Genomic DNA, 72,089 nt, shown 5'->3' with positions numbered 1-72,089 from the left:
AGGAGAGATAGTTTTTGTTTATTGATGAAATTTTCAATGAAAGCTGAGAGGGGACGAGTTTGAAGATTCAATTCTGATTTTTCATGACATGTTGCGTTTAAAGTGTAATTGTCACTCTTTCAAACTCTTTTAAATCACAAAAATTATTTTTTCATGCTTAAAAATAATGATATTTAATAAATATAATGTTTCAGAATTACAACATGGTAAAAATATAATACTTCGCCAAAACATTTTTAAACGGTATTATTTTACCAAAATTTTTAAATTACTATGTTAATTTTTTTTTAAAAATCCTTTTAACCTGGGGTTTTTTTGATTGGATAGTAACCCTAATATAGTGTTGACCTAATTGGTGATGTGACAAGCCATTCCATTTTAATCAAAAGAGGCATCCCGCATTTCCAATTTCCATTTTCTAGTGCTCCCCGACCCACATTTTTTTTTAAAATGAAGCTGTACTGCTATTAGTGCGAATTTTTTATATAGAGAAGTTGTCCCCCCTTATCCCCTTTGTTTTTATAGTTTAACATGCCTTTTGAATTGTTTTTTTTTTATTTTAATTGATTTTTAAAGTGTTTTTACTGATTTTTTATACTAAAATAAAAAATAAAAAAAAATTATTTTAATGTATTTTTAATTGAAAAACATTTTTAAAAATTAACATATATTACATTATTAATAACATATTCAAATAATGACGCTCCAAACATCACCGTCATGTTTGTAGTCGACATTGCTAGCATCTGTGTCTTAAACTCCAGTATTTTTGTTTTCTAGAACTCTTTTTTTTATCTATTGATATATAATCCTAAAAAAATAAATATATTTTTATAATTTGTTTTTATTTTATTTTTGGAATCATGAAAATAAAGAACAATATTATAACATTATTCCCATTATTTTATAATTTTTTACCAAAAAAATAGATAAATAACATAGTTATCCACTTCGTTTAAATTCATGTCTTCAACCAATAAGATGGATTTTATCAATATCAATAAATAACTTCGATTATGTTTTGTTAGAAAATAATATAAATCATATCCCGAGACCTCACCTAACAGCTTAAGCTATTGGGTTGAGTTGGTTCATTTGACATGGTATTAAAGCCTTGATGACCAAGTGATCACGAGTTCGAATCTCATCATCCTCATTGATTTAATAAAAGTTAAGCATAAGGTAACGTGGGTCTGTGCAAGTTTCAAGCCCAAATGACTTTCACTTGAGGGGGTGTGTTAGAAAATAATATAAATCATACCCTGAGACCTCACCTAACAGCTTAGGCTATTGGGTTGAGATGGTTCTTTGACATGTTTATTAATGTTGTTTAAATTATTTTAATTAAAATGATATTATTTTTAAATAAAATTTTATAACAATTCTTTTAAATTAACCTGGTTATATCTAATCCAGATTTGATCAACCCAATTAAATAAAATTAACTAAGTTTACCAATTTCACGTCCGCTTAATTTGAAAGAAACCAGTCCCCTACCAGACTTCAGGTCTGCAGTCATCACTTTTTTTTTTTTTTGGAAAGGTTTAATTGTCTGCAGATCATCACGTTAACCAATAAGGCGGATTTAATAACTATAAAAAATGACATAAACCAAATTACACGCTGTAAATCCATAAAATTAGTTGAACAAAGAATAAAGAGTCGCAGAAACAAATAAAAAGGAAAGAGGCAAGAAAGTGGGGTTCGGACATCATAGTAATATTTGCACATCAGATGAGATTGGAAACAAGGGATGTCAATGAAGCCCGATGATATTGAATGTGTAAGACAAATATTATTATAATTACACAATACTCTAAAGGATGCAGAAAAATTACTATTTTTATATATTTAAATCACTATAAATTACAATAGTAATTTACGGTGATTCTTTTTTTTTGTTAACTTTTCTCTTTTTTTTTCTTTTTTATAAAAAATTACTTTCATTTTCAACTTTCTTATTTTTTCTTTTTTTTTCATTTATTTTTTTTAAAATTAATTTTATTAATTTTACTTTTTAAATATTGACCTTGTTAAAATTTTTGCTTTGTAATTTTTTTTTAAATACTATGAATTGTTACGATGTTTTTCCATATAGTTTTCTATTTTATTTCTTTATTTTTTAAAATTATATTTGTCGATTTTTTTTAATATTGAGCTGATTGAGAATTTAGTTTTGTAATTTTTTTTCTTTAAAACATTGTTGATTGCTACAGTGTTTCTCTGCATGGTTTTTTTTATGATTTTCTCTGAAATTATCTTTTATTATTTTATTTTTTAATATTGAGTTGGTTAAAAATTACAGTTACAATATGTGAGGAAAGCACTGTAACTTTCCTCGAAAATTATTGTTGATTGCTACAGTGTTTTTTCCCATAAGGTTTTTTTTCTGTTTTAGTTATGTTTTTTCCTAAAATTATCTTTGTCAATTTTATTTTTTAAATATTAATCTGGTTAAGAATTGCAATTACAAGTAAATACAAGTTTTTCCTCACAAAACACTATGAATTGATACAGTTTTTTCTCACATGGTTTTTTTCCAATTTCTTTTGTGTTTTTTTTTGTAATATTTTTATCCAAAATTATCTTCGTCAATTTTTTTTAATATTGAGTTGGTTAAAATTTAACTTTGTAATAAAGCTTAATCATGTCGGGAAAGCATTGTAGCTTTGCTCATAAAACATTGTGGATTGCTACAGGGTCTCTCTGCATGGTTTTTTTTGTTATATTTTTTTTCAAATTATCTTTTTCAATTTTATTTTTTTAATATTGAGTTGTTTATGAATTACAATTACAAGTCATTATAAATAAGGTTAAATCATGTGGGGAAGCACTGTAGCTTTCATCACAAAATACTGAGAATTGCTACAGTGTTTCCAACATGATTTTTTTCCTTTTTTTGGTGTTTGTTTTGCTATTTTTTTTTTAAAATTGTCTCTGTCATTTTTTTTTAATATTGAGCTGATTAAGAATTTAGCTTTGTTATTTTTTTTCTTTAAAACACTGTGAATTGTTGTAGTGTTTTCCCATGTGATTTTTTTTTATTTTTTCCAAAAATTATTTTTGTCGATTTTTTTTAAATTGAGCTGGTTATTGTAGTGTTTTCCCATGTGATTTTTTTATGATTTTTTTCAAAATTATCTTTGTCGATTTGTTTTTGAATATTGAGTTGGTTAAGAATTATAATTACAATAAAGCTAAATCATATGAGGAAAAAGTTGTAGTTTTTCTCACAAAACACTGTGAATTGCTACAATATTTTTCTAAATGGTTTTTTAGTTTATTTATTGGGAAAAAAGCTATAGTTTTCCTCACAAAACATTGTCAATTACTGCAATGTTTTTTTCTCATGGGTTTTTTTCCTTCCAAAATTATCTTTGTTGGTTTTTTTTTAATATTAAGTTGGTAGAGAATTTAGCTTTGTAATTTTTTTTGCTTTTTATTAACTGAAAAGCTAAATCATGTGGCGAAAACATTGTATTTTTCCTCACAAAACACTGTAAATTGCTACAAATCATTTTGTTTAGTTTCTTAGTTCTTGATCACCAACACAACTTTTTTTTCCGTCATGAAATATTTGCTCCGTCATACCTTTAATTTCTATTACTTATATAGCGCTAGTTCACAATTATAACACTATCAAGTGCAATTGTTTTATAAGCCCGCGGCAGCGCGCGAGCATGTCATCTCATATATTATTTATTTATTGTTTTTTTGAAAAAAGCAACGTCAATGTTGATTTGATGAGAAAAAAATAATCAACGCATCGAAAGTAAAATTTTGAATTTTGAAAAGATATTAAAAATGATGCAAATGCATTAAAAATATATTTGTTTTTATGTTTTTTGTTGTTTCTCTCTATGGAATGTTTTGGAAAAAATAAAAAAAGGGTCAAAATTAGGCTATGATAACTCTTATATATATATATATATATATAGGAAATGATATATTAGGATATATTAATATACAATATAAAGTATATTAATTTGATATGTTAGTGTGCATGATATTTAATTTAGATAATATTTTAAGAAAATACAAAAAATACAAAAAATATTATATTATAAAATAATCATACATTTTAAATCATATAAAGTATGTTATAAAATTAAGATACCATAAAAAGAAATTTATTTCAATGTTCTTCAAACACAAAAAAAAAATGGTTGTATGTTTATAATATCATGTTTAGAATATTTAAACTTAATGTATAGTTACATTTTATAAAATAAACTATTTATAAATAAATGATATAATATATATTTTTTTCACCATTACTTTTTCTATATCTTTTTAAGTGGTCAAATAATTACATTTTATATATGTTAGATAAAATTAAAAAAAAACATTAATAAATGATTTTTCAATTTATTTTCTACAACATAGCCAAATATTAAAAATTAATGTGTGCCTAATAGTAATCTAATTAGACAAGCCCTAACGCAATGTTACGTTGCGGTTTTGCTTTTTTTTTTTTTTATTTGTAAAATATTTAGATGCTAGAAGTTCATTTTAATGAAAGAAAAAAAATCCAATAACCTGGGTTATAGTCACTATCATAATCCAAATTTTAACCTCTTGTTTTTTTCTAAATATTTTCAAAATACAAAAAAATCAAAAAATTATGTTCTCAATGTATTTGCTTCATTTTCAACATCTTCTCAAAAGATTAAAAGTTAAATTACTTTAAAATGCGTTATGCTTTTAACACGCCATTATCAAATAATTCATTTTTCTCATTGGGTCAACATTGATGTTACCATTTTTCAAAAAAATCAAAATATAAAAAATAAAAATATAATAAATGGGAAAAATGACCAAGTGAAAAGGAAGAAAATGAAAGACCAAAAAACATTTAGGTTGCTTGGGGACCAAGCAATTGGGAAGAAAAAGATAAATCATTTTACCTATAAATAGATGGTTATCTCACATAAAAGAGAAGACCAAAAAAATAATAATAAAGAAAAGCCATAAAAAGGTTTTCCCACACTTTTCTCTCCAAATCTCTCACACACAAAAAAAAAAAACCTAACCTAAAAAACCTAAACTTAGCCGCCACCCTTTACAAGAAAATAATCATTCTCCCAAACAACCACCATATAAGCCAAGAACACCACATCCCAAAACCACTACACACCAGCGGCAACTACCAGTCTCGTAATCTTCTTCACAATAACCCGATCATAACCCCATCTTTTTTTACCTGATTTCCACCCTTACCGTGAGCCATCAAAGCTGGTAACTACTTCTTTTAGCCCAATAACAACAACTACACTGTTAGTAACCATCATTGAGCATGCCTACCATCATTTCTAAGCAAACCGTCGACCAGCCTACCACACCCATACAAGGCCAGCCATCACCATCCTTATGATAGCTTATTTTCGCGACAAAAAACCATTGTATGACTTTAACACTTAACACCATAACTGACATCGAGAGCACCCTTGCAACTGTCGCTTCATCTTCTTTCAAACCATACCAATTACAAGTTCCTACAAAAAAAAAAACTAAAAAAAAGAATCAAACTCAAAACACCATAAACTAAACACCATCGACTAGCTTTCACCGTGGTAGCCCTTTTAACCTCCATTAACTCCTAACAACTCGACACCATCCTAGCAACTTGTCCCTTCTCTTTCACCGAACCAATATAACATCACTCCTTCCAACCACTATCAACCCATCAACAACAGTGCCAAAATTGACCCAACAGCCCATTCATTTATTCTCTTATCACCAATAATTTCAAAAACTGACAACCTCTCTCTCTCAAGCCTGAGCTTTTTCGTGCCAGCTTCCCCCCTTCAGCCGCTAAGAAACAAACTAAAAAACCAACCACTCTTTCTTTCTTGATTATAATCGCAGCCCTCATTTACAATAGAGAAAGAAATAAATAGATCTAAAAATGGGACAAAACCGAACAACTTGTGATTTTTGTTTTGCAGGTGACATTGAGATTCATTGCCAACATAGGAAGAAAGAGGAGGAAATACTGCTCCTAATCCATCAAATTTCCCTTCTGAACGGTGATAGTGCATGGTTCTAAGCGCTGCCACTGTTCCCGTACTTTCAAAAGCTTCCATTGTGGTTCTTGAGTTCCAGTGACTTCTCCAGATTATTTTATGAATTTTAGGAGACCTATTTTTGCAAAATTTAAAAGCTTGATGTGTGTTTTATTTGTTTTAAACATGTAATTGTGGGGTGTGCAAGGAAATATATAGTAAAAAAGAAGAATACGTGTGTTGCATTTTCTTTTTATTACTTTTTTTCATTTTGTGTTAAGTGAATGATAAAAAAAAAGATAAAAGATAAAAAAATTAATTAACCCAAATGTTTTAATTTCATATGGTCAAATTCTAAAAAAATTTCATGCAAACTTTCCAAAAAATAAAATGTATTTTATCATGTTTTAAAAATACTAAATGGATATCATAACCAGTTTATGATTATCCATTAGGATTTAGCTAAAATTTTAAAAATACCACAAAAATAAATTTATTTATTTAATATTCAAGGTATAAATCTTGGAACGTTCGTAACATATACTCATAGTATTAAATTAAATGAATTAATAGCAATAAATGTTATGAATGAACTGTATCTAACAAATAATTGTGATGCTAAAATTTGGGCCTTTCAATGAATAAAAACATCACCTAGAAAAATAATTAATCAATAATGCAGCTTACCATGACCCATGACTTACCTCGGGTCAACTCTCGGGTTAGGTTTAAAAACTATGTGATAGATAAATTTTAAAACCAATGACGTGGGTCATTAGACTAGAGACACCATACTGGGAAAACTGAGAAGGCCAATCCTTAACAAATCAAGAAAGGGTCATTAAAAGTTATCAGAAAAAAAGGATTGGTATGAAGGTGAAAAAATAAGATTAAAAGAGAGGTTAAGTAGTGGCAAACACCTCACTATTTTTTACATGCAACAATTCAAAGTTATCTAAAATAAAAGGATGAAAAGTAAGATTAAAAGGGTCTAAAATAAAAAAATAACAATAAAACAATGAAAGTGAAAATTGAAATAAAAAATAAAAGATTGGTATGAAGGTGAAAAAATAAGATTAAAAGAGAGGTTAAGTAGCAGCAAACACCTCACTATTTTTTACACCTCATTATTTTTTACATGCAACAATGAAAAGTTATCTAAAATAAAAGGATGAAAAGTAAGATTAAAAGGGTCTAAAATAAAAAAATAACAATAAAAGAATGAAAGTGAAAATTGAAATAAAAAATAAATTAGAGGGTAAGAATAATCCTTTGATTGAAGGGTTAAATTGAAAATAAAATTTTGTTTTAACAAAAAGACAAAAAAAATCAAAAGTATGCATACCAAATTACAAAAAAACAAACACAACAAACTTGGATTGAAGGGTGAAATTGAAAACAACCAAAACCTTGACAAAAAGGCCAAGAAAAAAAATTAGAAATGAAAAGAAGAATAATCAAATTAAAAATATTATATATGACAAATTAGAACTGAGGATTAAATTGAAAATAAATAAAAGATTTACAAAAGGGAAAAAAATCATAAATCAAAATGATAAGGAACAAATTGAAAAAAATATAATAAATTAGAATTGAAGGACTAAATTGAAAAAAAAACAAAACTTCTACAAAAAGGCTAAAAAGAAAAAAAGAATAAAAACTAAAATTAAAATACTAAAAACAAAGAGGACAAACCTATATTTTTGAAAAAAAAGATAAAAAAGAAAGAACAAAAAAAAAAAAGATTAACCAGCGACAAACCACCTTATTATCGTTTACATGCACCATAAAAAGAGGAAAAAAAATGCACCAGTGCATTTAACGACAAGATAGAAGGCCCAATTATAGAATACTCTAAAACACGTTGGTTTTTCACTGTAGCAGCATGTTTTTTTTTCTTTTTTTTTTGCTTTTGTTTCTTCTATTTTTTACATATAATGTATCACTGTGCACTGTGTGCACAGTGAAACATTTGACTTTTTCTTCTTTTTTTTTCATTTTTTTTCTTTTTTTTTGTTTCACCTATGGGTTTTTTTTCTTTGTGTTTTTTTTTCCTTTAATGATTTTTTTTTGGTTTAATTTAGTTTGTTAATGTAATTTTTTTTTATTTAGTTATCATATTTTTATTGACGAGTTAACCTGAATTTTTTTTTCCTTTTAATCATTTTTTTTTCTATTTAGTTATCAAACTTTCATGACGCGAATTCCAAGTTTGACGGGTTAACTTGATTTGACGAGCTAACTCAGTTGATTCAGATTTTTTTTCTTTTTCCTCATTGGTAATATGCTTATGTCTTTTGTTTGTTCTTGTTTTTTTTTTAATTAATTTTTTTTGTTTAGTTTAGGTTGTTAATGTTCACTTTTTTTCTTATTTCTTTTAATGAATTTTTTTTGTTTAATTTAGTTTGTTAATGTGAAAAAAAAATTTATTTAGTTATCATACTTTCATGACATGGATCTCGAGTTTGACGAGTTAATCTGGTTTAACGAGTTAACCTGATTTTTTTTTGTTTTTTTCCTTTTTAATCTTTTTTTTCGTTTAGTTTAGTTTGCTAATTTTTTTTTCGTTTGACCCATCGATTTTTTTTTCTATTTAGTTATCAAACTTTCATGACGCGAATCTCAGGTTTGACGGGTTAACCTGATTTGACGGGTTAACTCAGTTGATTCAGATTTTTTTTCTTTTTCCTCATTAGTAATAGGCTTATGTCTTTTGTTTGTTTTTGTTTTTTATTATTTTTAATTAATTTTTTTCGTTTAGTTTAGGTTGTTAATGTTCAATTTTTTTTTCTATTTAGTTATCAGACTTTCATGACACGGATCCCGGGTTTGACAGGTAACCTGGTTTGACGGGTTAGCCCAGTTAATTATAGGTTAACCCGTCAATTTTTTTCTTCTATTTAGTTATCAAACTTTCACGAAACGAATCCAAGGTTTGACGGGTTAACCCAGTTAATTCAGATTTTTTTTCTTTTTCTTCATTAGTTTTTTTCTTTTTAATTAATTTATTTAATTATCATACTTTTATGACTGACCTTGCAGCCAGATCCATATCCAAGGTTATTGGGTTTAGTATTAGAGCTAGACCTAGACCTACTGGGTCATGCAAGTTTAATATTATTATTATTATTATTATTATTATAAATATTACTTTTAGATCAGACGTTATAACCAAACCCAAGATTTATAAATATAGCTTTGCAGAAGGACCTAACACTTTTAGATCTTAGTTTTTTTTTATATATTTTTTATAAAAAAAAATTAACCTGCAGCATCGCACGGGTTATATGACTAGTTTGATTATTAAAAAATATTACATGTACTCCCTACAAGGCATGAATACCTCCCACCTGTTGGTGAGTGGTAAGCACAGCAAACAAAAGTCCTTTTTAATTTATTAGCCGATATCAAAAGATCACCCTCCATTGTCATCAAACTAGCATAAAAATCAGCATGAGAAGACTGAAATGACCCTAAACACTTGTTTTTATTTTTTTTTTGAAGCAAAAGGCAAACCCGTGTTTTAACTGTTTTTCAAGAATTGAAAAGGCAAAACAACCCCAAGCAAATTAAAAAAAAAAACTTGCTTTGGAGAGTAAAATAAAATTATTTTACCAGATTTGTTTTAAATAAATATACAAATGCTAAATAATTAATGAGCCATTTAAAAAGATAAAAATAGTTTTTTTTTCATTTTAGAAGGGCAAAAACATAACAAAACTTATATTGAATAATATTAATTTAGTTGTGAGTGTATAGCGATTTAGTTGTTAGTGTATAGCGGTTTATACACAAATTACCAAATAGATATATAGCGTGATAGTAAAGGGTTCGAGATCTACACAGTAGGTCTCGAGTTCAAGTCAGGATGTGTATTTTTTGTAAAAGCCTGAGACAGCCAGAGTTTTACTCGCTCATTTGAGTCCACAAAATATATTTTTCAAAAAATAAAATTTTTAAAATTTAAAAATAATAATTTTTTTTAAAAAAGCCCACGATGAAGTATGGACTTAGTTATCATGACGTCCTTTCAAGAAAAAAGATCGATTTGCACATCCAATCAACCCACAAGGGCGGTTGATTGGTTTGCACGCTGAGGACAAGAAGAACATGTGGGACTTTCAATTCCAATTTCTTTTCCTTTACATGTAAGTATTCTTCTTGTTCCGTCTTCATGGATCGTTAGCAGAACCCAAGCATTTCCTTCCATGGTTATGCCAAGCTTGAAGGATTGTGTCGAGTTCCCCCTCGTAAATTAAAATACATAAATAATTATAATTGTTATAATTATGCCATTGTCTCCTAAATTCTTGTCATCCAACTTTCATTAAATAAAGCATTTTTGGCTTCAATTTTGTTTCCTATGATAATTCTTAAAAAAAGGGAGGAATTATTTTCAATGTTGGTTAATAGGATGCATGCGGTGTAAAATAATTCTTAAAACTAAATTGCATAAAATGTGTGTAGAGGGCATACAATTATATGGTCCAACCTTATAAATTATTTTAATATATTAATATAAAAAATATTTTAAAAAACAATTATTACCCAAACAACTCATACTATGCTATAAATGTTTCACATCAGTAACCATTGTTCTAGGTGAAAGTTGATGTGGACATATCGTGGTCATATATTCATAGTTTGAAAATCTAGCCTGGCTTATATATTGATCTAGAGTTAAAATTAGACCGGGTTTAAAAAAAATAAAAAAGTCAAAATTTATGATGATATAGTTAAAAATTTGATTGTAACCCATTAATTTTTATTTTTTTTATTAAAACGATATCATTTTAATTTTTTTAAAAAATCAGAATTGACCCAAATAACTGATCAAAATCCGGAATTCAAGTCCTGGGTAGTTCCATGGGTTCTAACATATAAATAAAAAAATAAAAAATATTTTTTAAAAATAATTATTACTATATTTCAGACCACTGTCCTAGGTGAAAGTCGATGTGGACATATCCAAGGTGGTCATATATCTAAAATATAGGCCCTCTGCGGTCCGCATCATGAATGATGAATAGCCATGCAGTGGTGTCTTCCTTGGGTAGCCGACCCTAAGTGTCCTGTGAGCCAAGTCAACCCATCCTCGTGCCATCTAACCTGATTGGACAACCAACACGTGGACGGATGCGCGCCCAGAGACGCTCGATCTGCTCACTAACCAAAAGGACGATTCATAGAGCGTATTAGATACATCCATTAACATTAACAAAAAGCAACTAAAGAACACGAGGTAGTTGTAATTGTTTATATTTTTTAATTGTTTTATAATATTTTCATGTCACGGTCCAGTCTATTAACGCGTGGGTCTGGTGGAGGTCACAGGTTCGAGACTTGACGAGAACAATAGAGTGTTTTACGCGACAGACAATTTTTTTTTTAAAGAAGGTGAATGACACGTGTTCATTCCATATAAAAAGAGAAAAAATATTGGGTTAGGTGTGTAGGCCTGCTTCCAACCACCATACATAGATTGTTTTTTTGTAACAGGCCCAGCTGTGCTGGGCCACTCGGACACATGTGGTTTTTTTTTTAAATAATATTTTTTATAATTTTATTATTTAATATTAAATTGATTATAAATTAAATTATATATATATTTTTTTTATCATATAATAAAATAAATAGATTAATCCAAGTTTATAATTCGATTAGTAAGTTTGATAACTTAACTAGAATTAACTTGTCATTTTTATTTTTTTATATTTAATAAATAATGTGTGTGGAAAATAACCTAGTATTTTTCTACCATAGAAGCCTACAAAATGAAATTTGTGTGTTTGAGAGTGTAGTTGTGGTTGCTTTTCATTTTGAAATGTATCAAAATAATATATTTTTTTAATTTTTTAAAATTATTTTTAATATTAGCGTATCAAAATGATTTAAAAACACTAAAAAATATTAATTTTAAGTTAAAATATTAATTTTCAATAAATTTTTTTAAAATTTTTAAAAATATAAATTGTACTCCATTTCCAATCGGAATCGATAGCTAAAAGATGCTATATCATTGGACAATCCATCGCTCAATGTAGATTATCATCTTCATTAATGACCTCTAATGATAGTTACCAAAATAAATAGACGTTTCTACCCTTATTTCCCTTCACGCAAATTGATGAGCTTTATAGCCAATGGTCAGATAAAGCAGTCATGAACCCCTAAGTAAAGGGTTCCAATTTTTTGCAGCCTACACTAATAATATTCAACCACCTATCATCTTCTTACTGACATTTATACAGAAACACTCGTATCCTTGTTTTGGCTCTTAAACCTCCACCATCATTTCATTTTTATAGTTATTAAATCTGACTCGAATTGATTCAACTAAAAAAATTAGATTTTAGATTTTATAGGTGAATTTAAATTAACATGAAAAAATTAAATTTTTTTAATATTATATATAAAAAAATTAAGAAAAAATCCATGTAAATATAGGCTATACTTATTGTAAATAATGAAGTTTAAAAGAATATTTTAAAAAGTTTTTTTATTCCATATTAAAAAGATATTATGTTAAGCTTTTAAGTTGAAATATTTAAATAAAAAAAGTTTCTATCCTATATTGAAAAAACATAACTTTTTTCTTATGAATATAGAATATATATATTAATGAATTTCAAATCCGATATTGAAAAAAGATAACTTTTTTCTTGGAAAAATAGAGTATATATACTAATGAGTTTTAAATTCCACATTGAAAAACATAGTTTTTTTCTTGTGAACATAGAGTATATGTATTAATGTGTTTCAAATCCGACATTAAAAAAAGATAACTTTTTTTTTGGGAACATAGAGTATATATACTAATGAGTTTCAAATCCTACATTGAAAAAAAAAACTTTTTTCTTGAAAACATAGAGTATATACACTAATGAGTTTCAAATCCCACATTGAAAAAAAATAACTTTTTTCTTGAGAACATAGAGTATATATACTAATGAGTTTTAAATCTCACATTAAAAAAATACTATGTTATTATTTTAAGTTGAAGTATTTAAATCAAAAAGTTTTTTATCTCACATTGAAAAAAAATAATTTTTTTCTTGGGAATATAAAGTATATATACTAATGAGTTTCAAATCCCACATTTAAAGAAAAAAAACACCGGGTCACTGGTTGACCTGCTGGGTCGACCAGGTTTGATCAGGTCGTTGTACAAATCGGTTTTTTGACAAATCTAGACTGGTCCAGCCTCCGATTCAATCTACTAAGCCGGGCGGTTCAGGTTTAATAATACTGCTCATTGCTATTAGCCCTAGTATGAGCGCTGACTTCCCTCAACGATTGACCGTGATAAATTCCATACCTGAGAAACCCCAGATATATGGAGAGATGTTGAGCAGCCATTAAAGGATATCAATGGAAGAATCTCTTTTAGGGATAAAGTGCTGGGAAATAGAAGTCCCCTCGGCATGTGATCGTGCAGATCTTCTCGAGAGGAATTTGGTGCAGATCGAGTTTGAGAATGGCAATAGGCTTTTGCCTAAGGTATTCATAAAAGATGACATTTTCAATGACCTCTGCCTTTCATGGAAAGATTTACCTGTCATCAAGCTTCTTGGCAAAGAGATTGGATTTTATCAGTTGAACACGAGATTAAAAAAATTATGGAAGTTGACGGGTGGTTTTGAACTGATGGATGCTGCCAATGGCTTTTTTATGGTAAAGTTTGGTCTTGAAGTGGATAAAACAAAAGTTATCAATGAAGGCCCTTGGATGGTGTTTGCTCATCACTTAGCTGTTAGTCACTGATCGACGAATTTTGTATCATCATCTGCTAGCTAAAATCGTTCCATGGTTTGGATTTGTATCCCTAGTCTAAACCTAGTATTTTATGATGAGAATCTCTTGATGGCCATGGCCAGCCATTGGTAAGCCCATTAAGGTAGATATGCATACCAGCAATGTAGATAGAGGCGGATTTGCAAGAGTTTGTGTTGAGATTGAGCTCAAAAAACCAGTGGTGGGTAGAGTTTGGATTAAATATCATTGGTATAATGTTGAGTACAAAGAACTTCATATAATATATAGGAAGTGTGGATGCTATGGCCACCATGGCAAGGAGTGCAAGCTAGTCAAGAAGACCGGACCCACCATGGTTGAGTTGAATGCTGCTGCTCATGTGGAGGTGGTGGCTGAGGAATCACGCAAGGTAACGGAAGCCATGACAGAATTTAATCCCATGAAAGACATAACTGTTCCAGCAACACATGGTGACTGGTTGACAGTTACAAGGAAAAAGAAATCACATAACTGATTGTTTTTTTTATTGCTGAAAGGTCTGATGAGGGTATGACGGGAGCATCAAAGGCAAGGAAATAATGCAGCACGCGGAAGGGAATTTGAATCCAAGTTCTATTTCAGCTTCGACGGGTGTCAATGCTCATTCTTCGGCCTTTGTTTTGAAAGATACTCCTCGTGACCTAGGTATTGAGCTTTCTCCTATTACTCGAACTTCAGAAGGAACTATGCCGAGGGTTGAGGGCATGGCCATGTCTATTAATTGTTCAGGTGATCAGGGGTTCAATGAGGGGATGGCCATGCAGATGGATGGTAGGTAGTAACTGTTCTGCTATACTTTTGCTACTTATTATCTATCTTTTTAATATGAATATGTTTATGGATTTTCTATAATCTCATGGAATGTTCATGGTGGCGCTAATAAGATAAGCAAACGCCACTGCAAAGAATTGGCAAGGCAGTACCATCTTTCTTTGTTTGTCTTGTTGGAAACGCATGCCAATTTTTTGAAGGTCAATAATTTTTGGTACAATATTGGTTATACTCCAGTGGCTGTTTCTAAAGCCCAAGGACATGCTGGTGGCATATGGGTGTTGGGAATTCCGAGCTGTGATGTTCTGATATTTGCTCATATTGGAGGCTTAAGCACATTGTAACAATATTTTACGTGGTTCGGCAAATCGCCTACATCCACGGGAGAAGTCTATTTTATTAGAGATAGAGAAAGGATACAATAAATACATGTAGAGGAGGAGGATTACATCCACTCTACTCAACTCATCAACTCTCTTACTGCACTTGCAGCTGCTGCAATGGCAGCAAGGTTGCTGCCATTGCAGCCCCTCACTTTCTCTCTTCTTCTCTACATTTCTTACAACTCTCACAATTTTGCTCTCTCATAATGCCTCTATTTATAGGCATTTCATGGCAGCTCTTCTTGCTTTATTGTCAACATTGGTGGCTGCCAAACTCCAGCTCATTCAACAATGGTGGCTGCCAATAGTCAATGGTCGGTGCCAACCATTTGCTGCACATGCAATGGCAACCAACCTAACAATCACCCCCTTTGCCATTCATGTGGGGCAACTGTCCTCTTGCTTCTTCAGCACAGGCTTGCATCTTGTAGCTCTTCCAAGCTTACCATTCTGAGAGCGTCTGTGGCCGAGTTTACAGGTACTCGCTAAACCTTTCAATCATCAGAGTTACTAAAGCACACCTTTTCTCACACAAAAGGATCACTACAACCAGATAGTCTCCCACATCACATCTGAAGAGTGTTAACGCTTGTCTCTGGAACACAACATTCCCCTTCGAGCGTATCAACCATGCTCGGTCCAGAATGATTCATCAAGCCTTACATCAAGGCTTACAACACCCCCTCAAACGGAAATTTCTTTTTCCAAGTGCGACAGTCATTATCTGAGTATCTCAATATGATCACGAGCTCACCACTCTTCCAAGAGTCTACTCATCCAGGAGTTGCGCCTGCCCTCTGTTCCACCCTAGGAACCACGCCTTACTTCTCCGTGAGTCTCTCGCTCTTAGTCGTAAGAGTCCAGGTAGCTCTCCACCTTCACCTATAGGGGCAACCCATTAAAGGTTGATCCATATATGTCTTCATACTCTGAGTATTACAATGCCATTACCGAGCTCACCACCTTGACAAGAGTCAACTCGTTCGCGGAACCTGCGCATGCCCTCTGCTCCTTCATAGCAGCCGCGTCTTAATGCTCCACAAGTCACACACTTATTGTCCAAGGCAAATGTCTTCTAGCTCATTGATCTTTAGCATGGGGGCAATATCCATGAAAGTCAATTCTGCATTTGTCTCCATACTCATCATAACCACTTCATTGGCTATACACCTGTCCACTCATGTCTAGCCATCACATTGGCTCTGGGGCGTTCTGAACTGGGCTTACATCGTGGCCCACACACCTTCTCCTTCGGTGTTTCCGCTCGTCACCATGCGGCGGTCTGAACTGGGGCTTCTATCACAGCCCGCACACCTTCTCTCTAAGGTGTCTTCACCTTTCATAGGTGGTCGCATCCTCCTTCAGTTGAGATGCTTCAAAGTGGCTCCAGAATTCTCTACCACCATGTGCACTATGGGAGAGATAGCTGCCACTAATCACATAGAAAGAGAAACTTGCGGTATACTCCTCGCAATCCTCCACCTCGATTTCTATGTTTGGAGCTTCTATGCCTTTCTGCTTGACAGCTCCACCTACACCAACTCTCTTTGGTGTCTTCGCCTTTCGTCATAGGCGGTCACCTTTTATCACAGGCGTTTGCACCCCCTCAATTAGGTGCCTCTGTAACAGCTCTCTTTCCATCCTTGCATGCATTGGAAAGGTCTTCGCTTGTTGTCTTCATCAAGAGCATAAGAGACTTCCTGTTGTACAAACTTTAACAGTCTCTGCTCTGAGCTTCATCTGGGAACACTTCTTCTCATTGCACCTGTTGTCTCATTACACTACCTCGTTGGATCCTACGGGTACTCCTGCACAATCTCCGTGTGCCCTCGTGCAATTTATGTTCTCCAGATTTTCCCTATTCCTTGCTTATGTTTGACAGCAGCTCATCCTGTCACAACACCTCTCCAAGTCAAAATAGGGTGCCAATCTTTATCCCCTTGCTGTATTTCTCTTCCATTATCAGGGTCTTTATCAATTCTCCCCTCGAGAAATCACAATCACCGAATCTAACTTCTTTGGAGAAATCACCACTTCATCAGATCCTTGAACATACGGAACCCAACTGTTCCTTTGTGCCGTCATCCTGCTAGTCTTCAACCGTTTCATTACAAACTACTATATATACAAAAATAGTATCGTATGGATAATCCTTCCACTAAGCAAGTTCCCAGGAAAGATTGGAGGGGTCGCACTGGTCCCGCTTAAAACCCAATCTCCTAGACAGAACTTCTCAGGCCATATCTATCCATCGTACTGTCTTTCCGTATATACAACCATTTGCTAGCTTTGTCCCGGCTTTCCTTTACAAGTGATCTGGAATATACTGGTTTAACACATGATTTCTCAACATCTGGCGAGACTACCAGTTCCTAGATTCGTCAAGATTGGTCTTTGTCAATTTCCACTATTCACCTCAAATTATCCACATGATCGGGTGTCTAGAGTGTTCCAATTTTGCCTTCCCTCAAGGCAATTAAAATTCTCCCCACTTAGCAGTTCAGCACATGCAATTGGGTAAACATGTGCGATTTCTTCTTCTTCATCTCCAACATCCACCATGAAGACCATTGGATGCCTCCTGATCGGGCAATCTCTTTTGTTAATTCACCACCACCACTTTCGGTCTCAAATCTCAACGATCGGACCGTACCATTGCATCCGGAATGATCAAATTAGCTGGAAACAAGTCTGAAATCATCCAAATCGCATTTCAGACGGCTAAGATTTGATCAAAACAATTCTGGCCTGATCAACGGCTCAGATTCAATCTCAGATCCGTTTGCACGTAGGATCAGCTACACTGGATCCTGTCCCTCGGCTCGAGGCTCGGCTCGGCTCCAATTCGGCTCGGCTCAACTCGGCTCGGCTGGCGTCTGGTGACGTGGCAGGTGGGTCTCACTGAGCTGACGTGTCTGCTGACTGGACGCTGACATGGCATGCTGACTGTGTATGCTGGCGTCATGGTTACGTCATGATTACGTCATCATTATCCGGGTCTGGCACGTGGGTCCGGTCACCTGGTATTCGGGTCGGGTCGGCTCATCCGGGTGAAGAAGACGCGTGTGACGCGTGGCGCGCGTCTGTGCGCGTGGGCAGTCTCCTCGCCGGCGCGTGTGGAGGTTTCCGACATCCGATTTCGACGCGGTTTTCAACAGTGGCTTCGTCTCTTCCTCCTCTACACAGTGGTATGGTCAAAACACAATTTTGACAACTTTCATTTTTGAGCAAAATCAAACACCCCTTTAAACCATAGCTCTGATACCAATTGTTGGGAATTCCGAGCGGTGATGTTCTGATATTTGCTCATATTGGAGGCTTAAGCACACTGTGACAATATTTTACGTGGTTCGGCAAATCGCCTACATCCACGGGAGAGGTCTATTTTATTAGAGATAGAGAAAGGATACAATAAATACATGTAGAGGAGGAGGATTACATCCACTCTACTCAACTCATCAACTCTCTTACTGCACTTGCAGCTGCTGCAATGGCAGCAAGGTTGCTGCCATTGCAGCCCCTCACTTTCTCTCTTCTTCTCTACATTTCTTACAACTCTCACAATTTTACTCTCTCATAATGCCTCTATTTATAGGCATTTCATGGCAGCTCTTCTTGCTTTGTTGTCAACATTGGTGGCTGCTAAACTCCAGCTCATTCAACAATGGTGGCTGCCAATAGTCAATGGTTGGTGCCAACCATTTGCTGCACATGCAATGGCAACCAACCTAAAAATGGGTTCTATCTTGTGTTAGCTCTGTCTCCCTTTCGACCTTGGATATCAATGGGCAATGTGTTACCATTCAGATTTCTATGGGAAGGAGCTCATAGTTCTTATCGACAGTCTATGCGTCGCCCATTCCTGGAGTTTGACTTTAGCCTTGAGATTATTTGAATACAGTAAAGTTGAAAGTACACGGCCCTTGAGCCCTCATTGGCGACTTCAATGAAATATCTTCTCCTTCTGAAACTCGAGGAGATCTCTTTTCCCAGGCTAGGGCTTCGCGTTTCTTGCAGATGAGGTCAGGTTGTGAGGTTTTAGATTTGGGCCACCAGGGCCCTAATTTTACTTGGCACATACATATTCACGGGGTTCGTTACTTAGCCAAATGGCTTGACATAGTGCTGGCTTCTTCGGATTGGCAAACTAGTTTTCCCAAAGCTTATGTTGAAACTCTTTGCAAACTTCATTCTGATCACAACCTGATTATTCTTCGCTGTGGGATACCACCTAGACTGACTTGTGAAAGGCCTTTTAGGTTTGAGGCAGCCTGGACTACCCACTCGGATTATCAAGATATTGTTTGTAGCGATTGAGATAGAGGCTACCATAATATCCCGCTGGAGGTTTGACAGGATTTTATTTCTTTCAATCAACACATTTTTGGGAATATTTTCCACAGGACAAGACGATTTGAAGCTTGGATTAATGGTGTCCAGAGGTGTCTTGAGCACTGTACTGATGATTCACTTCTTTCTCTAGAAAAATCTTTACGTCATGATTATAATGTTGTTCTTCAACAGGAGGAAATTCTTTGGTTTTATTAATCTAGAGAATAATGGGTTACTTACGATGACAGGAATACAAAGTTCTTTCAAGCTCATACAACTATACGGAGAAGACAGAACATGATTAATAAGCCTTTTCTCTCTGATGAGTCTAGGTGCACTGATGATTCTAAACTGCAGGAAGAGGCCATCCAATTTTACAAGAATCTGTTCTGCTCTGAGGTAACAGTTACTACTCATTTTATGGAGTTTGTTTCTTTGCTTAAATTATCTCCACAAGGAATCTCTAATTTAGAGAAACCAGTTTCTAATGAGGATGTTTATGCAACATCTTTTAAATCTCCGGGGAAGGATGACTTCCAAACTTTTTACTTCAAAAAATATTGGAATGTGGTTAGGGATGACATCTAGCATCTAGTTCAAGCTGCTTTTATTGATGGATGTTTTGATAAAGATCTAACTGATACTCTTATTGTGTTAATTCCCAAAAAGGAGAGACCTACAAGTTTGAAGTAGTTTCGCCCTATTAGCCTTTGTAATTTAGTTTATAAACTCATTACTAAGGTGCTGGTGAACAAGCTGCGACCTTATATAGATGATTTAATTAGCCCTCTCCAGAGCAGCTTTATCCATGGTCGGAGCAGTACTGATAACGCCCTAGTTGCTCAAGAAGTAATGCACTGCATGCATCACTCCAAAAGCAAGCGGGGTACTCTGGCGGCAGAGATTGATTTGGAGAAAGCCTATAATAGGGTGAATTGGGACTTCTAGCAGTCCACTCTAGAGGATTTTGGCTTTCCTTCTGGTATAATATCTCTAATTATGTTCTGTGTGAGGTCTTCCTCCCTCACTCATGGAATGGGTCTAAGTGTCCCTCCTTTACTCTTACTCGTGGCCTTAGACAAGGAGACCTAATTTCTCCCTATTTGTTTGTTTTTTGTATGGAGAAATTGGCATGTTTAATTACAAAGAAAGTTTCAGAGAAGATTTGGCATCGTATCCACCATTTGAGAGGAGGGCCAGGTATATCACACTTATTCTTCACTGATGATGTCCTGTTATTGGCTAAAGCCAGTACTGCTAGATACAGATCATGACTAATATGCTGACAGACTTTGTAATGCTTCTGGTTAAAAGTTAATATTGATAAATCTAGGGTGATATGTTCAAGAAATGTGCTGCGGAGAATTAAACATGACATATCTCAACTCTCTCCTATCAAATTTGCTAGTAGTCTTGGCAAATATCTTGGGTTCCCTCTTATCCAAGGGAGAGTTAAACGTCTTTATTATTGATAGAATTCAATCCGGTCTGGTGGATTGGAAAACGAAGGTTGCTTAATAAAGCGGGGAGGGCCACATTTGCTCAAGCAGTTATTTCTTCAATCCCCACTTAAGCCATGCAATTTTTTGACTCCCTTAATCGATTTGTAATGGTATCAATAAATTGATCAGGAATTTTATCGAGAAAGGTTCGATGGAGAGGGTGGTCTTCATCTAGTTAATTGAGAATCGATTCCGTGCCCAAGGAGAATTGAAGGTCTCGGAATTTGGGATACTAGAGCTGCGAATGTTGCTCTTCTGGGTAAGCAAGCTTGAAATCTGTGTAATAACAAACCGTGTACAACTACAACTTCTCCTAATTCTTCTATCATGTGGCTGTCTCTTATTAAAACTTTTACTCAGTTGCGAGAAGGCTTCATTTATAAACTAGGTGGAGGGGATATTTCATTCTGGTTTGACCATTGGTTAGAAGAAGGGCATTTGAGCAATATTGTTGAGCACGTGAATGTGTAAGATGCAAGCTACAAAGTGAAGGATTTATGGACTAACGGGGCTTGGGACTTCAGCAAGCTGGCAATGTATATTCCAGAGGCTGTTAGATACCGCATAATGGCTAAACCCCATTTCTTCATAACTTGGTGGAGTCGACAGAGTGATTTGGGCAGCTATTATGAAAAGGATTTATTCTACGAAATTCGCCTCTTTATGGCTTCTGAATAGAGATGGGTGTGTTCGAAGTGACTTGAATTGGAGCTGGCTATAGAAGTTAAATGCTCCAGAGAAGTGTAAAATCTTTATTTGGCTGATTTTCCATGAAAACTTTTCTATAAATCTGGTGCATTTTAATTGCCATATTGCTCATAACTCTAAATGATGCAGATGCAATCACGGGGTGGAATGGTAGGGATGCGGCTCGTTCAAATGCCACCATGATCTCTTGCCAGAGTCCAATCCAAGGATTCATTAAATTGGATATGGACAAAAGCTCTATTGGTAATCCTAGATCTATAGGATTTGAAGGACTTTTTGGAGTCTGAGAGGGTAATTGGGTGCTTGGATTTTCTGGCTTTGCAGGTTATGGTCCTAAGTTACTTCCAGAGCTCCTCGCCTTGAAGCATGGCCTCTTGATTGCTTGGAACTGGGGTTATAGGCAAGTCCTTTGTAACTTTTTAGAGATCAGACAGAGCTTCATATTTAGGATGATCCCCCTATAGGGTTATCTTCTTTTCTGCTTGCTGACTCTATGAACATTTGTTTTTGTAGAGGTTATTAGTTTCTGCTTTTTATTTCCCTTGTACCAAAAAAAAAAAATTAATAATTCAAAAGGGTTTTTAAAATAATTAATTTTCTATTATGAAAGTTGTCGATGGGATAAAATAAATTATCAAAGAATATTTGACCCCATCCAATAAGAAAATGCAAGATTTGATAGAATCAACCAAAAAAGAAATATGTTATTTAGAAATCAATCCAAAAATTCCTTATCACCATTGAAACCAACAAATATTTGCCATATTGCATGAAACGATATTAGTGTACATTAAAAGTACTTGTTTGGTATTTTACTTATAGATAGACGACCAAGATTACATCACAGGCAATGTTAAAATTTATTTTCAATGTAAAAAAAAAGTTTAGGAAAACAAATGTTTATGAATGTTATGAAAAGGCACCTTGCCATGATTCCAAAAAGATTCATACAATTTTACTAGATAATAAAGTAAAACATACATGGAATTTAATAAAAAAATGTATGTAAAAAAATAATATTAAGACCAAAATAAAAAAATACATCAAAATCTAAAAAAAATAATAAAAAAACTCGAGTCAACCTTAATTTAAACATCAAACACATGACTGGAGTTATGAGAATGTGATGACCTCATAGAAATAAAAAGAAAACAATTACGAAATTTAATTCCTAGCCAACATAATGCTGAAAAAAAGAAATTGATTTTTTTTTATAAAAAGGATAAAAAAATCCGAGTTAACCTAAGTTAACGTGATAACACGATCTGGGTCATGAGACCGAGATAATCCCACATAAATAAAATTGAAAAACAATATTATGAAGTCCAATCCCTAATAAACCCTACATAGAAGGATAAAATAAAAAAAAATCAATTAACAAAAAGGACCTTAAAAAAATAAAATACTAGCAAATCTCAGTAAGACTACCAAACTGTGCGACTCAGATCATGTGAATGAGATTACCTAATAAAAGGAAAAGAAATAAAAGATTATGAAGCCTAATTCCCAAACCAAATAAATATTGAAGAATAAAATAAGAAAAATATTCAATCTAAAAAGACAATAAAAAAAACTTGAGTCAACCTAGGCTAAATTACCAAACCTGCAATCCAGGTCATGAGGCCGGAATAACCCCATAGAAAGGAAGATAAAGAAAATCATAAAGCCCGATTTCCAACAAATCTAATGTCAAATGATGAAATTGAAAAACAAATAGGTGTAAAAGGAGGACTTAAAAAGTTAACTTTTCAAACCCATGACCTGGGGGTCATGAGACTAGATTACCTCATCAAAAAAATCATAAAGCCCATTTCCCAATCAACTTAATATTGAATGATGAATTGTAAAAAAAATTAATTTTTTTAAAGGACCAAACACAAAAAAAATACAATAAGAAGAATGATGCAACCATATTATTCGATAGTTTCACCCATATTTAACTAGTGTTTTACCTATGTTTTATATATAAAATGCCTTGATATTCTTTATTTTATGTTTTGAAGGCACTTTTGGATGAAAGATGCAAAAAGGAGTAAATTGGAGATAATTGACAGATTTGACCTTCAGTCGATATTTTGTGCAGAGCGCGAGCTCTAGAGGTTGAAATGAAGTGATTCCAGTGGAATTAAAAAGCTAACATCCATAAATTTCTGGACATCTAAGTCAAGGAAATAAAATAAGGAAGAGCATGGAAATCGCAGCCTTCAAAGTCAAATCTCGCAATCTGCTAGTGTTGACCTTCGACCATTCCAACTTGAATATCTGAAGTTACAGAAGTCCAATTGATGCAAACTAAATTGTTTTGGATTCATGACTCAAAGTTCTATAAACTCTCCATATTTCATCCAAAAAAGATGTCATTTGAGGGAGATATGATTTTTTAAAGATGACATCTGAATTCTGGCAGCAAATAGGTTTCGTGAAGAAACGAGTCCAAATTACATTCCGAAGCATCTAAACCGATATCCAAGTTTTTATTTCAGCAATTTAGCTCTTTTAAGTCAAAGCTTGAAGATTTCATGGAAGACTATTTTTCCTTTTTTAGAAAAATAGTTATTGAAGTACTTAAATGTAAACAGTCTACTTAATAAAGGACTATTTTGTAAAATAGAGACTAGGGTTTCCTAAGATATAAAAAGAAAGAGAGAAGAGGGAGGCAGCAGCCAGTCAAGAAGAGAAAAACACCCCCTTCCTCTAAGAAACCATAAATTATGCATTCTTCCTACTTTTTGATTAGTTTTTCAACAAACATGCAAGGCTAAACACTTTTTCTTGGTTGCAAAGACACGGAAACCTTCGGATTTCAAGAACTGTGAGATTTATTTTACCTTTTTTTTCAGTTTATATGATGAATATGTTTGTTCTCCTATGCTTATTTTTCCTATGATTGTTTATTTTAATTGCTAGAGCGGACTCTAAGTTATTATTGTAGACAATCTATTGCTAAGTTTGATATCAAAACCGGAGTTGTGGTATATGAACTTGTGAAGCAACTGAGTTTAATAATTATGGCGGATCTACATTATTAATCTTAGGGAGAACATTCAATCAAATCAAACATAGACTGCGGATAATTATATTTTCTTGATTAATCAACTTATCTAGTTCTTAAAACTGCCATTGAATTAAATTACTAGTGCGAACATTGTGATTGTTTGATGATTAGAGTTAGTTATATGGCAGATCCGTTAACTAACCAATGTTAAGAAGAGATAAATATTCAGAATATAAAATGATGTTTTGTTTCCATGATCAGTTCTGATTTCTATAGGTGGATGTGTGCTTGCAACCAAGGTTTGTTCTTTTGATAATTTTTTGATTTTATTAAATTTTGTTTGATAGTTTTTTGTTTTCTTTTGCTTTAGCCTATATAACGTCCACACCCCTCCAAATTGCATATCATCTAGCATAAAAATCTGACTTGAACCTTCCTCATGGAATCGACCCCTTACTTGCTCTATACTAGCTTGTGTGTTGTGTTTGAAGCTAGGGTAATTAATTTGTGCAACCGCGACATCGCAACAAAGAATAAGGAACATATTTGATATAAAAACAAAATGATATGACACATTTTAATTTTGGCTAGATAACATGGAATTCGAGGAGAATAGAGAGAAAAGAGGGAGGGATTTAAAAAAAATACCGTTGGAGTCTCATTGATGCTTGTCTGCTGACACAAGCTGCCTCGCTTTATTGTGTCGCTTCTAGTGCCACCTAGAAAAGCAGTGTTTGGACATCGAAGAAATTCACACGTACTACTCGCCGACTTCCTTCACATGTTGACATTTTTTACACGTGTAGCCAGGTTTCCCTTACCTATCGACTCCATTTTACCATATTTTTTTTAGTTTCAATTTTGATCACTCAACATTTAATTATTTTATATCAATAAAATTTTATTTTATATTGCAAAACTAATCATTAATCAGGAACCTGAATTTTCCTTTGATATTACGATTCTCATATTTAGGCAACCAAAATAAATTACTAGGTCAAAATAAAGATATCATGGAAGGATCAAATTTTTTAAAAATCCTAAGTGACCAAAAAAAAGAACATGAACTTTTCTCTTGCCTATGCAAATTAATCCATGATGTTAGCAAAACAAAAAAGACTAAACATTTGTTTGAGCTTCAAATTCGATCCTCGAATCTCTAATTCTTTTAAATCATTAAAATTAAATTTTATTTTTCAAACCAAGCATTAACCAAGTAATAGAATATTTTCTCGATACCACAAGTTTCCCTTACATAGGAATAACAAAAAAATCACCAAGACCACTCTTAAATTAACGCAATATTAAATGGCCAAATAAAAAAAATAAAGGGACCAATATAAATAAATTAAGGAACAGAAAAAGGAATCATTCTATAGTGATTTTTTTGTAGGTCACATGGAATCATTAAACCCTCTTAGTTAGTTTTTTTTAATAATATATTCATTGAAAGTTATTTTTCTAAGAGATCTATATATTCGTCAATGGATGGCTAACAAATGGGTTTGGTGGTTATAATATTGCATTTGGTCTTTATATGCCTTTTGTTTTGGTGATATATGATTTTTTAGACTTGTGATAAAATCAAGAACAATGGCTCAAAGAAATAAATTCAAACTTAATCTCTATAATTTATCAAAACTAATTAATTAGTCCTTGTAATTTTATAAGTTGTATAATTAGTCTAATGTTCTTCAATCCATTTATAATTTAATAATAAATCCATGATAAGGAAGAGTAACTGATCTCCCTATCACATGGACTTCAACTCCATAAATCTCCTTCAACAACTCACTCATCAAATGCATGTATTCAATAATGTTATTATGGTCATACAAGAACATCTTCACAATCTTCTATTCCATCAACAAGAAATTCAACACAACTTCTTTACGAGCACTAGAAGCATAAAAGTAACTATTGTTTAATGAAAAACAAGAAGAAAATGACATCTATAGTATGCACAATACTCCTATTCTATGAAAGAGCCACTCTTGTTATAAAGAACACTTTGCCAACGTTTATATTTAATAACCGATACTTGGACATCAATCTAACTTGTTTTTAACCAATGTGCGGAGAGGTTGAAAATTGAGAGTAAAAACATATATTTGCTTGGATGTTGTAACTAGATAGAACTCTACATCTATGATGCTAGATGCTAGATGCTAGATGCTAGATGCTAGATGCTGCTGCTAAATTTGATGTGGTTTTTATGAGGTTATAAGAAATCGATCCTAGGTATTTGAGTTACTTTGAGGTTGATTTAAAAAGGAAAAAAAATTTAGGTCCTCATGTTTTAGAAGATTGGAAAAAAGCTAGATCATTTGTGAAGTTCTTGAAATTATTTTACATGGTTACATTGAAATTTTCTAGCTCTTTGTATATGACATCTAATTCTTTTTTCCATGAATTGATTTTCATACACACAAGTATATCTCAACTTTGTAGAAGTGAAGATGTTTATGTAAGTAAAATGACCAAAAATATGATGACAAAGTATAAAAAATATTGGGGGGCGAATAAGATACACAAAACTTTATGTTGTATGTGGTTATTGTGTTCGATCCATGTTTCAAATTGAAGTATGTGAGATTTTGTTTTGGGAGATTATATGATGTTGAAGATGCTAAAATTTTTACAATGAAGGTTAAAGATACTTTGCTAAGGTTGTTTGAGAATTATATGAAAGTTGATGAGGATGTTGAGGTTGCTCATAAGGTTGGAACTAGTATAAATAAAGATGTTAACATTGATTTAATGGTGGTTGATGATATGCTAGATAACTTAACTTCTCAATTTAAAAAACATTTAGAGGAAGAAGGTGGTGTAGAAAGAAAAAATAAGGTTGAAAGGTATTTGGGTGATAATTGTGAGGATCTTAATGACTTTAAATTAAATATTTTAGGTTGGTGGAGGTATAATGCTATAAAATACAAGATTTTTTCTAAAGTGGCATAACACGTGTTAGTTATCTCGGTATCTACGGTTGTTTTCTGAAACAACCTTCAATACTGGCAGTCGTATATTAGATCCATTTTGAAGCTCTTTATCTCCATCGATAGTGCAAGCATTTGTTTGTTGTCAAAATTGGTTATGTTTAACACCAATTCCAATCAACATTAGAACCTTCATGAATTATATTGAAAATTTCGAGATGATTGAGTTAGGTAATTTCCCTTACAAATTTAAATGTAGTTATTTTATAATATTGTTTATTTTTTTTTATGTTTAATCTAGCATTTTAATTTATGATTTTATAGAATTTGGTGAAAGTTTGAAAATCTCAACTGATTGTAAATAGTATTGATGATGTTGGTGCAATCCTGGAATATAATTGTTTTGGGTAATTGATTTACTTTACCTTGTTAATTTCCTTTAAAATTTTGGACTGTTAATTCTTTTAATAGTCGAACTCTAATATGTTGCTAATTTGCTAGTCTTTATAGCATTATTCTTATTGGATCTTTTAGCTTTTGCTTTTGCTGAAAGTTTTGGATGCTGCTGTTGCTGGATTTGTTTCTTCAAACTTTGTTAGATGTTTATGATAATTTATTGTTGGTTGATAATGTATCTATTTGCTAATGTTAATTTTTCTAGTGTGAGCACATCTTTTAATTTGAGGTGCCCAAATTTGATCATACATTTTTTATATTGCATTGATTTGGATTTTCATAGCCTTCATCTGACAAAAGTTTATTTGCACGTTAAAGATAGCAAGAGCCAAGATGTGAAGCATTTTAAATTTTTTATTACTCATATATATTTAAGGCTAGTAAGAAAAGTTAAATTAAAAAAAATCAATCTATTAATTTGATTAAAAAGCCTTATGACAAATTAAACCTAATAAGAAAATTTTCAAGAGTTTGATTAAAAAGCCTATAAACTTAACCTAAAAAGAAAATTTGAAAGCTCAATTTAATATAATCCCATTTAAAAAAAATTAAAAAAAGCTCATATATGATGGGATTAGGTTTCCTGGTTTTATGATAAAAAAACCAAATTTCACTAAATTAAATCGATCCAATTTAAATTTTCTAAAATTTAAGTTACTTGATTCGGTTGGTTTTTGTAGTTCGAACTATAAAGAACCCTATATATAAGTCCCTTCCTACAAAACATCTCTTTTTAGTGGTTCTCGATGTCATATTACTCGTGACAGCTCATCCCCTTGTTTTCTCCCCCCCTCAAACCCTATGTATAAGTCCCTTCCTACAAAACATCTCTTTTTGGTGGTTCTCGGTGTCATATTACTCGTGACAGCCCATTCCCTTATTTTCTCGGTGTCATATTAAAGATAACAAGAGCCAAGATGTGAAGCATTTTAAATTTTTTGTTACTCATATATATGTAAGGCTAATAAGGAAAGTTAAATTAAAAAAATATCAATCTATTAATTTGATTAAAAAGCCTTATGAAAAATTAAACCTAATAAGAAAATTTTAAAGAGTTTGATTAAAAAGCCTATAAACTTAACCTAAAAAGAAAATTTGAAAGCTCAATTTAATGTAAGCCCATTTAAAAAAATTAAAAAAAACTCATATATGATGGGATTAGGTTTCCTGGTTTTATGATAAAAGAAAACCAAATTTCACCAAATTAAATCGATCCTGTTTAAATTTTCTAAAATTTAAGTTACTTGATTCGGTTGGTTTTTGTAGTCCGAACTATAAAGAACCCTATGTATAAGTCCCTTCCTACAAAACATTTCTTTTTGGTGGTTCTCGTTGTCATATTACTCGTGACTGCTCATTCCCTTGTTTTCTTCCCCCTGAACCCTATGTATAAGTCCCTTCCTACAAAACATCTCTTCTTGGTGGTTCTCGGTGTCATATTACTCGTGACAGCCCATTCCTTTGTTTTCTCGGTGTCATATTAAAGATAGCAAGAGCCAAGATGTGAAGCATTTTAAATTTTTTGTTACTCATATATATTTAAGGCTAATAAGGAAAGTTAAATTAAAAAAATATCAATCTATTAATTTGATTAAAAAGCCTGTAAACTTAACCTAAAAAGAAAATTTGAAAGCTCAATTTAATATAAGCCCATTTAAAAAAATTAAAAAAAAGCCAATATATGATGGGATTAGGTTTCCTGGTTTTATGATTAAAAAAACCAAATTTCACCAAATTAAATCGATCCAGTTTAAATTTTCTAAAATTTAAGTTACTTGATTCGGTTGGTTTTTGTAGTCCGAACTATAAAGAACCCTATGTATAAATCCCTTCCTACAAAACACCTCTTTTTGATGGTTCTCGGTGCCATATTACTCGTGATAGCCCATTCCTTTATTTTCTCCCCCGCCGAACCCTATGTATAAGTCCCTATAATATTTACGATTTTATTTGATTTATTACCTTTAATATTTGATTTTTTTTTAATTTGTATTTGACTACAAGTTTGTTCAATGATCCATAGTGGATTAGAGTCGAATCACAATTTCAAATGTATTTTTAGATGACAAAGTTGATAGATATGTTGTTGGGAAGAAATTTTAATACCACACGACAATCTTATTTCTTTCATTAATAGGGGTAAATATTTTCTTTGATTAAGAAATATGAAAATAAAAGGTCTTATTTTTGACAACTCGAAAAAAGAAAAAACTTATTTAAAAGTTTGTAAAATAAAGAGGGTAAGATTTTGCTTAAAATGTCAATGGTTAATGTTATAGTATTAAGTTTATTTTTTAATCATCCAGTGGTAAGAATTTGAGACAAAAGAGTTTGTTCCCTTTGTGGTATCAGGTTGTAGCCCTACAACTGTTAATATGATAGCCACTGGAGACTTATATGGTCGTTAACTTCGAGTCCCGTGAAATTAGTCAAGGTGCGTGCAAGCTGACCCGGAATAATAAAAAAAGTTTCTTTTTTATTTGATTAAATTCAAATATCCATGCTTATAAATATATATTTTTTGGTTTTAAGTCATGTGATATTTGTAATGATGGCGTCCTACTTTACTATTAATGAAATTATATTAACAACAGACCATATTCAATAAAATTTTATGAATACATAATGACTATTATTGATATAATTATGTCTCTAATAACCATTAAAATAAAAGCAAATACCATTTATATCTTCAACCTTTTAAAAAATAAAAAATAAAAAATAAATAAGCATGCTTATACGTTCACATATATTCTCCAATAAACAACTCAATAAAAAACCATAGACTACAATTAAATAATAAAAGTGAAAAGATAAAATTATATATTGAAATCATCTCATTCTTCATCTAAATAATTGAATATATCAAAATTTTAATTATAATCAGTACACAATTTTGCTTTTGTTTTTTTAATATAATTATGGTATGATTTCTAATGAATTTGAAACATGAAAAACAAAAGCAAGCACACACAAATTTGCAATGAAAAAATTATCTTAGACACCATTATTAAACAAAATTTCATCTTCATCTTTTATTCTTTATTTTATCTAATTTCTCTATATTATTTCATATACTTCTTAAAGTGTTTCAACTTTTTAAAATATTTTTGTTTAGAAATATATTAAAATAATATTTTTTTTAAAATTATTTTTCACATTATTATAATAAAATAATATAAAATATTTAAAAAAATTAATTTTAAAAAAGAAGAAGCAAAACGATGTTCACTGCCCAGACCCTCCTTATATGTTGTTGGGGATAGAACCAAATGCTATTGCCACGTAATACAGATTTTGACAAAGTCATACATTCCACTGAACAAATGATGTGGTGTATGTAGCGTGCATTAATTTTGTTTTTTTTTTTAATGTTTTAAAAATTTATTTTGTTTATTTTAAATTTAATTTTTTAGTATTTTTATATTGTTTTAATGTATGAATATAAAAATAATTTTTTAAAAATAAAAAAATATTTTAAAATAAAAAATATTTTAATGGTAAATTTTCATTATGAAAAACAATAAAAAAAAATAATTATTTCCAAAGCATATCTTAAGTCAGAGATTGCCCAAACCCACCAATAGCAAAACCGCTTTCTCCTTGAACTCTCCCCTCTTGTCTCTTTCTCTGTCTGTGATTCAAAACAAGAAAAGGGAAGAGAAAAGAAAACAACTTTGACCCAGAGATCTAGGGCTCTCCCTCCTCCCTTCACCTCCATTTGTCCTTCAATCTATTCTATTCTGTAAGTCTTCACATCACAGCACATACATTTTTTTTTTGTTTTTATTCTTTCATCCTTCTGTTTCTGTTGTGTGTGTGTGTGTGTATAATGGATAGCAATTACACAGCTATATCAAAGAGCTCATTTGTAGATTTACAAATACACGATGATATTCAAAACCCGTTACCCCAAAGAAAGACCCACATCAAATTACTACCTCTTGATGATGTTGAGAGATTTGCTGATCCCAAGATTGGCAATGGCCAAAGTTTTGAAGATGATGATGATGATGATGATGATTTTGATATTGATGATTATCCACTTGTTTCGAAGACGAAAACAAGTAAAGGTTCTGGTGTTCATGGTGCCGTTTTTAATCTCACTACGTCCATTATTGGGGCTGGGATTATGGCCTTGCCTGCTACAATGAAGGTTCTTGGGTTGGTTTTGGGATTTGTGTTAATAATATTGATGGGTATTTTGTCTGAAATTAGTGTTGAATTGTTAGTTAGGTTTGCGGTTCTTTGCAAGGCTTCTTCTTATGGTGATGTTGTTCGGTATGCCTTAGGCAAACCGTCTAAGGTTTTGTCTGAAATTTGCATAATTGTGAACAATGCCGGTGTTTTGGTTGTATATTTGATTATTATAGGTGATGTCATGTCGGGATCGCTCCATCATGTGGGTGTTTTAGACCAATGGTTAGGAAATGGTTTTTGGGATCACAGGAAGGTGGTGATTTTGGTTGTTGTGGTGGTTTTTTTAGCACCCCTTTGTGCATTGGATAAAATTGATTCCTTGAGCTTGACTTCAGCTGCTTCGGTGGCGCTTGCTGTGGTTTTTGTTGTGGTATGTTTTGTTGTTGCTTTAGTTAAGCTCATTGAAGGGAAAATCGAGGCCCCGAGGATGACCCCTGATTTTGGTTCAAAGAGGGCTATTTTGGATTTGCTCGTGGTGATTCCGATCATGACAAACGCTTATGTTTGCCACTTCAATGTTCAGCCTATATACAATGAGCTTGAAGGGCGAACACCACAGAAAATGAACAGGGTGGGCAGGATCACCACTGTTCTTTGCGTTGTGGTTTATGCTTCGACTGCTGTTTCTGGTTATTTACTTTTTGGTAAGGACACTGAATCTGACGTGCTGACTAATTTTGACAAGGATCTTGGAATTCGTTTTAGCTCTGCCTTGAATTACATTGTTAGGATTGGCTACGTTCTTCATTTGGTTCTCGTTTTTCCTGTTGTTCATTTCTCTCTAAGACAAACAGTAGATGTCTTGGTGTTTGAGGGATCAGCTCCCCTTTCAGAGAGTAGGAAAAGGTCTTTGGCCTTAACAGCTGTTCTATTGGCACTGATTTTTTTTGGGTCTACTATGATTCCAAACATCTGGACTGCTTTCAAATTTACAGGGGCTACAACAGCGGTTTCATTAGGTTTTATATTCCCATCTCTTATTGCATTGAGGTTAAGTCAGAGAGGGGAGCGTTTAAGCATCGGGGAGAAGTTTTTGTCATGGCTGATGTTAATATTGGCTGTAATAGTTAGTATTGTTGGATTGATTGGCAATATATACAGCCTCCAGAGCAGTTCTGAATGATTCTGAGTACTTGCTGGAGTCGCTTTTGTGTAACTGCAGAAATTCTCAAATTTGCACAGAATAATGGGGGTGTGAATTCTCTATTGTCATCTTGATCACTGCCTACTTGCATCAAACCATCAAGTCAAACCGGGGTTGACACTTTGCCAAGCACACCGTTTCATTCTGTGAAGTTCTGGGTCCAGTTTAGAAAGTCCTCTGTTGCTTAGTCATTTTTAGATTTGGTTCAGCATTCATGAATACTTCAGGAGATCCCTTCAGTGGTTACCGGCCATCTTCAAGTTGATTGAAAATTATACAATGTCAATTGAAGTAGAACTTTATTTAGCCTCTGACAATTCTCAATGGAAGCTGTTTAAACGGTATAATTCTGCAACAAGACTTCTATTGTAATTTTTGTTAGAATAAGTGTTGGTGGAAGCTTTATTAGCTCTTCGTTATATGAAAACATTCTTTTCAGTTTTTGTCTTGATTATAAAGTTCAACTCCTAGCCTTTGTTATCGTTTCTTTTTATCATGGATACGCTGCTTGCGCAAGCTGCGTGTGTTTCAAGTTTTTAACAACGAAGAAATGAGAACCTCAGCTAATTCCACTTGATATAATGTTTCTCTACTGTTAGTGGGCTCTCCATTATTGTGTGAAAAAACAACTTGAACAGCAGATTGCATTTTTCAGTTCAGTTCTTGCAATATCCAATCTTTCCTTACCTTTTGGTCTCGACGCTGTGAGCTGGGAATTTAACTTCTTGTTAAATTGGCATTTCTTCCATTGTCATTGTTCATTTTAAGAAAGGGGCATCCCATTAGAAAGCATTTTCTTCTCATTGGCAAGGATGGCATGTCATTAGTAAAATGGAAGAACGAGCCTATGGCTCAACTTGCAGGAGGAATGGATATAGAACCCTTTAGTCTCTCTCTCTTTAATGGGACAGGATGGAAGTGTTTGGATGAAGGCACAATCCCTATAACAACAGGAAGGGGCTTGCTCTAAACTTGAAGAGGCATTCTCGCATTTAGGTGAAGGCAAATCATTTTCCGATCATATACTAGATGTCCCGCGGGTTGGTTGTGGATGAAGGGAGAAAACCCAGCTTTACTTGTTTCACTTTATTTAGGAATGAAACGATGTCCCATCCACAACTAGTGCAGTCCACCAGCTAAGCTTTCTATTTGTCTATATAAGAAAGCATTCAGACTAAATAACTCAAGATGCCATGGGAAACATTACCTTGAAAAAGCGGACACCAAGACCTTAATAGGATAATACGGGAAATGGATTTTTGGAATAAGGGGAGCACCGAAGGGAATGAGCAGAGGCAGGTGCCATTGATTTAGCTGTTGTCAGAAGCACACAGCACAGGCTTCAAAATAACAGCAACAAAAACTGCATCCTCAGTTGCTAAATGTAGCTCAAGAAGCAGGTTGATTTGAAGAGAATGCGGCACATCGATTTTATCTCAGCTTCACTGCAATGGTCACAGACAGAACTTCCTTGAGCAATTTGAGATGGTCGGCACTTGTGTCTTGATCTCGTTAAAACAAGCCAACTCAGAGTCCCTCCATAAAATCCTGTGTTCTAGTCACAAACAACAATAATCAGCAGCAATGAACAACAAAAAATAATCATGAGAATATAGTAGTACAAAGCCAAAAAATATTGAAGAACAAGAGATTTTGAATAATTATAGCTGTTCTTTTAATAATAAATAACTTTAGATTATCCCGCAAGCCATGAGCTTTGTACATTTCAAGAATGTTGAATGGGTAAAGGTAATCTTTAGACTACAGGGAGAGAGACACCTTTGCTAATAACCGGCATTCCTATCCTATCCGTGCATATCTGTTCTTCGTAACAAGAAAACTGTTGCATGTTTCAATCTATAAGAGGATCAAACATCAGACAACGGAGCTAGGGAAGCAACTCTGACAGTTAAAGCTTCTACCACCCAGGATCTCTGCTCAGCATCTCCTCCTCCTCCTCCTGATGAGCATAACCTGTCACATGGGTGTACATAACTCAACCCCTTCCTCCAATCTTACATGGGGTGTACGAAGAAAGAATCCGGTGTATGGTGATTAAACATGTTTACCACTAGCCTTCAGGTCATGATGCTGCCCATTTTTCACCGGAAACATCTGTTGCTGACATGTTTATGGACCACATAGATAGGGCTAGGCCTGAAATAAAGTCCGCGAAGAAGCTCGGACGTGTTAGATAACGAAGGATTTGACCGTTTGTTCATATTCAGATTTTTCCAAAAGATCCTAGAGGTAGTTTTTTTATATGAAACCTTTTCGTCATTCATTGGACCATTGGATCTCTTGAAATTAAATATAAAAGTTGCTTTGTTTAATTTAGTTATTTTTCTAGTTAATTTTGAATTTTAATTAGTTTTCTCTACTTAGTTTTGGACTTCCTAATTAGGTCTGTTTTATTATTAAACAGACTATTATTCAAACTTTAATAAAATATCAGATATTTCTTTATTTCTATTCCTTGCTTATGACTATAATTTTAGGGTTTGAGAATGCTAGTTTTATCTCTGTAGTATACGCATCAACATCCTTCGGTGACAGTGCTGGACTAGAATTCAAGGTTTGGAGCTAGATGGATAAGTTCAAAACCTGCCAAACATGAGTTGGATTGAAATGCTATGAACCCAGCAGCTATGACTGACAATATCTGGATGCTTATTCCATGTTTTCAGAATATCTTAAACACAATAATATAAATGGATCGTGGGAGACAAACTTTAGAGGTTACTAACTGCAGAACTCGGCAGGCAATGCAACAACAAGAAACACAGCACAGAGTGGATGCTGGCTAGTTTAGCTGAGAATTTCACATGATAACACAGGAACAAGCCCCAGTTGTGTAGTCCAAAGCCTGATGGGCATTCTGATAGAAGTAGAAGAAAGTAACAAATAGAAGGAAAAAGCAAGCCCTAACATGGATATATGTTTGACAATAAGACACAGGCTCAGGATCTTTGTTTCCCCATTTTGAAAAGCCTTTCAGGAATTCTCTGGCCAACTTTGATGTTCCGACGGATCCTGGAAGCAGCAACAAGTGCATCCCAGATCATAAAATAAACACAATTACCATTTCAAATGACAAAAATATAAAAATAAAAGGTAAATTTACATGATGTACCCAGGCAACTAACATTTCTTTCTTTCTAGCTAAAATACCAAGAGATGAAGCTTCGAACTACGTCACAATGGGCCTTCAGCTCTTTCTCTTTCTCCTTCAATGCAAGAGAGGTGAGAGCTGCACACATAATTTGATACGTTCAGTGATGGTATTCCTCAAGGGTGCATATGGCTTTGTCTTGGGTTGTGGTAGGGAAACCATGCGGCTACCATGGGGAAATCATTCCCATTATTATTTATTTATATTTAGCAAGGATTCCATGAAAATTAAGGCATGTTTGAGGCGGCTACAAGAGGGAGAGATTATAATTTTCTAAATCTTTATATCAGCTATTCACATCATAATTGGGCCCAAAATCCATCATGCGATCTATGAACTTGCTCCAAAGATTGAGGGCCATTATATGTTCTCTTTTGAAGCAAGAAGACATATGGGTGTACATGTTCGTCATCATTCATCAATATAATATATGGTGTTTTCTTTTAAGAAATTAACTATGCTTATTGTAAAATTTGCATGCGTATGCACGAGAAAGAAAAGGAATAAAATAATCACCTGTTATGTTAACAACCCTAATTTATATGGTTAAACAAAAGCAAAGTAGGTGTGCGTGAGATGATGCCCCCCACTAGCTAGTAAACTCCTGTTGTGCTGGTTACCATAATCAACTTCACTACCAAGCCATGTCATTTTTTTGCTTTGATATTATGATAAGGAAATGTTTGAAATAAATTATCTCTTACATACATTAAAGTTAGATGTAAAGAAAATTCGTGTACTCCATGTATAAATGTTGCATATGAAAAACATAATGTATTTATTTATTTATTCAAGTAAAGGGACTCATTAAATTAATTTAAAAAATTGCTAAAAAAGAAGGAGAAGTTATTCTATCCCAAGAGATATTTCACTATCCATTTGAATTATGAAATGACAAAATTACTCCTATCTTGAAAAACTTTTCACTAGGCATTGAAGGTAATGTGGTTTTTTCACTATAATATATTTATCTTTTATAGATTGTATATAGTTAAATTGATCTTTTTCATAGTAAATTACATATTTAACCCCAAAATAAAAAACTAGATGGCATGTGTGGGATTGTTCGGCCACAAAACATCATCTTTTATGGCGGCATGTGGAAGGTCTTAGTGCCTTTAATGTGAAGGGGAGACATATGTTCCAAGATTTCCAATGATTTGGCACTGTCAGCCATTTCCCCCCCTTCTCTTCTCTTTCCCTACCTATATTTTCACACCAATCCCTTAAAAATTTAAGAACAATCCTTTAATTTATTGATTCTTTAGATTTGGTCCCTTCTCCTTTTATTATATATTTTTTTAATCTTGAATAATTTATAAAATTAGTTTGTTTTTTTTAATTTCATCCCCCTTCAAATTTCATCTTTCGAATTTAATCCTCATTCTTTTAATTATTATTATTTTTGTTTGGAATCATTTTTTAAATTGATTTTGTTTAACAATTTCAGTTTTCTTTGTTTTTTTTTTCTTATCAAATCTAATCTCCATTCTTTTGCTTTCCAATTTTTAAATTAACATTTTTCTTTAGCTTTTTTTCATCGTCGGGTGTATGACCTTAGTTTTTTTTTTTAAATAAAAAATAAAACACGCTTCATCATAAAATCACAAATGTTTTTCAATTTCATCCCTTCTATTTTTTAATCTTTCAAATTCGATCCTCATTCTTTTTACTGATATCTTTTTTGCTTTTGCAAGTTTTTTAAATTGATATTTTTTCATGATTTCACCCTTCAAAATCAAATTGAATAAAAATTAAGCTTCTTAATTCAACCCAGGTCTAAGATTTCACGAGTTACAAGTTTTGGAGATTAGATCAAGTTTAAGAGGTTTGCTTAAGTTTTCTCTTTTTATTTTTCCCATTTTTTTAAGTTGATTTTTTTAATTATTTTTTACCTTTTTTTTTAGTTTTGCTTTGTTATTTCTTACAATTTTCTTTCTTTGAGGTTAGTCTCGGGTTCATAAACAGAGTCAATGGTCTCAAAGGTTAACACGGGATGACTTTTTTTTTAAAAAAAATTATGTATTTCAATCTCATTATTCAATATTTGATGTATTGAAAATTGGTCTATGTGCTTTTTTTTCCTCTTTTCTTTTAAGTGATTTTTTTTTCTATAAAGTTATCTCAATCTTTTGAGTTAACCCGATTTAACTGGATTTTTTTTTGTTTTTTTTTAAATTTTTTATTTTGCAATTTTGTCATTCAACATTAGGTTTTTTTAACACTCCGGATGGGCTCATGTCGAGTTCTTTTTATCTTTTTTTCTTGGTCAATTTTTATTTTTATTTTTTGTTGTGTTCTTCTTTTCATATTATTTAAATTGTCAATTGGTTTGATGATTTGGGTCTCATTTTTTTTAGAATTATTTTACATAAAAAAATTTGATCGGCTTGTGTCAAAACGCTGACCACAAATTTAATTCATTAATAAAACTATGATGATTATAACAAGGCATACTAATTTTTATAAACAACATAAAAACACACATCATATGTGTTGAGGATCTCGAACAATGATGTATTATATGAATTGTGAATTAAAATTGTGCCTCATTTGGATAAAATTTTACAATACAAGTCTAGCTTATCATAGCTAGTTCGGTGTCATGTTAGTTAGGTAGTGTTTGGTTATTGTCTCAGGACAAAAAAGATGGAGACAAGGAAAACAAGACAGAAAATAAGACAGATATATAATTGTGTTTGGTAGTGATATGCAAGATAAAATGACTGTCTTTGTATCTTGTTGGTTATGGTGGATACGACAAATTAAAATATGAAAAAGTATATTTTATCATTAACATGTATTGTTGTCAAAATTACATATTTTAAAAATATAATTAGATATTTTTTTTTTACCTTAGTTATATAACCAAGATTGACTTGACGGATTGGCCCCAGGCCTAGATTGATTCAAGTTTAAAAAGAAATAGAGGAATGATTGACTCAATCTAACCCGGTCAAAAACCTAGGTTAACTCGGGATGAAACACGGGTAAAAAACCCATTGATATTTTTTTTAGAAAGAAATTGGTCAAAACAAGGTTGCTTTGATTTTTTTTTTAAAATCAAGTTAGCTAAGTTGACCCTCTTGACTTGTGAGTTGAATCTTGTCTCGGGTGAACTCCCGAGTTGGATTTTAAAACTATAATAATAATCATTTTTATCCATACATTGACTTAGGTCAACTCATATTATTCCTCCTGGACCATGACCTAGACTTAACCCCAATGAACCCTCAAATCGGGTTTTAAAACTATGATAATAACAATTTTTATTCTTACATTGACCTGAGTCAACTCAGGTTCACTCTCCCGTTTTGTGACTCGGTTCTATCCCCGAGTTGACCCCCGAATCAAGTTTTAAAACTATGATAATAATTACTTTTATTTTATGTTGATTAGGGTTGACCCTTTTGACACATGACCCGGGCCGATCCTCAAGTCATGTTTTAAAACTATGATAATAACTATCTTTTTCCTTATGTTGACCCAGGTTAATGGTCACCCCCACTCGTGAACTAGGTCTTGCCTCGGGTTGGCCCCCAAAACAGGTTTTAAAACTATGATAATAACCTTTTTTTGTTGACTCGGGTCAACCCGACCTGTGACTCGAGCCTCGATCAGTGACAAAGACCTTGCTCAGAATCAAGTTTTAAAACTATGATAATAACTATTTTACTTTTACATTGACTTGGGTCAACTCATGGCAACCCGACCCGTGACCTGAGCCTCGATTAGTGACCTGAGCTTTGTCTCGCATCAACCATTGAGTAGGATTTTAAAACTATTATAATAATTATTTTTATCCTTACATGTTTTAATTGAACAATTATGGAATTGAGAGATTTTTACAAAGATATTTTTATCCCAATTGTCTTGTTTGTTTTTGCATTTCAAAAGCGCTTTTGAAAAAAATTAATTTTTTTTTATTTTTTTCTTTGCTTCAAATTAATATTTTTTTGATATTTTCAAATCATTTTGATGTACTGATATCAAAAATAATTTTTTAAAAATAAAAAAAACTTTATTTTGATGCATTTCAAAACAAAAAACACTTTGAAAATCAACTGCTACCACACTCTCAAACACCCATAGAAGTTTGAAAACTAATAATAATCATTAGTTTTATGAAAATAGGGAAGTGATCGCTTTTTTTTGTTGGTTTTTTCACTAAAAACAATAATTAAACCGAATGTTTTTTTTATATATATAAAGGTTAGAACTTAATTTAAAATTGATTCAAATCAACCGGTTTTAATTTTTTTTTACTAAAAAAATCTTTTTTTTTCAAAACGATAAAACCTATATTACTTTGAGTAGTGAGCGGTGCTGTGAGAATGCTTCAGTTATGCCCATTAATTCTCATTATATTGGGAACTGTGCTATAATCATTGACTGGTTCATTTTTTTTAACTTAAAAAAATAGTCAAGCGATGATAGTGTTTTTAAAAAAGTATAACACTACCACATTTAACAGTTTACATTATCATTCCCTCGGCAAGAATTTTACTAACAGATTCACATATGAAAATCGTCCATCGGTAAACCTTTCATCGGTAAAAAAAAAAACACCGATGGTTTTACAGATAGAAAATACACGCCAAAAAAAATTATCCCCTTTAATATACCGATAAAATAATTTTGTTGGTGATTGGTTATGGCATTTATTGTAATTTTATTCCCACCCTCTATAAATACCGACAGAATTATTTTATCGGTGATAATGGCATATGAAGTAAATTGTTTCAAACTCTCTGGAATATACCAACGGATTATGTCTGTCGGTATATCCGTCTGTAATAATTAAAAATATATTTTAAAAAAATTGAAAAAAAATAAAATAATTAAAAAAAATAAAATTGTATTCAAGTATGTAAAAATAAATTTGAATACTATAAAATCCAAATATTCCTTACAAATTTATAAGTTCAAATAAAATTTAACTAGAATAATGACAGCGCTGGAGGAGGAGGAGGCTGGTCTTCCCATTCATGTCTATGACTATGTTGAAAATGTTCTCAAACACGTTCTTTTCTATGTGCATGATGTTAAGGCTATGACGTAGGAGATTGGTCTTCCAATAAGAAAGCTCCCAGAAAATACTTCGCTTTACCTAATTATGGGTCAAACCAATATCAGGAAACTTCTGCTTACTGCATTAGAAACCAAATATAATGTCACTGTACTCTGACATCACGTCATACAATTCTTCACCAGAAAGATGCGGGGGTGCAACATCCTTTTCAACTCTACCAACAAAAAAAATCCTTTATGTTCTTTCTATACTTGTAATCCGTTGGCAAGAAATGTCAGTGACAGTAACAAAAAGATGTTTTACCCCTGTTTGTTAGCGTGAATGCCCTATTATTTTCTATACAGTATGAACATGCTAGTTTTCCATGTATGCTCCAATCAGAAACCATTCCATAAGCCAAAAAATCATTGATAGTCCACATTAAAGTTGCCCTTATAAGAAAATTATGTTTCGTCGATACATCATAAGTCAACACCTCGGAAAACCACAATTACGTTAACTCATCAATCAATGGTTGAAGACAAACATTTATATCTCGGCCCGGATTACTAGGACAGGGTATGATTGTAGATAAAAACATGAACTCTAGCCTTATACACATTCCCGGTGGCAAGTTGTAAACTATTAGTATAATCGGCCAATAAGAATAAGGAGCAGCAAATGACCCAAACAGATTGGATCCGTTTGTACATAGCTCAAGACGCATGTTGCTTGATTCATCTGAAAAGTGAAGATGCACATTATTAAAATGTTTCCATGCTTCATCGTCAAAAAGGTGCACCATCACTCCATCCATCGCATCATGTGATTAGTGTTATGTCATGTGCTCAGCAGTCTTTGATGACATGAATAACCTCTGCGGTCTATGTGTGATTGAGAAGTATTTAAGTTTTTTATGTGCTACAATAGTCTTTCCCCTGCTAGTTCTGAGTTTATAACAGGAATGGCTATATGTCCTGCACTCGGTCAGGTCAGCATTTTCAAGGTAGTACAACATGCAGAAGTTTAGACACATGTCGATTTTCTGGTATCCTAGACCGAAGGGTTTCATCATAGACTTAGCATTATAGAAGTTCTCTTTCAGCTTGTTCCCTTCAGGTAAAATTCTTCTCGCACATTCGACAATTCTATCATAACTGACCTTACTCAACCTATAATTCAACTTGATGGTAAACACCTGTGTAACAATCAATTATTTATTATGATTTGTGCAACCAATGGTTCGTTAGAATCTTTTAAAAGATCAAAAAATCTGATCGTGTCTACATTAGGTTCTTCATCTATGATTGAATATTGACTAGCATGACCTTGATTCATTGTCATCACATCCATAACCTATAAGGATTACTATTAGTTTCAACTCTATGCATGTTGATAGCATTAGAAGTTGACTCAGCCATCCTTTCTACCATGGTCTCGTGAGAAAAAAAATGGTTCTTCGTGTGTATATCAACACATGTATTCCTCTATGAACCCTTTGTGTAGAAGATACATCGTTACAGTATCTGGATCGATAAACTTTTTTTATTTTTACACCCCTTTCATAGATACTTAATATCACCTCCACTAATATTTCTCGGAATAGATGTTGCGTAATTAATAAAATCATGAACCCCGTTACAATAATTCATCATCTGCAATTCTTGGGGTGAATCTCAATACATCCATGAACGATCATCCATGACTTCTATCAAACCTCTCTCTCTCTCTCTCTCTCTCTATATATATATATATATATATATATATATATATATATCAAATAATGATGACAACAATATGTATTAATTAACTACATTAAGTAAATAATAATCAATCTACTTTTATACTTCTCTTAATTCATTATCAATTATCTACGTACATATAAATTTATACACATTAATTTATAGAAATTACAACTTGACAATAAAATTGATAAAATATAAAACGAACCCGTTAAAAAAACCATTATTTATATCTTCACAGCACACTTAAGTTGGTAATTCGATATAAGTTTCAATAATTTACAAATAAATATAATTTTACAAAATCTAAAATAAACCATAACATGCACAAAATTATGTATCCAGACAACAAGTTTGTTTGAGAAAAAACAATAAAACAAGTAAACACTATATTATAAAAATATGCAATAAAAAAATTGACATTTCAAAATTGTTTTTGAATTAAAAATAATGAGATATTTACTTACTTAAAATGAAAAATCTGCAATAAAATTGTTGTTGTGACTGGAAAAGTCGAGGAAGGATAGGGGTGATCGGGGGGCTGTTAGTTGTAAATTTGGGAGGGGGGGTTAGGAAATGAAGGAGGAATAAGGGAGGGGAGGGTCGATGGCCAATTCATATATTAACTATTATCAATGGATTTATTGACAGAATATTTTCACGTGTCAATCCGTCAGCAATTCTAACGGTATAAGTGACACGTCACTATATGAGTTTTCCTATTTGAATCCAATTGTAATTCTATCAATAAAAGCTTCCACAAAAAATTACATGTCATCATGCTTTTTGATTTTTTAAAATTCCTTTTACTCTGACTAGGATTCCCTCAGTATTTACCGATGAAATATTTTTATCGGTAGATACTGACGGAGTTGGCGATGGAATTAATTCGGTCGGTAAATATCACCCCAAAATACCTATAGAATATTTCCATTGGTGATTTTGTTTGTATTCGCAGATTTTCTGGTAATGTAAAAACTCAACACTTGGGTCATTAACTTGATCATATCCAATAAGATCAGTTAATTTAATAATTTAATTTAAAGTAAAGGAAATGATAGCAAATGAACTATAAAAAAAACATATGGCAACAATTAACTAAAACAATGAGTCATCGATATCATACTTGTAAGGATAAGAAAGAAAAGATTGTTGGAGACCCACCAATACTTTACTGTGGACATCGTCCACGACAAAAGAGTTTGCCAAGATTGTTCAAACTCCACTACAAAAGGATGCAAGATAACATTAAAAGGAGTCATATGGTTCACTAGAGCAATGCCTTGGAAAAGCAAACCGAACAAAACACAATGAAGTAAGTATCCCTCTATATTCAATCAATTAATTCTATTTAATTCAAGAATAAAATTTATTTTGAAAAAAATATATTTAACAAAGAACAAAAAATAAAAAGACTCGAGTAACCTAACCAAATAAAAAAAAGGACTTAGAAAGCATTTAAAAAAACACAAAACCCAATCTCCAATAAAATAAATATCCTTAATGAATGTTCTTAAGCTGAGTTAATTTTTCAAATTACAACTCGTGAAATTCCAAACACAGGCTTAACGAAGAAGTTTAAATTCAAATCAACTCAATGTTAAAATATAGAATTGACTATAAAAATATACCAAACTAAAAAAATTTAGGAAATCAAAGAAACAAAACCATTAAATGAACGAGGATAAAACTTGATATGAAAAAAAAATGATTGAGAGTGAAATCACCAAAAAAAATAAATTATAAAAATTATCTCAAGTGATATAAATAGTAATTAAAAGAATAAGTACCAAATCTAACAAATAAAAAATTCAAATATAGATGAAATTGAAATAAATTTCAATTTTCATAAGTTATTTCAAATATTAACCAAAAGATTATGGACTAAATAAAAACAAAGAAGTTGTGGGACTGATTTGAAATATTGCAAGGTAGGGCCTAAACATCGAGGGAGAGAGGAAATAAAGAAAACAAAATAGTCGTTAGAGCCAAACTAGAGTTTGATTTTGTACACGCGCCATTATGACATGGAGGAGACATCGAGATGAATCTAAAAACACCCTAGAACGGTGTTTTTGATTACTAGAATTAGCTGCACGGGTCGTTCAAAGATGACGGAATGACCGACGCATACCCAACACACATAGACGAGATTTTTTTAAAACACTTTTAATTAATTAAAGACAAAACTACCCCTCACAGATAATCTAATAGGAAAATTACAAAAAATTGACCTCAAATCCATGGCATAAAAAACAAAACCCCAAGGGTAAAGAGATATTTTATTGTGCAGATAAAATGATAAAACCAAAACACCTTTCTGGCAACCACAATATTTTTATAAAGAGAATAGGCTATTTTACTATGCATCTTATAGTTAAAAATATAAATCTACCATTCAACAATATCCAACAAATGTAAATTACTCAAAAGAAACAAGGTCTACATGATTAGATGTTTAACTAAAATTGGTGATGAATTTGGTTGATTGCTTACAGAAATTCCCATCATTGAGATTGGTTCAAATCCCTTGGCAGCAATGAAGAGGATTTGATTGCTCTTAGTCTATCGAAGTCCCATCTTTCTTTTTCCCAAGTAGTTGCCGTGTTTGAAGATGCACTCCCACTTGCCACTTTCCTCCCTTAGGCCTTAACCACACTTCACACACTCAAAGACAAGTGCTATGGTGTCCCTACACATTAGCCTTTTCCCATGCCGTGATTGAAGGCATTACCATCTCCACATGGAATCCTTAGGTTTCACTCCTAGCGAGCTTGATGGCAATTTGGCCGCATATTTGGAGGGAACACAGCCATGGAAACCCTCCCCACCTCCCTTTAATATCTCTCTCTTTAAGTCACTCTCGAGATTCAATCACCATAACAATTTATAAAATAAAAAAATAAAAAAGCTAAGCTCCTGAAGAAAAGTCCAAGTCTACTAGCAACTCCACCTTTTCTTCTTGTTTTACAATTGCCTCTCCACTACATTATATACACACGCACACACACTTCTCGAAAACATTGAAGCACACAAAAGCTATGGATTGGTTCTCGTGGCTATCAAAAACTGGCCTCGAGCCTTCTCTTGTGTATGAATACGGCCTTGCCTTTGCTCACAATGAGCTTGAAGAAGAAGACATAGCTTACTTTAACCATGAATTTCTTCAAAGCATGGGGGTTTCTATAGCCAAACACAGGCTCGAGATCCTCAAGCTTGCAAGAAAGGAGAAGGGATCGAGCTCACGTGCCATGGCAAGGGTTCTTGTTGCAATCAAGAGAACAAAGAGGTCTCTAGCTAAGTACGTAAGGACATGGGTTCACCGCGAGGAGTCGGCTCTTGTTCTTGTTCCAAGGCCTGGTTACGGTACCAGATGGAGAGGAGCCATGTTGAAGAGGAACAAGAAGTTGATGACGGCTAAACAAAGCAGGTTGTTGCTTACAAATGGTAGTTTTTCGAACACTCCCATGATTTCTTCTGCGCCAGCCCTTGATAGTTTTTCAAGTCCTGTGATTTGTGATCTCAACAAAGAGGAGAAGTTAGAGAACGATGACGAAGGGTATTGGACAACTGGTGTTGAAGAGTTCAGGTGGGATGCCATGTTCCAGAATTTGAAACCAACATGAATTGTTTTTGTTTTCTTTAGTTTTTCCCTTTTTGATTTCAGTTTAAGCGGTGAGAGATGGCTTTTTTTGTGCTCTTCCACCATAGAGTCTCGAGTCTAGTTTGGTAGTAACATATTGATCTTGTTTTCATTACTGGTGGGTGGGTGAGACGGGGACACAATTTGGCACCAGGGTCTGTTTTAGCATGAGATGGCCTCCCTTGCTTGCGTGCTTGCAGGCATAGGAAAGCATTAGCAGCTTTAGTGCCTGTTACTGGATTGATTGTTTTAGGACATGTAGTGAAGAAGATTCTGTGCAGGAACAAGTCCAGCCATATTGTCTTTTGGTAAAGAATATGATAAGATTCACTCTTGTGGATCGATTTTACTCTTCTATATCATTAGATTTCCTTCGGTAAATTCATGTTTACACTCAGTTGGCTACGTTAATCACTACCTCGTGGAAGTGGCAACAGATCAAAGCAGCTGGCAATAAAGAGGTGTATAGAGAAGCGCGTGCAGATTAGAACTGCAAAGCAAGGAAGAGGGAGCTGATCTTGAACGCAGATACTGCTCTTTCTACCTCAAGAAATTTTTTTTAAGAAACATAAATATATAATAGGCACCTGCACAATGATGTAATACAATGATGTATAGGAAAAAAAAAGGTTGAAACAATTCCAAGATGATTTCCCCTACACAATCCTGATTTGTGTTGACATAGCATTGCAATAACCTTCCTCAAAAGGTGATACAACTTGGATGTGCCTTCCTCCAACAGCCAGGACTGAAAGCTGCCTAAACTGAACAAAATGTCTTCTGCTGCTATCTTAATCTGCTAAAATGGAAGTATGATTACAATAGAGATGCCGATGACAAACAAAATATAGCACCTTAGTAATTGCAGCATCTAGCAAAATACTGACGCTGTAGGCCACTGTCTAGAGTACTACGACAATGAAGCATGACTCTGCGAAAAAGGAGCTCTCAACTTCATTAGACGATAATAGTAATCTCCACTGGTCAATGGCCGGGTGTTTGAGGCAGACGGAAAGAACCCCCTGAATAAAGTAGTTGGTAAACTGGCCGAATTCTAACTGTTAAAATTATGCTCAAGATTGTCCCCAACCCACAGACACCAGCTAGAACCAGGAATGTCACCTCGAAGCAATCATGACCAACACAAGCAGAGCTATCTTGCTTAGCAGCTTCAGCATCATATGATTCATATGCATAACCAGCAAGCAAACCTGAGACAAGAAGCGCACCAGTAGGATTGCCTAGCCCCATGTAAATCAAACCAAAATGTTTCAAGCCAAAAAGCTCAGAAGCAGGCGGCACCATTATATCATAGAAAATCCCGTAGCAGATGCCAAGAAGAGGAATTGCAGCATAAACAATTCCATTAAGAGCCAACGAAAAAGGAAACAAGGTTATGAGCATGACTGTTAGTGCTAACGCCATCCACAAGGTTCAAGGGATCATTTTTGACCTGCAACAAGATTTTATCACATTCACCGTCATTCCCTTATTAGCAAGAAAGAAAAACCACATCCAAAAAGATAGTTTAAAAATCCATCTGATATGATAACTGTAGGAACATAAAGCATAAACCAGGAATATTAAGAAAAAAAATTACGAAGCCAACCAAGTTAGGAACAGAATGAAGTGCTCATATTGCAAAAATCAAGAACTTTTAGGAAAATTGAATTGCTAAATTGTTAAGGGAAAAATCACGATAGGAATGCCTAATGATAATATCAAGCGTGTGCTTCTTCAAAAGAAATAGGGACTCTCACATTCTAACCTAGTACTTTATGTTAAGGTAATGACTTGACCTTACAAAGTGTTCTGAAATGGAACCTGAGCCAAGACGGCCAACAAAATTGCAAAAGCTGAAGAGAGTAAGCAATATTGTTGTGTCTTCAAGTCCAAATGCAACACCAATTTGAGCCAAATTATTGAGAACAGTAACTCCAGCACCAACCCCAAGAAAGTTCACAACCCAAAGAAGCCAGAAATCAGCCCTGATAAGAGCCTCACGAATTTTGAAATCTTCAGCTCCCCTGGCCCCCCTTTTCTTCTCCACTGCTCCCTCACCCACAGCAAGAAGCATGTCCACGTCCAAAGCATCCTCATTCTCAAAAAAACTTCCAAGATTAGTAGCTGACGATGATGGTGTCAACAAAGAACCAGTTGGGGTTGATTCACCTTCGTTTGGAACCAAATGATCTGAAGAATCAGTTGGTGGGACATGTCTCTACTGTTTTGCAGGGAAAATTGTCATTTTGACCGGAATTGCAAGAGGGGACATCAGAACAATAGCCATTATCAAAACTAAGATGCATGAAACATTATCACTTAGAGAAACCACATCACTTAATATTGTGGTTATGAGAAGATAAAGGGCAAGCAAAAACACTTGCATCTTGACTGAAAACAAAATGGACATGCTCTGAAGAGTCTTCTCCAGAAGCTCATTGCTTAACATAAAATGGGAATGCCAAGTGTAAGAATTAGCAGAAGCTTTGAATCCGAATCTTTAAGCACCAGTTTGTATATCTAAGTATATACTGCAGCTGCAATCCCACCATAACCTTTGAGAATTCCTGAAACAGTGCCTCTATTGAAAGGGAAGTTCCTCATGTTGGTTACAAGCACAGCTGTGCCAAACCATGTAGTGCTATTAGTGGCGATAACAAGTGCAGCCCATATCTGAAATAGCAATGACGAGCAAAGCCTATAAGTAAAAAAATCATGAACCTAATATACCAAGACCAAAATTTAAACTGCAAGTATGACTCGATAATTTAATGGAAAAAAACAATTGTAAAAGCTTCAAGTATGACACCAGGGAAGAACGCATAATTTCTGGAAAACTCTCTCTTGAAATCTTAATTAAGAAAAAGCTATAATTTATAGTTTTTTTTAACCTACTCTTTTAAACTGCAACCACAAAACTAAACACACACTTAGAAAAGTAACGATACGACCGCTATCTCGAATGGGTCTAGATTAAGAAATGTGAAGATGATTATTATTTTTTTAATTCGAACCCATTTTTTTTGGCAAGGTAGTATTCCTTATCATCCTTTTTCTAGCATTGGTTACAAAGAACGACAATTTGTTTTTTTTAAAAAAACCTCTTAGAAACTCAAATAGATAGAGTTGAGATGGGGTGCTGAATTAGAAATTTAACAAAAGGTGCTAGATATGTGTGTTCTCTTTTTCCAATCTGAGCCCACTTTATTGTCATCACTCAAGTGATGAAACTTACCATAGGTACCACATTAGAAAAAAATAACGTTAAGCAACTCAGAAAGGTGAGATTGAATGTTGAGTACTTGAATAGAAAACCAATCAAATGTTGGGTAACAAATGTGCAATCTTCTTCTCTTTTTAGTTTTCCTTCAAAATTCTGAGGAAGAAATGGTATGTGTTGTGGAATATGTGTGGATGATTTGCAATTAAAGACACTGCATTTAGTGGACTCTGAAGTGTACGAGTCCTTAATAAGGAAGAAGACGTAGAGAGATTACAATTTAGCCTAAATCTGTGAAACCATACCTTCTGTGGAGTAAGACATGCCCTGGAAATAGAACAGTGCATTTGTTGCCATTTCATCTGGGTAACTACATTTCCTAGTTTCTCATTCTTCTCAAACATCTAGATAAAATATAAAGAAAATTGTAACGATAATCATGAATGAATTTACCAAAATCCCACACCACTTAGATAGGTGAAAAAAGAGGATGGTCACACTCACTATTTCAGAAGAAAAATGAAACATTAGAATCGGTCATCTAAGAGGGAGAATATGGGGCAGTCCTATGCTTCAGCAATTTTTTTTTTTTTTGGATGGAATGGCTGCCTCCTTTCAAGCTCAAAAATTAAACCAAATTATCATGGGTTTCAAAAATCATGGAACTGGAGCCCATGTTATGATTCTCGAGAAACTCCAATCAAACACAAAGGCAAAACCCTAGATTTGTCTGGAAAACTATCCATGTTAATCAATCTTAAATGGGCAGCCCATAAAAGAAAGACAACAAACAAACAAATAAATAGGGAGTGATAAAGAATACTAGAAAAGAGACAGATATTAAGCAGTCATATCACCCTGCAATTTCAGTGATCAAATTTGGAAAACCCATCAAGCTCTAAATCCCAGGCAATCAAGATTATATGTTTTGTGCAGTGTAGAAAAAAAAAACTCCGATCAACAAATCCACTTAAATGCAACTAAGCAACTAGAAAAAGGAAAAAGATGATCACTTACCACCCAATAGGGCAGGCCAGAAACACTCTGGGTAATAGCAAGCCAGAGAACACCATAGCCCAAGAAACAAAAAACAACACCAACAGAAAGCAGAGCCTATGGAGGGAACTTGTTGCAGGCAATGCCAGGGAGCAAACCTACACTCTCTCCAATATCGTTAGCCACCCCCAAGATTGTTATTTGCTGCTGGTTAAAACCCAACACTGATTTCAGTGAAGGAGAGTATAGTGGGAAGTTGTAGGCATTCCCAGCTGCTATCAAAACCCATACTGCAGCTGCCAAGCCCACCCAGGGTGGTTTCCTCCCTTCTTTCACAACTATATGTGGCATTTTTACTAGTTACTTTCTACTTTCTCTCATCTGAACAATCTTAAATTGAAAGTGACTGACGTATATGTATGCCCCCATTTTTTTTAATTTTTTTTATTTATATGTATTTTTGATATAGTATATTGATACTAAAATTAATAATTATATAAATTTTCAATAATTTTAAAATTTATAAAACTTAAATTAATAATTTTTTAAAAACAAATTTAAAATTTAATAAATTAAACTATATAATTATGAATGCCCCAATTCTTTTTGTACAGAGCTCAATGAAAGTAGTCGAGACACTTGTTAATTATATTTATATATATTTTTTTTGGCATATTTCAACTTTACAATGTGTTAGATTTTTTTTAAAAATAAATTATATATAGATTTTTTTCAATGTATTTTTATACATGAAGATTTTTAATATAAATTAAAAAAGTTATGTATAAATATAATTAAAAATATTAAAAACTATGTTAATAAATAAATAATAATAATTAACAATAAATAAAGATGATATATATATATATATATATATATATATATATATATATATATATATTGTTAATTATATATCAAGATATATGATCTCATAACATAGATCTTTAATCCGATTATCTTTAATGACTTTACTTATCAAAATAATTTTTTATTTAATTAAATGATAACAAAAATAAACACATAAAATTAATTAAATAAAAGAAAAAAATAATATGTAATGTTACACGTATTAAAATTATTATCAAAAAATAAATATTTTTCTATTTATATAAAATATAAAAAGAAAAAATTATAGATGGATTAAAATAATCTTTTCAAAGACTAAATGTATAGAAAATAACAAAAAAATAATTTTTATTTAAAAAAGGCTAAATAAAAAAAGATTAAAAGAGAGAATATATATTAATTTAAATCTAAATTAAAAATTTATTTTAAAAAATAAAATATAAAAAAAACCATAAATAGAAGAAAAAAAAAAGGGTTAGGCGTTAAGCACACTTGGCCTATCTAGTAAAACTATGCGTGCTTGATCTCTTATATTTTTGATAGCAGATATTATTTTAAAGTTTCATAAATACTCCTGATTTTGGTCCCCCAAGTTCTAAAGATTTTCATATACACCCTGTTACTTTTGAATCCCTTTATACCCATGGCTGTTAGGCTTGTTCGCCCTCCTAAAAAAACTTTTTTCATTTTCTGCTTTTTAGATTTTTTTAGAATTGTGATGGCGATTATATTTAAAATAATTTTTATTTAAAAATATATTAAAATAATATTTTTTTAAAAAAATATATTATTAATATAATATATCAAAATAATTTGAAAAAATATAAAAAAAATTTAACAAAAAATATTCAAAATTTAAAAAACATGGTTTATATCGTCATATTTCCGAACATGTTCTTACAAGGGCATGGTAGTGTTATTGGGTCCTTGACGCGGAAGGCATGGCGTTATGCCTTGCATAAAGAAACCATGAGAAGTGACTTTCTAGAGGTTGAGGATGAAATTTTGGATCACAGAACTTCAAGCAGTTGGGAGCTCCTGTTAGATGGAAGGAAGAAGAATGAACTCCCATCGCCTTTTTCCCTTCTTCATTGATCTTAGGGAAAGGAACCTTCTACCAGCTGGGGATGCCAGTTTTGGCAGACCGGGCTCCGCCCCTTGAACTCATGCAGCTACCACCTGCATTTGTGGTGGTTCTTCTCGTGGAGAGTTGCCATAAGAGATGAAGGAAAGAGCTTCGGATTCAGAAATACAAAACGATCTGGCCCTTGGATTTATTTATGCAAGACAAGTATAGTTCCGTAATTGCTATGATTATCTAACCATTCGAGTACAGTTGAGGCACATGGTTTTGGGGGATGGAAATCAACCTATAGGATTTATCATTTTTCTCATCTCTTCCCTGGTAGAATGCGAGAGATTACTACCTTGTTATTTACAAAAAGCAGAGGAAGAATTATACAGCCAATCGAAGCCATTACACACTACAAGACTCCGATCGAGCAGTCCTTTGCAGAAAAAGGGGTGTCCCGCCACGTTTTTGAGGTGACAACTAATAGTTGACACTCATCAATGGCCTAAATTCTGAGGCAGATGGTAAGAACCCCCTGAATAAAGCATTTGGTAAACTGGCCATATTCTAACTGTTAAGATTATGCTCATGACGGTTCCCAGTCCACAGAAGCCAGCTAGAGCCAGGAATGTTACCTTGAAGCAATCAGGACCTAAACAAGTAGAGCTTCCTTGCCTGGCAGTTTCTGCGTCGTATACATAACCGGCAAGAATACCTGAGAAAAGTAGTGCACCAACAGGATTGCCTAGCAGCAGAACGTTGTATATCAAACCAAAATGTCTCAAGCCAAAAAGTTCAGAGGCAGTTGGCACCATTACAGCATACAGAATCCCATAAGAGATGCCAAGAAGAGCAGTAGCAGTGTAAAGAATACCATCGAGTGCTAATGCAAAAGGAATGAACGTTACGGCCATAATTATATGTGCGCATGTCATCAACAAGGTTCGAGGAATTGTTCTTGACCTGCAATAATGTTTGATTTCGTCATATAAACAAGAAAATCCTGAAATTCAGAACTAGGAGATTATAGGGCCATAAACTAGTAAATACGAAGAGAAAATTGAGAAGGCAGGGGAGGAACAGAATAGATTGAAATTGCACGTCAATGAAACAACCAAGAATTGTCCAGAAAAAGCTTGTCCTATCAAATGATAAAAGAAAACTGGCATTGCTTCATTAGGAATGAATGCCTAAAAACATCAATCATTGTGCTTCTTTAAATGAAAATATTTCAAATCTCAACTTAATATCTGACATTAAGTAAACGAGTAATAACCTGACAAAATGTTCCGAAACAGCGCCCGATCCAATGCGGCCAACAAAATTGCAAAAGCCGAAGAGAGCAAGCAATATTGTTGTATCCTCAAGACCAAAAGCAGCCCCAATTTGAGCCAAATTATTGAGAATAGTAACTCCAGAACCAACCCCAAGAAAGTATACCACCCAAAGAAGCCAAAAATCTGCCTTGATAAGAGCCTCGTGAATTTTGAAATCCTCACCTCTCTTGGGCCTCCTTTTCTTCTTCACTGCTCCCTCTCCCATAGCAAGAAGTATTTCCACATCTGAAGCATCGTCATTCTCATAAAAACTTCCTAGAGATGTCGCAGATGAAGATGGTGTCAACAAAGGATCTGTTGGAGTTGTTTCACCTTCCCCCAACACCAAATGATCTGAAGAATCAGATGGCGGGTTTTTCCTGGGCCTTGAAGGAAAAATGGTCATTTTGACAGGAATTGCAAGAGGAGATATCAAAAAGATAACCACGATTGCCACTAAAATGTAGGAAACAGCATCACTAAGAGAAACCACAGTCCCTATTATAGCGGTTACGAGGAGATAAATGGCAAGTAGAATAACTGCAGCTTGGGTGAAGAGAAAATGGACATGCTCTGAAGAGTCTTCTCCAGAAGCTGGAGTACATGGCCGGATAAAGTACATCATAGCTAAACACAAAATGGGAATGACAAGTGTAAGAAAGAGCAGGAGATTTGAAGCAGAGCCTTTAAGCACCAGGCTATATACCACTGTGTATACTGCAGCTGAGATCCCAGCGCAACCTTTGAGAATGCCAGAAACAGTGCCCCTGCTGAGAGGGAAGTTTCTCATGTTGGTCACAACCACAGCTGTGCCAAACCATGCATTGCTATTTGTGGCAATAACAAGTGCAAGCCATAACTGCAATAGCAACAAAAAGGAAAGCATACTTTAATGTTTTCGTGACAGGTCACACTTGTGCTTCAGCTGGAAATTGGATAGCTCGAACCAAACTTCTCAAAATCTCAGCAACATGACAACCAGCACAGACACAAATAAGTTATCTAGAAAGCAATGATTAGTTTAACATTGTATTAGAATCTCTATGTGTAAAGATTTTGGGTTCTAGATATCCCCATTGCTAGCTAAAAACATGTATCTTTATTTACCAAACATTGTTTTCACCTTCCATCAGGCCTACCCAACCCTCTGTCTATTATTTGGATTCTGGCCATTCAAAGATGCTTCAAAACGCACACCCAGCCTTTCCAACAGGAAAGTATAATGACAACCACTCAAACAATAAGTTTGTTCCATCCAAACATGTAACCACAGCCAAACTCTGCATATTGATGTTCTTTCTATTAGTTAGCGTCATCTCGATAGACTGGATCAAAATAATTTAGCCACAGTTTTCCAGTCATGAAAGATGAAACCTTGAGGTACAAATTCTTGCTTCAATACTCTGAATGAGGAAAATCCAGTGCTTGAAACACTAGAAGTATTAAATGAGTTGTTTTAAGGAAAAAAAAGGCAGCACGAGAACAGTTTAAATCATGGAGCACTCCTAGATTGAGTTTCAACAGAAGAGAGTGCAGTATTACAGCATTTAAGGGAGCTTTAGTATGAGCAAGTGAAATGATTCCTTAATCGGAACAATTGCATTCATAGAGTTCTTCCCCCAAATCAACTAAGCGATAACTTTTACAGAGAAGTAAGACTTGCCCTCAACCATTTATATAGGGAAAAAAGAGAAAAGGGAGGGGGGGTGTCCAATTAAAAAATTTGCATTGACACAGGCTTTGCAAGCATCTAAGGATATAAATCCATAATGGAAATCCATCTTATAACTAAATAAAATTTATATATCATTCCTTCCCCAGGAGGAAAAAAGAGAGTAGAATCACTAGTTCCAAGTCATTAATTCTATATAATAATGGTTCACCAAAGCCTGATAATCAACCAAACTGATGAAGCAAGAGGTAATCAAGCCTCTGATTTGATCAACCAAGATTGGAAACACATCAAACCCCATGATAAAGCAATGATACAAAAGCAAATACAATTCCATAGAGAGTTGAATTCTTTCAAAATCTACCTGGCCAAGAATTACCTACTAGCAAGCAAGGCAATCATCAAAGTATGTAATAAAAAGAAACAAGTTAACGATGTCTGACCAGCCAGTAAGGTAAGGGCTTGACAGTCTGGCTAACAACAAGCCAAAGAACACCGTAGCCCAAGAAACAAGCAAGAACACCAACAGAGAGGACAGCCCAGGGAGGGAACTTGTTGCAGGCCATGCCAGGGAGCAATCCCACATTCTCTCCAATATCATTGGCCACACCCAACATTGTTAGCTGCTGCTGATTGAGTCCCATTACTGATTTGAGAGCAGGAGAGTAGAGTGGGAAGTTGTATGCATTCCCAGCCGCTATCTCAACCCATAATGCTGCTGCTAATCCCACCCATGGAGGTCTGCTTCCTCCTTTCACCACTAAGTTCGACATTCTCTCTCTCTCTCTCTCTCTCTACAACACTGCAAGTATTTCCACGCTATATACTAGTCCATAGTATTAGGAAGCTACAATCCAAAGAGTTTGCCGGTGGTTCTGGCGTTATTTCTCACTTCTTTGTATTTTTTTCGAGTTTAAACTAAAATGCTTGGATTTAGTTTTGATTTACGTATAAATTATTCTTACCTCCCTAAACTATTTTTATAAACAAAGAAAAAGACAATATTCAGTCTTAAACAATATTTATATGATATTGGGGGAAAAAAATCAGTCTAAATTATTATGTAAATTGTTTTGAAAATACTTTTTAATGTAAAAAAAGAAAAAGAAAAAAGTATTAGATAGCCACTGTTTATTTGGAAATTGGGGTTTGGATTGTTGTGGACTTGTCGTGTTTGTGTGTGTGATGTGGAGAGTGACGGTGGCGGCCGCTGTTACAGCAGCGGCAGGCTGTGGAGAGAGACCCATGGCAGCTTGGCCCACTTCTCAAAAGTCTCTCTTGAAAATGTCATCTCACACGCATCGCTTAACTTTAATTATGGTTGTTAAACTAGACTGATGGCACGTGTCGTGATATTTTTCCTCTAAAATATTTAAACGTTTCAAGTGTATATATATATATATATATATATATATTAAATATTGATAATTTTGATTATAATCCCAATCAATTAAATAAATTAAATTTTATTTGAATCATATTAAAAGAAAAAATAATAACAAACAAAAATATATATATATATATATATAATCATGATAATATGAAAAAAAATATTAATTTAAAAGCAAAATAAAAATATTCATTATGTTTAATAAATTTATTTATTAAAATTAATTTGGGATAGAAATTGATATGCATAAAATTAATTCGATAAAATGAAAAAATATTATACAAGATTATATATATTAAAAATATAATAAAAAAGTAAAAATCTAATCTTCAAACAATAATTTGTGAAAAAATATACAAAATATTTAACAAAATATTCCATTCCTTTTCCTACGGATACATTTTTCTATAAATCCTACCCAAAATAAATAAGGGAAAAAAGGAGTGTTATGAACTTTTACATTAAATCAATTGTAACACGTAATCAAATTCAATTTTGATTTGGCTTAAAAGCGCTGATTCTGAAGCTTTTTTTATTTATTTTATATATATATATATGTTTTTTAACAAATCTCAAAAAGATCATTAAGTGGTCTCAATCGTACCACCAATTTTCTTCTTCTTTTTTATCAATTTTATCTCTAAGCTTTCAAAAGGCTTTTCATTCAAATTGTAAAAACGACATCATTTTACAAATTGAACCTACCAAGCTTTTTGACACAATTTACAAGCAGTCCGATTATCGATGAAGAAATGACCATCGAGTCAATGGTTTCACCCATCCAGAGAATGTGATCCAGGCACGAAAAATCGACAAGTAGTGATGATGATGGCTTAAAATATTTTTTATTTAAAAATTTAAAATTTTAAAAAATATAATTTACACTATATTTTTTAATACACTCATAAAAAAATTATTAAGTGATTTTAGAGATTATTTGAAAATACAGTAATAGATGCTTTTCAAAATAAATGAATTAAAGTAATAGTTTATTTTTATTTTTAAAAAGTTATTTTTCGCATCAATATATCAAATTATATAAAATGATAAAAATATAAATTAATTTAAAACAAAAATTATAAAATAAAAATTAAATTTTTTCGAACCTTTAAAACGCAAAACACATGAAATAGCCTCATTGGAGGAACACTTCGAGTACAAGAATTAATTGCATCATGTGTAGGATTTGAAGGGGCGTTGTTGAGGGAATCCTTGATGTTCTTGAAAACAAAAACACATGTAGATTGTTTATATGGATGGTATCCATATTATAACTTTCGAGTATTTGTTATATTTAACAGAAGACGAGGAATTCGTTTTATTTCACAGATGCCGGTAGCCAAGAATGCATCCGATAATACAAGCAGAAGATTACATTTTTGTATTTCACCAAACAACAAATATGATTATTCTATGATACAAGAACCCTGAATTCTTCAGAAAGTGAACTTCAGACGATTTGTGCTTCTGAGAAATCCCCGCCAGTCAATCCAAAAAAAGCCCGTTTGGTCATCACAGGAGAGGCAGCCCATGACATCTTCCATCTCTGCTCTGGCTAAACAATCGTGCTCAGAGCTTCCTCTGCTTTAAAGATGATCAAGCTGCACTCAGGCAGTTTTCCCAAGAACCATATTTTGAGCTGAAGGTGCCACCGCCACTCTGCTGGGCATGCTCTGAAATAACCACACGGGCGCAGACATCCCAAGTCCTTGCTATCTCTCCAAGTGACATGGGTTGTGAAAGGCTTCGGAGAGAGATGCTAAACCTGGATTTAGCTTTTATTGACAGATCCTCGTACTCTTTACTGTTAGAAAGAGTTGCATAAGACCAAAATATAGCGGAAAGAAGAGTAAGATTTAGCTATCAGAACGTAAAAAGCTGCCAAGTGAAGGAAAAACTCTTGACAACTATCAAGTTGATTATCTCCGATTATGGATCAGCATAATCTTTGGGAGCGATCAATAAAAGAAACTTTGCATCTAAACTTGGAGCAAAGCAAACCAGATATCATTAAGGGTTCATTTCTAGTGAGCAGATCGAAACAGTTTACAGGTTTGCTCATTATTCCAGCTATAGGCTTGATCCAAAAGAAGAATTGTCACCCTACTAGTATGACAATGAGAATGATCTCAAATGATCAGACTCGAGGAAACCCAGGAAAAAAAAATTCCCATATGGAAACATCAAATTCTATCTAGACTTTCAAGAGCATGCAAAATGTATAAACTGCATAGCCACATTTTTTACCTGACTTCAACTGGAAACCTGTCTAACAGTATAGGTGAGCAACTTGGATAATTTGCAGGCACAAGCAATCTGAGGGGCTGAATTGGTGACTGCACATGAATAAAGCGAAATAAATACAGAGAAATGGGTAGTAGTTTATTAAAATCATAATAGCAGGTTTGAAAGCACACCATTTGCGCTGAAGCATACTGTGATTTCAAATTTTGACTAAGAGCCACTGCGCTAAATGAGCATTTGACAATGGTTCCTTCACCCCCTTCAGCAGTAGCAGCTACTGCAGTTGAATCAACATCTTCATCACTAATATCAACTACCGTGTCTATAAGTCGCTGATTTATTTCCCTTATCTCTTCCAAAAGGGCATGATTGGCCTGCAAAAAAAGCTACATTATTCATCCAGCGAGAATAAGCTGAAACGAACCTTCCTATCAAGAGTCAGGTGTAAATCACACAGCACTTAGAATGCATTCTAAATCCTTTTAAAGTGTAATTTCCTGAATATCCTATTACATGATAAAATGCCTTCCTCTATTCACTCACAACAGAGATTTTTAGCGAAAATACATCATCTAATTGTTGTGCATTATGTTATTCTTTTTTAACATGCAAATATAATCGTGGGAGAGGAAATTGCAAAAAACTTTAGAAATAATGGCATTCTATGGAACTGCATAGCAATATATTTCAACATAATAAGATAGTGTTGTAGCCTGAAATAAGAGCAGAAACATTCAAATTTCAAACAGCATTAATTAGAAACAATAAGAAAACAAATAGCAGAAGTTCAAACAGAATAGACGTAAGAGCACACATAACAGACATTGTTATTAGTTTCAGACTAAAACACAGAGAGATGGTTAATACCTCAATTCTAGGCCTCTTGACACTTGATGTTGCAGTTGACTCCAAATCAGAAGTTTCTGGACCAGTAAACTGCTTAAAACTGTCACTTACACTGCCAGCTGATGATACAACATTCAAGGGCATGGCACTTGTATGGCGCCTCATTTTCCTTGATCCGGTCATCCCATCTTGGGTGATGTAATTTCTTGCCTGAAGGCGACATTTTGTCATTGCTACCAAATCCTCACCAGCTGCAGCTCTAGATCCATTACCAGGTGCCGAACCAGCAATTCTGTCAATCATACTGACAACGGAGCCAATGTCACCAACAGATGCACTAAGTGCTTTGGGAGACAGAGATTTCACCTGGGAAAAAAAATTACAGCATCACCATCTCATTCACAAAGAAGTTCTTTTCTTTTTCAGAAACCTCCAAAATAAGGGTGGGGTGGAGTAAAACCAAAAGGAGAGCATCACTAACCGCTTTAATCAAGCGCTCAAGTGGTTGCTCTGTAACATTTGACTTGCCAGAAACAGTTGTCAAAGCACCGCCATGAGCACCATCAGGACTGGTAAACTCTGCAAGCAAAGGTGATGCAGATATCCCAGGAGTGCCAATTGCAAGGGATGGAGCCGGTGCTTGTGCAACAGATGGTTGGTGTACAATATTTCCAGTATTTAAGAGTGAGGAAATACCAGAAACTGGTTTGTCAGAATCTCCTGGCATAGGAGATGGAGCTAAAGGAGTTGAAGGAGATGGGACAACAAAAGGCGAGTTCGCAGATTGCAGAGGTGTTCCAGTTTTGGTTACGGAAGACGGTAGATTTTGCTGGTCAATCTGAGGAGATGAATGTTGTAATTGAGGGGAAGCATGCTGAGGTAGTTGAGGTGAAGAAATAGGAAACGAAGGTGCTGGTTTCATGTGTTGACGTTGGAAAGCTGCGCGTTGACCTGTTGGGAGATGTTGTTGGAAGACTGCTGGCTTAATTCCAGGTCTCATCTCATTTACATCATTCATCTGTTGCGGCTGTGGAATTTGGTGTGTCTGCATCTGTGCAGGCAACTGCTGCTTGGCTTGCTGGTGTAATTGGTGCTGCTGCAGCATCTGTTGATTCTGGCGTTGCTGCAATCGTTTAAGCTGTTGTGTTTGTAGCATCTGTTGTTCATGCTGCTGCTGCTGCTGTTTTAGATGCTGGTGTTGAATCATATTGGAATTCGACTGAAGGGGAATATTTGGCTGCAGCATACTCACCCCACTTTGTGTTGACATTGTGTTAACATTGGTTGGTTGGGAAATGCTCACGAGATTCTGTTGTACAGATCCTACAGGTGTCTGCTGCAATGAGCTCAGTGCATTTCCTTGTCCAGAATCTAAATTGGAGCCTGGTTGTATTGGATTCATCATGTTTGATTGTGACGTCGAATCCCCAGATAAAGTTGAAAGAGAATTATGCAGCAAGCTTGACATATTGTTCTGCTGCATCTTTGGTACAGAAACTTGCATATTCATTGATTGCAACTGGGGATTCAGTTGATTTTCATGGGACTGCAATTGAGGAACTTGAGATTGGGGTTGCTGCATAGGTTGAATATGAGGTTGGGAAAGTTGTCCTTGCTGTAGATTAGGAATAGGCTTCCTGTATCTGCTTTGGTTTAGAAAACCTAAAATCTGCTTCTCATAGTAACCCAATTTCTCCTTGAAACCAATTGTGATGTTGTTTTTAGGGACCTGTAAGAATCCTATCAAGCGCTCCAACATGACCTTGAATACCTTCAGCTTTTCAAGCTGTTCTAACTTCGGTTGTTGCAGAAGAGGGTCATGCTGGAAAGCAAAGTTAACATACACGAGAATTAAAAATTGCATTGACCCTTTGTAGCAAAACTAGTAAAACATTAGTGAAAAAAATGTTTCTATTCCAATTCTTCTGTGTCAATGCATGGTTGTGGGGTGGTTGGGGGTGGGGGAGGTAATTAGTGCAGATGATACAGTGACAAGCAATGCTGATGGGGAAAACAAATTAATACAAAAGCTCAACTGTGGGGGTTTATGAATCATGTGTGGGCAAATAAATCGGAAAAAATTGCAAAGACAATTTACCTGCTGTAACTTGGTAGCAATTCTCTGGTACATTTCATTTATTTCAGGCAAATACGTTTCCTTCATAACTTTGATCTAGGAAGTACAAATAACCAGCAAGACATTATCAATCATATGCTTGATTTCTTCAGGTGCCAGAGTCAGAAAGAAACATAAGCAAACTTGAGAGAATTGATAAATAAATAAATAAAATGGCAGAGGACAGCATATATTGTTTGAGATAAAAATAGCAGAGTGGAATCAATGCCAAAAACTCATAAGAGAATATCGTTATTGATTGCATGCAAAGATGCAAAGGATTGTGTAGTTACCCCTTCAGACAAGATTCAGGGGTTGGTCAAGTTCAGTTACTTTGTCTCACGGCAAACTACTCACCATTGTTTTCTATTGTTCTAACTCAAGTCAATGGATGTCACGACTTTGGTAAACACTTCTTAGCTTTATAACTTTAGATTTATAACCCTTATATCCTAATTATCAACAACCACTCCTATTCCCGTTTTAGTACCCTCCCAGGCACAAAAAAATTGACCTCATCAAATACGCAGTTATTAATTGCAACTACAGCCATTAAACGATTCAGAATTTCAACCTCGTTTTCTATAAAATTCAACAATACTGGACATGGTCATGATTCAATGGATTAGGTCCACTTATTTTCCTTTCTTCCATTGTCACATGTTTCAGAACAAATTTGATTGTAATCCTGAAAATAACTGTTCACTTAACCAAATATAACGAAGACTATTCAGAAACAGTTCACTCTTGATTTCAAGTCTGTCTATTACAGCAAGAAGTATTGTCAATTGGACTTATTGGAAATAATAAAATAATAATTCACCACACAATAAATGTATGGAAATACAGGGAAAAAATTGAAAGGGAGAGATTTGCGATAGAAAAAATTGTCGTGTCAGTACCAAGAAAATAACCCTCTTGACCTAGAAATCTGAATATTTACCTTTAATCATCTTATCAGTAATTTATCGTTTCTTAGTTGCTGCAATCATGGAACTTACAATGCTTCCTAACTAATCGCAACCATAGCTGAATAAAACTCCCTTGTACCAAATTCCAGGAGACCTTTTCCATTGAAATCTTGCAAGACAATGACATACATGAACTTCATCTAATGAACAGTAAACTACAGAAATTACCTTTTGGTAGATCTCCTCTTGCCAATCAGCACCATTTGCATGTCCAGTCTCTGCTGTAGAATCTAGGGATGCTACAAAAATTTTGATACAGCCAACAAAAGATTAGAATTCATGTATTTTTTGAATGTTTTCTGCACACTTGCTGAAAATTATGGAATATTGTAGGTCTTGGTTTTATTTCTATTTAGTATTTTATTGTTCCTAAAGAATAAGGAGCTTTAATAGGTTTTCCCTATCCTAGATAGGACCATTAGTATTTTCTTACATAGGAATACAAGTCCTTTTTGGACTTGGAGTACTAGGAACTCCATCTCAACGTTATGTAATCATTCAAACAGACAGCGAGACCCCTATAAAATGCTGCCCCCCCCCACCCAACAAGTGATCATTATATATTAAAAAAAAAGGCTCAAAAAATTTATCATGGAAGAAAAGCACGAAAGTGATGCTTTACCTCCTAACCAGGAAAATCTTTAAAATAAACCATCTCAATCATAAAATATAGATAGCCATGCATCACAGTCCTTGTTCCTTAACAAGTTAAGGATGAAAGACTTCACATGCCTTACAGAATGAGCATCGAGGAGGTGATCATGAGATTTTTCCAGCAAGGTGATGATTTATCAGCACACCAAACCTTAAGTGCCTCAGAGTTAGTCCACTTGCTAATTTCTTTCTTCCCATAAAAATCAATTGGCTGATGATTAGTTACCCTAGAGTCAAATGCATTGTCCAGTTATACATATATTTTTAAAATTCATGTCCGTTAAATTCAAAATGAGAGGTGAACAATTGGTGCGATGAGCTGGAGGGCATGATGTGGTAATAAACGAGTGTGATTGCAATGGTTTCAATAGCAGTAGCATCAGTAGCACATAAAGCTACCAAAAGAGCATTGCTGACTTGAACCATTATGAGAGGTGAATAGTTGGTGCAATGCACTGGATGGCATGATGTCGTAACAAATGCATGTGTGATTGCAATGGCTCCAATAGCAGTGGCATTTCTGATGCCATAAGTGGCAGCCGTAGCTCATAAAGCTACCAAAAAGAGCATTACTGACTTGAACCATTATTGTATTTTCAAGAAATTTAAATAAATATGTTATAATCTAACATGAAAGCACAAAGCTGCAAAATTAAAGTTGGAGCAAGGCTAGAAAGCTGCAAGGATGAGAAAAACTTACTTGAGGACGTTTCTGGAAGGGCTCTTTGAGGTTGATATAACTGCTTTTGCTGATCAATCACATTCGACTGTTGAAGCAAGGAGCCTGATGCTTGAAGCCTTTGCTGCATATCACGTTGTAATGGATTTGATTGCTGTTGCAGCTGTCCAGGCTGTGATTGAATCTGTGCCATCAATTGCTGTTGTGGCAGCTGTGAGTGTGACTGCTGCCCTTGATTCGGCAACAAAGCACTTCCACTTTGTTGTGCTTGCTGCTGCAGCGTAACCTTGGGCTGTTGCAGCATGTGTAGAGAGTGCTGATTAGATTGCATGCTTGAGTTACCAGGCTGAGCTCCAAGCAACTGCTGTTGCTGTAAACCAGTGACATTACTTTGAGGGCCCAACTGTTGCTGATGCATGCTTGAGAGGTTATTTTGTTGAGCCATTAACTGCTGCTGCTGCTGCTGCTGCTGCTGCTGCAGATTTTGAAGGTTATTCTGCTGCCCTAGCAATCTCTGCTGCTGCTGCTGCTGCAAGTCCCCAACAATGTTTTGTTGTCCAATTAACTGATTTTGCGACATGTTAGTGGTATTTGATTGTTGCCCCATTAGCTGCTGTTGTGGAGGCAATAGTGGCTGCTGCATCATTGGTGTTTGCTGCTGATGAATACCAGCAGACTGTTGAGGTTGTTGCTGCTGCTGCCTAAGGACCGATTGTGGATGTTGCTGGTGCATTGGTTGTGTTGACTGTTGAACAGAAGATGGTTGGTTCTGTTGAAGGCCAGAGACAGTTTGCATCATTGAAGGCTGCATAACAGTTGATGTTTGCAAACCAGATTGCTGAGAAGATTGCAACTGATTTGGCTGTAACAAGTTTTGCTGCTGCTGCTGCTGGTGGATGTGAGATTGCACAAGTGAGTGTGGATGATTTCCCTGTTGAAGCTTCTGCTTTAAAAGCTGTTGTTGTATCTGCTGCTGATAAAGATACTGCTGAGGATTTTGGGACTGCTGCTGTTGCTGTGGAGGAACAACCTGTTGCCTGCCTGGCATTTGTCTCTGAGAATTGACAAACATATTGGAGGGAATCCCTTGTCCCATTGAATTCCCCACTGGGTTCTGTGAAACACCAGAGATACTCTGCATGTTAGCATTCTGTCCAACAGTGTTTGGGATAGTCTGGGTTAAACCGGAGACAGAAGGCATTGCTGATTGTAAACCAGCAGAACTTTGAACTCCATTAGATGACATACTATTCTGCATGTTCTGTGATAACTGCTGCCGTGCTTGAGACTGATTAGTGGACAATGAGATAGGGAGGGACTGCCCTGGGTTGTGAACTTGAGGCGGCATACTATGAGATGCTGTTAAAGATAAAAGGCAAAAAGGAAAACCATGTCAAAGGAAAAAAAGAAGGCATTGAACAAGAAAAACAAATGAAACAATGACAGTTCACACGTAAAGTTATGAGGGAAATAATTAAGATGGTTTTACCTCAAAGCATAAAAGTGTCATTTGACAATTTTGGGGTTGGGGGGGAGAGGGGGGGGGGGGGGTGGGGGGAAGCAGAAAACTTTTTTATTAAAGCATGGTATATACATAGCAATATGCAGCAATAAAATGTAAAAGAGTTTGATAACAATGCGAAATATAAAACAAAAGGTAAGGATGTTTAGAAATTCAATACTTGGCTGCATTATTACCTCCTGGATCCAGGGGTTTGTTACCATTGCCAGTGGGTATGGTATTTTGAGACTTGGTCTCCATTGTAAGCATCTTCAGAGATATTTTACGCAGATAATCAGACTGAAATCAGATATCAATAACAAAACATTAGATCTCTGCGCAATCCATGTTACAAGAGAAGGGGGAAAAGGGATATATGCTCTTTCTAATATGCTAGGCTTTCTGTATTTGCATCTTCTGTGAGGATATACTTCTGTGTCCTCTCTTTTTATTTAATTATTTATGTATTGATTTGTTATTTGCATTTTGCACACTTCCCTTGTACTTGAAAAGGACCTTGGTCACTCTAAATAAAACACTTGTCAAGAGAATTAACGAAAAGATGAGAACTTCTACAGAATGACCAGTGAGGAAGTGTGGACACACTACACACACATGTGTACATGCATAAATCCACAAACTTATGCATGTGTATATTCATGTCTAGAGAATTTCGAAATTATTGAACCTAGCATTAGCCGAATACCTGATTGGTAGCGGCAGTATAAATCTTTTCCTCAAACCGTACGGCAATTTTCTTGAGTTCTTGTAATCCCTCTTGACCAGAAAACGGAAGATGCCTCTTTAATGTCTCCATTCTACACATGTAAAACATTACATTTAATTTTTAATGACAAGGCAGGTATAGAGAAGTTAGCAGCAGTGAGAAAGAACCGTGAACTCATACACCGCACCAATATCAGAAATGTATACAACAGAATCATTAGCAAAAAGTAAAAACAAATAATGATATAGCCGAGTGTCGATCAAGTAATATATGGCATCAACATACAGACATCTATTTTTACTTCCTTTCCCCGTATTATTCCAGAGGTACAGGGTGTAGGAGTTCACTTGGCCACCCTTCTGTCTAAAATTCTAGTTACGAGCTTCATGGTTAATTTTCTTGAACTGGAAGAACCTTCCATTTATGGCTATGGCTATGCTCCAAGATATATAAGTGAATTAGTTGCAAACCAGGGGAACTATGTGAAAACATTACAATAGCATTTACTCTGAATAAGAAAACCTTTATACATGCACTGTAATTGACAAAGAAAAGAAGAGAAATCCTTTTAATTTATGAAAATGCAATGACTTAACCTTATCTCACTTTGCAATATATACTCTACAGTGCTCATTGGCTACTGCAAGTACCAACAGTAACTGTCTATATGAATTTGGATGTAGAGATATCACCAAAACATTCAACTTTATACTGAGAAACTAGGAAACCATGCACTATTGTGGCTAAATGATTTTTGTCTGCTGCTTTTGTACTTTAAGATCACTATCATTTCAACCCTGTAGAAGTTAAAGCAAATAGAAGGCTCAAATCCAACACTATTCATTTAAGTTCAGTTGCAACTCAAGGTTGAAATTGAAACACCAATGCTCATAGCAATAGATTAACCTTGAAATTTAAAGCGGACAAGCTTCACGCAGCCATCCTAGAGGTCATCATCAAAAGAATATGTTACACAAGAAGTTCCAACAAAAATTACTTCCCAGCACTTTTTATTCCCTCAAGTTCATTCTTGTGAGAAACACGTGAAAAATGAAAAAGACAAAAACAGAGGTGTATGATACTTGAGGTTGCCTCATGGCAGTCCTGCTGATTTTAATTAACCTTTTGCCCTTCTCTTTTTCTTTCATTTAAATACAAGATTTACTATTTTGCAGCACTTGCACATATTAGGAAACAGATACTTACATTTTGTTGACTATTCTTTGCCGTGAGTCGGGCTGCAATTGAGTTCTCCAATCACCTGTGTCCATCACAGGTTCTCCGCCTGGGGCAGTGGGCCTCCAATTATTGGCATCCATGGGGTTTTGGCCAACCAAAAAAATCACTTCTATCACCAAAAAAAATAATAATTATATTGCACGTTAGAATAGACCCTAAAAAGAAAGTCAGGAACAACAGCAGAGTAAGAGCACATCAAAGCCATGAAAATTGGAATATCAGTTTATTCAGACTTGAATAGATTTAAAAAGAACTTCCATCTAATAGCATGTACTTTATTAAAGAATTCTACCAAATATGGATGCATAAAATCTGAACAGCCATAACAAAAATACACAACCATTCAGGGCAAGGTGCTAGGATCTTGGGTATTCAGGTATTCGGGTATTATAAGCAAGATTTGGGCCTGAATCTTCATGGTGCTTCTAAAACCAAGGAAGCAAAAAACTAGCCAGCTAGTTCATAACTTGCCGCACCAACAGATGGTGAGTGTTGGTAAACCAAGCCATAGAGAAACTCATGGTGCTTCAATTTTAACTTGATGTTTTCTAGCAACACTCATGATGCATCATCGATGCAATGTTTACAATGACAAACTTGCATTTGTATTCATTGTGGTTTTAGGTTCACAGATTCTGATCAAATAGATATTTAATGTTCCAAAAACATTGTATACGCATTTAAATGCTTTACTTCAATAGATAGATTAAGTTATCTTTCTAGATATCAGTATATCACATCTTACCAATTTAGATTCAGCACAGGACCTTTTTCAAGTGCTTACCAATTTTTACTCGCAAGCAAATACCCCCCCCCCCCCCCCCCCCGTTCTTGTTATTTATGCATGCCCAGAAAATAGAACATGAAGAGATTGTCTAGGATGTTTTAAGCTAGGAAAATGAAGAAGAAAACGACAAGCATTAACCATGAATATTTCATGTTATCATCAACTCTAAAGAGCAGACTGATAAGAATCAACATAACAACTCTTGTTGAAATAAGATTAAATTTGCTGGCACATCTTTCTTGGAATAGACAACACAATAACCCTGACCATGCTCGACCTTGAGGTAAGTTATAAAATGTTCTTCCTAACTAGATGCACAGGTGTGCCTTTGGGGTGAAGTGAACGAAGTCATTTGTTTTACACTTCCACATGCTCTTAACTTTCAACTCAATCAATCACAATACAGTCCTTGGTTAGGACTAACTGTCCTACTCAAGCTTTCACCTCATACTCAAGACCAGCTGAGCAGTCCTAAAAAGAAAGATATATCATGTAGGGTTATCAAGGCAGACCTATTATTTTTATTTTTTTTGCGTTAACATGACCAAATTATAAAATTTAAAGTTCTTTTCTTTCTTTCTTTCTTTTTTCCATGTGTGAGCGAGCATAAAACCCAAGGATATCGTATTGTTGTTAAAAACACAATAATTTTGAAGAATTCAGTAAATTCCAAAAAAGAAGAATCAACCAAACAGCTCATTTTTCGGCCATTCCGGCAGTACAATCTCTTCCACTCCAGCTGCTGCATAAACTAACTAACAAATTATCGATCGAGCCTAAGAGATTTGAATTGATTTCTATTCTCCACTTAAAAATAAAACTAAACAATAAAATAAAATAAATTTGGGTTCAAGAATTCGGGGCTTGATTATTACAACAATAACTGTGAGAAAAATCGGATAATATCATGTAAATTAAGGGGAAAATTTGAAAAAGAAAATATTAGAATCAGCTGATTGTGCGTTTCTTTGAATTGCGTTCACGAGCAGCGATTTCATCGGATCCGATTATATATTTTTTTAATTTACTTATTAAAATCGAATTGCGTTCACTAGCAGAGATTTCATCGGATCGATTATTTGTTTTTTTTAATTTACTTATTAAAATAGAATTTCTGTCTCTGAATAATAACTACAATAAAATAAATGAAAACACCCATAAATTTTAAAAACAAAAACATGATAGAAATAGAAGCACCTGGCAGAAATCTGAAGCCTTCTTGGCGGCGGCGGTTTCCGAGAGGCGGAGGAGGTAGGGAGGGAGGGAGAGCTCGGGCGGGGAGAGGTGAGGAATGCTGGACCAAAGTGAAATGGATGACTTTATTCTTTTCCAGATTCCTTCTAAAAAACATTAACGAGTAAACACTCGCTTGCTCGCTCGCACGCACGCATATGATGATTAAAATTTGAGTTAAATTCTATTTAACTAGTGTCTGTATTTTTGTTAAAAGAACAGATTAATCCCTCAAGTTCATTTAAATAATTAATTGATCCTTGAATCACATTTTACCGTTAAGTTAGCGGCACAAACCAAGGAAATATTGCTGACAGCTCAACATTTTACTAACGAAAAATTAAAGAAGGGACTGAAATGTAAACATATTTAAAAGTATAGGGATTAGTTAGAACAACTAGTTATCACTGCCTCTGAGAATTAATATACAGCTCAGCATTTTGTTGAAGGGACGGACAAAGGTACATTTATTATTTCCGTTAACTTTCTAATATTAGATCTTGCTTCAGTATAATTTATTAAATTTATTTTAATATATTAAATAATATAAGGCACATAACAGATCATAATAGAAGACAAAAAAAACAAGTTGTGATATATTTGTTGCACATGGCAAGCTATAAAATGTTTGATATACTCTTTGGACATGACAAGGATTGATCATTGTCTTGTCCAAAGTTTTCCTCAGGACAAAAAATTTGTACAAAAATTATTTTTTCTTAATTTTTATATTATCTATTATTTATTTATCACTTATTTATTTTTTAATTTAAAAAACCAAAATTTGACCAATTTTATTAAAATAGATATGTACATGTAAGAGTTTAATTGCAAAAACTTTTTGATATAAGAACTAGATTGTCCTAGATGACAAAGAAATTCTAGTAAGGACTAAAATAATATAAAAATAAAATGCAAAGACTAAAATAAATGATTGAAAAAATCTCAATGATAAAAACAAAATTATTTGATCTTATCTTTAGTGCACCAAACATAGAATAAAAACATATATTGTCTAGTTCAATTCAATCTAATTAAACATTATTTGGTATTTCTATTATTATGTTCGTATCTAACACATTTTTAGTTTCAATTGGCATACATTCAATATGGAATTCCAATAAAAACAAATTCTATTGGAAAAATGTTCTATCCAAATAAAAGAAACGTGGAAATATACTTGTATATTATAAATTAATGGATATACATCAAAATACTGATAATGTCAAAATGCTGCATGGCACCGTAATCACATGTCTTCTTCTTCTTCTGTTCCTTCTGTTTTTTAAGCAAATCACAAAAAATAATTGTTTGGTAATTGATAAAATGTTATTTACTATTTACTAGACCCACTTGAAGCTGCTTCTCCTCTTTTTTTTTTTTCTTTTTTTTTTCTTATACTGTGAGAATGTTTCTACTGTTCCGGCTAGATTGGTTCCGGTCAGATTGGATCCGGTCTAAAGCTATATGCATTGAACTGGATCCGATCCAGTAAAATAAAAAAATTTGATTTTTTTTATTTTTAATTGTGTTTTATTTGAAAAACTAATATTTAATATTATTCAATGACACTACATAAATTATAAGGAGATTGCTTGATGACGTAGTATTTGCAGAATTTAATCGTAATCCTAATTTTGTTCCTAATGATATTTTACTTGATGTTGTTGCGCGCTTAAAAAACCAAGGAAACTGTAGTCCTTGTCGAATGAATTTCGTACGTGATGGAATTGTAGATAGTTTAATTGAACAATAAAAAAATATTTTATATAAAGTATTA

At 33.9% G+C, this 72,089-nt stretch overlaps 4 protein-coding genes, 1 long non-coding RNA gene and 1 pseudogene across 8 annotated transcripts; 3 read left to right on the top strand and 3 right to left on the bottom strand.

Annotated features, from left to right (window-relative positions):
* The first annotated feature begins 19,086 nt into the window (after window positions 1–19,086).
* On the top strand, window positions 19,087–22,139 carry LOC133700456 (uncharacterized). Its single transcript, XR_009843412.1, has 3 exons — window positions 19,087–19,684; window positions 20,917–21,046; window positions 21,148–22,139. It is a non-coding gene; the product is annotated as an uncharacterized LOC133700456 (long non-coding RNA).
* Window positions 22,140–31,454: 9,315 nt separating this feature from the next.
* LOC133700388 (amino acid transporter AVT6E) lies at window positions 31,455–33,709 on the top strand. Its single transcript, XM_062123902.1, has one exon. The coding sequence runs from the start codon at window positions 31,718–31,720 to the stop codon at window positions 33,206–33,208; it is 1,491 nt and encodes a 496-aa protein (XP_061979886.1). The 5' UTR covers window positions 31,455–31,717; the 3' UTR covers window positions 33,209–33,709.
* A 12,291-nt stretch (window positions 33,710–46,000) lies between these two features.
* Window positions 46,001–47,154, top strand: LOC133702062 (uncharacterized). Its single transcript, XM_062126242.1, has one exon. It carries the CDS (start codon window positions 46,196–46,198, stop codon window positions 46,778–46,780), a length of 585 nt encoding a protein of 194 aa, XP_061982226.1. The 5' UTR covers window positions 46,001–46,195; the 3' UTR covers window positions 46,781–47,154.
* A 180-nt stretch (window positions 47,155–47,334) lies between these two features.
* LOC133702061 (protein NUCLEAR FUSION DEFECTIVE 4-like) lies at window positions 47,335–51,383 on the bottom strand (annotated as a pseudogene).
* A 1,729-nt stretch (window positions 51,384–53,112) lies between these two features.
* Window positions 53,113–57,169, bottom strand: LOC133700743 (protein NUCLEAR FUSION DEFECTIVE 4-like). The gene is made up of 3 exons (XM_062124388.1): window positions 56,366–57,169; window positions 54,211–55,109; window positions 53,113–53,897 (listed from the first exon to the last, which is right to left on the bottom strand). Exons 1-3 carry the CDS (start codon window positions 56,693–56,695, stop codon window positions 53,432–53,434), a joined length of 1,695 nt encoding a protein of 564 aa, XP_061980372.1. The 5' UTR covers window positions 56,696–57,169; the 3' UTR covers window positions 53,113–53,431.
* A 1,387-nt stretch (window positions 57,170–58,556) lies between these two features.
* LOC133701155 (mediator of RNA polymerase II transcription subunit 15a-like) lies at window positions 58,557–70,453 on the bottom strand. 4 transcript variants are annotated; one of them, XM_062124976.1, is made up of 12 exons: window positions 70,274–70,453; window positions 68,257–68,398; window positions 67,030–67,141; window positions 66,521–66,623; window positions 64,844–66,181; window positions 63,658–63,728; window positions 62,501–62,575; window positions 60,884–62,224; window positions 60,424–60,768; window positions 59,730–59,930; window positions 59,560–59,648; window positions 58,557–59,116 (listed from the first exon to the last, which is right to left on the bottom strand). In XM_062124976.1, exons 1-12 carry the CDS (start codon window positions 70,425–70,427, stop codon window positions 58,909–58,911), a joined length of 4,179 nt encoding a protein of 1,392 aa, XP_061980960.1. In that variant the 5' UTR covers window positions 70,428–70,453; the 3' UTR covers window positions 58,557–58,908. The 4 variants fall into 4 exon arrangements, with proteins under 4 accessions (XP_061980960.1, XP_061980961.1, XP_061980962.1 ...); XM_062124977.1 differs by having other exon boundaries at window positions 68,257–68,395; XM_062124978.1 differs by having other exon boundaries at window positions 68,257–68,335.
* Window positions 70,454–72,089: the final 1,636 nt, after the last annotated feature.

The sequence above is a fragment of the Populus nigra genome, chromosome 8 (genome assembly GCF_951802175.1).
Source record: "Populus nigra chromosome 8, ddPopNigr1.1, whole genome shotgun sequence".
Taxonomy (NCBI): Eukaryota; Viridiplantae; Streptophyta; class Magnoliopsida; order Malpighiales; family Salicaceae; genus Populus; species Populus nigra.
The sequence above is the reverse complement of the archived record's forward strand: the minus strand, read 5'-3'. Positions and strand labels throughout refer to the sequence as shown.

Bases quoted from the DNA above. Each gene is read 5' to 3' on its own strand.
- LOC133702062 (XM_062126242.1), top strand. From the start codon at position 46,196: ATGGATTGGTTCTCGTGGCTATCAAAAACTGGCCTCGAGCCTTCTCTT.
- LOC133700743 (XM_062124388.1), bottom strand. From the start codon at position 56,695: ATGTCGAACTTAGTGGTGAAAGGAGGAAGCAGACCTCCATGGGTGGGA. The intron at 55,110-56,365 runs GTCAGACATCGT...TTGCTATTGCAG, and splicing joins AGCCCTTACCTTACTGGCTG to TTATGGCTTGCACTTGTTAT. The intron at 53,898-54,210 runs GTTATTACTCGT...ACATTATTGCAG, and splicing joins GTTTCGGAACATTTTGTCAG to GTCAAGAACAATTCCTCGAA.
- LOC133701155 (XM_062124976.1), bottom strand. From the start codon at position 70,427: ATGTTTTTTAGAAGGAATCTGGAAAAGAATAAAGTCATCCATTTCACT. The intron at 68,399-70,273 runs GTGCTTCTATTT...TTTTGGTGATAG, and splicing joins AGGCTTCAGATTTCTGCCAG to AAGTGATTTTTTTGGTTGGC. The intron at 66,624-67,029 runs GTATTCGGCTAA...ATCTGATTTCAG, and splicing joins ATACTGCCGCTACCAATCAG to TCTGATTATCTGCGTAAAAT.
- LOC133700388 (XM_062123902.1), top strand. From the start codon at position 31,718: ATGGATAGCAATTACACAGCTATATCAAAGAGCTCATTTGTAGATTTA.